The sequence below is a fragment of the Ovis canadensis genome, chromosome 5 (genome assembly GCF_042477335.2).
Source record: "Ovis canadensis isolate MfBH-ARS-UI-01 breed Bighorn chromosome 5, ARS-UI_OviCan_v2, whole genome shotgun sequence".
Lineage (NCBI taxonomy): Eukaryota > Metazoa > Chordata > Mammalia > Artiodactyla > Bovidae > Ovis > Ovis canadensis.
Window position 1 is genome coordinate 38,803,618 of NC_091249.1, and position 72,089 is coordinate 38,875,706.

General features: G+C 39.1%; 1 pseudogene; it reads left to right on the forward strand.

The window, feature by feature from the left end:
• Window positions 1–44,009: 44,009 nt before the first annotated feature.
• On the forward strand, window positions 44,010–59,736 carry LOC138931542 (tigger transposable element-derived protein 1-like; annotated as a pseudogene).
• The last annotated feature ends 12,353 nt before the right edge of the window (window positions 59,737–72,089 follow it).

A 72,089-nucleotide genomic window follows, 5' to 3' on the forward strand; every position in this document is an offset into this window, starting at 1 on the left:
TGGTATGGTAGGGAAGAAATGAACCAAAATTGTTAGACAAGCTGAAAGATGATAAATACCATTAAAAGAGCATAAATAAGTGCTTAAGGGGAATCTGAAGAGCTGGGCCTTTCACCTTGGATTTGAAGATCAGGAAACATTTTGAAAGGGACATCAGGAATTAGAGGAGAGTGTTCCAGGGAAAAGAAACAAAACCAAGATCTTCATGACTTTTGTCATTTGGTCCATTCTTTTTAAATTTACTTCTGCATCCACCCCCTCTCATGCATAACTCTCACCATGGTTAACTCACATTTATCATTTAAGACTGATGGGGCCTCATCCGTCACGATTCCTCCTTTACCCAGTAGGTTAAGGATTCTAATTCAGTTCGATTGAGATAAAGTCCTCTCAAGTCCTTCTCAAGTCTTCCTCATTTTATTAAATTAATCTCCTGCCACTTATTTTCACAAGTTAGAATCCTATGTTACCTTCATCTCCTTCCTTCACCCCCAAATCCAGTTCGTCTCCATGTCTAATTCTACTTCCAAAATAACGGTTAAATCTATTTTAGAATCAGAAAAGATATATGAATATACATATGACATCATAGCAACAAATCTAATATCCCTGAAGTGGAGTAAGTAAATGAAGAGGAAAGTGGGAGGGGGTGAGTGTGTAAAGATACACAGGAGCTAGATGAAAAGTAATATTTCAATAGTCCAGGTGAGAGGAGTCGGTAGTGTGGCCCACGAAAATAGAGCTGACAATGGAATACTGTTCAACTGTAAAAAGGAATGGAATTTTAATGTGTGTGGCAACATGTGTGGAGCTTAAAAATTTATATTTTGTGAAATAAGCCAGAAACAGAAGGATAAAACGTATAAGAAGGACCTATAATGGACAGATTCACAAAAACAAAGTAGTATATAGATTACTAGGGCCTGAAAGAAAAGGGGAGTTATTATTTAATGGGAACAAAATTTTTGTTGAAGATGGTGAAAAAGTTTTAGATATCTATAGTGCTGATAGTTACTCAACATTGTAAATGTGTTAAATGCCACTGAACTGTATACCTACAAATGGTCAGCATGATAAATAGCCCATTATGTGTATTAGACTGCAACAGTTTTAATTTTTTTCCAGCCACCCTGTGCAATGTGCAGGATCTTAGTTCCCCAACCAGGGCTCGAATCCCTGCCCCCTGCACTGAGGGTGCAGAGTCTTAGCCACTGGACTACCAAGGAAGTCCCTACAAGAGCTATTGTAAATTAAATCCATTTTCTCCAGTTCTGTTTTCGTGGGCCACACTACCGATTCCTCTCACCTGGACTATTGAAATATTACTTTTCATCTAGTCCCTCTGTGTCTTTACACACTCACCCCCTGCCACTTTCCTCTTCATTTACTTACTTCACTTCAAGGATATTAGATTTGTTACTATTATGAAAATACATCAAACTGTTTCCCTAAAACATCCCTATACATGATATTTTTTTTTTAACGTGCTCATCCTCTTCCTTTCTATATGCTTGACTGCTACTCATAGTTCACATTTCAGTTGAAATATCATCTCCTTCTTAGAAGGATTTTGCTGATCTACCTCGTCAGAATTCTCTCTACTCCAAAATTTATTTTATGTCATACAATTCCATTTAAATTCTTCACTGCACTTATCCTAATTTGTAACTTTTTATTTAGCTTGAGTAACAGGGAAGATGGTGGTGCACTGCCTAAGATGGGAGAATGTAGGGCAAGGTCACGTTTGCAGCACGGTTAGGTTGAAAGAGAAAATATAAAATTAACCTGCAAACAAATGAATCTGGAGTTAAAGGGAGAGACTTGGAGATGCACATTTAGAAATTACTATACTAGAGGTAATATTTAAGGCCATGAGAGAAAATGAGATAATCTAGGGGAAAACTAAAGATTCATAGGAAGAAGGGCCTCTGGAGCAGGTTTAGAAGGTCTTCAAAGGGTCTATAGAGTAGAATTCAACAAATTAGAGAAGTAACCAATATGGAAGAAGAAAAACCAGGACTCTGTGATTTGACATAAGCCAAGAGTGGGAGGGAGGTGAGGAAGTGAAGACACTGTGGTTGTTTACTTTGGAATAAGAGTGGGAAAGTGGCACCAAGTGATGAGGAATCAAAGGAAGCAGAGATGTGACATGCCAACATGTTCCTATGCAGATAGGAATGAGTTGGTAAAGAGGAGTGTATGATGCAAGTGTGAGATAAGGTAAATAAGTGATGTACCTAGAAAGGTGAGAACCACGGGGTCTGGAGCACTAGGAGGAGGATAGCATCCTGAATGAGGGGAGCAACACTTTCTCCACTGCTGACAGAAGGCAACCAGAAGAACACGGGTGACAATATGCAGCAAGAATTTAGATTTGGTTGGTAGTGGAAAGGTGAGCATCGTCATTTGATGACCTGTGTATAATCAGGGAGTTACAGGTGAGGTCATCAGCTGGCTGTAAGTGTGGAGGAGGGAAGAAAGTCTGAGAAGAGACAGGAAGGGACGGAGCACTTGTCTTGGAGAGGGAGAAAGCTACCTACTGAGCAAAGATCATAGCTGTTCTGCTGGGAAAAGTTAAATGCTCATCTGAGGTCTGTAATCATACAAAGTGAAATCACAATCAGGCGAGCTTTGTTATTTTGTCAGCAGATGTGAAGAACAGAGACAGAGAATGTCTACCAGATATTTTGTCAGGTGCTGAAGAGAGCGAAGATGAATAGATAAACAGAGGTTTAAGAAATAAATCTAGGAAGATATCCTGAGGCCAGTTCACGGAGGACTGAATGTTGGGTTAAGAAATATGACCTTTATTTTACAGACGATGAGAAGCCATTGAACTATTTCTCACTATGAAAGTGACATTACCTAAATTATACTCCTGTATAACTAACCTTCCTTTAATATAAAGCACTGAGATGGTTAACAACAGCAACAAAAAACAACCCAATATGACCACTTGTGAAGGATCAGGATTAGATAATCAAGATCTAAATGAAAGTAAGCAACAGTTGACTTGAACCAGACCACTGAAGGTTAAATTCTTAAGAGATCTTGGTGTCTTTGGGAACCAAACCAACTGGATGGGAATATCAGGCTACAGGGGAGGGAATCCTACAAGCTGAACTGGGGTGAGGCAGGATATTACTTAAAGTACTTGGCAACAGCTGTACATCAAGGGACATATTGATCAAGCACAGAATGAGTGAGAACCCAAGAGTCACCTTGCATATTGGGACCAAATAAATAATCATAAAGTTTTTGGTCATTGATAGGGCCAGAGGAGGTTAGGAAGTGTTCACGAAGTAATATGCATGATGGGCGGTGTTAGAGTACCTCAAGGCATAGACGGGCCAACACAAGGATGCTGGGCGGTAGCCTAAAGTGCTAAGTAGGACCAGGAGGCCAGCCAGTTTATAGTGTAGATCAGAAAGGACTTTGGAACTAATGTTCAGTTCAGTTTTATAGGATGGGCCATTTTAATGATAATGTTTGAATGTGAACCCTGAGTGCTAGATTTTACGCCATCTAAACATGTGTGTTTACTGTCAGTGTGTGTTAAAAAGGTGAAAAGTCATAAAATAACATAGTTGGAGATAAATCAATATCATCTTGTTAAAATATGGTATAGAGGAATCAGAATATTTTTTAAAAAAATTCTTCTTATTAAAAAATATTTTTTTATTTATGGCACATGGGATCTTAGTTCCATAAACATGGATTGAATCCATGCTCCCTGCAGTGGAAGTGTGGAGTCTGAACCACTGGATCACCAGGGAAGTCACCTGGTAATACTTGAAATCAGTCTTAGGATGTGATACTCTCCTCCTACCAGGGAGCCGGGAGCTGTGCTAGTGGTCCTACAGATATTACTGGCAATCTGAAAGTACAATCTGTTTCCTGGTAAATCTGCCACTCGGGTTGGTTTTAAATTTTTAATTTTATAAGCAAACTTTTTCCAGTGCCTAGCAGTTCATAACCATATTAAGCAACAGAGCACTAGGAATTCCATTAAGTTTTATTCAGTGTCCATCCATCCAACAGTTTATGGCCATCAAGTATCAGACACTGTGTAGGCTGTAGATACAAAGAAAAAACAAAATGCATTTCTGTTTCTCTTCAGGGAGCCCCTGGGTCTATTTGTAAAGAAAGATAAGAGAAATTTATATAATAGATGTTATGATATGGTGTGCACAGAGTTTATGGGTGCATAATTCATGGAAAGGCTAGTGAGTGGGTAGGGAGATGGTAGTGGTGACGGAAGTGGTCCCAAAACACTTTCTGAAGAAGGATCAAAAGACAAGAAGGGGACACTTTGGGGGAAATTTCTAGTAGTTGCACATGGCTATAACATTTCAGTTAGGTTTGGACCTCATTTGTTTCATGCGGACTATTTTTCTTAATTTGAAATTCAATCAGTATTTTGTTTTTACTCTTGCTTAATGTTCATAAGCAATGTGTTTAATATAATGGATGTATGTAAATAAATTCAGAAATAATACATAAGATTTCACTAAAATAGAAATATATGTGTGAAATCAGTCATTTAAAAAGGATAAGAATATTAATTTATTGCCTTAAATTAAGCAAGAAGAACATTGATGTAAGTGATGCAATAAGAGACTAGTAAGTCTTTCATTTTTCTTTGGGAGTGTTTTTAAAGTAGGACCTAAGACTTTTTACGTAATATTAATTAGAATGATCATATGCTGATAATGAAGGAAAAAAGAAAACTTCAAGCAGTTTCCATTTCCTTAGAAATACCTTAGAAAGTTCCCTAAGAATTTATTCTGAAGTGAATTTTTAGCTTCTTGATGCTGCTTTATTGACAAAGAAATTAAGGTACTTAATTTTGTTTGCCAATATTCCCATATATACATTTTTGTTTAGAACCCACAGTATCTGCTAAATAAATTACTTCCCTTTGGCTTTAGATCAGAAGCAACCTCAAAAGGACAGCTTTTCTCAAATTCAATTACTGACTCTTGGGACTTACCCGGAAAAGTTATGGTTGTAAAAAAGCAAAGATTAGCCACTTGCATCTGAGACTGTTTATAGCATTCAGATGGATTATGCCAAGGTCTGCTTCTAATATTTTCTCTTCTGTGATACAATTTTTAAAGATAAGCCCTGATTCTTACTTTCAGAGTAGTCAGCTCTGTATTTCCCTCATGGTCTCCCAACATTTCTCTTGGATTTGTGGTATTAATTATATTCCACTAACCTTCATTTCTAAGATTCTAAGACTCTTATCTGCTAAGATCCACAAATAACATTAGGTAAATATGCCATTTTCACTATCTCGTGCAATCCTATTTAAACTATAAATATTCTGAAAATACATTTAGGATTCTGTAGTACGGTCCTGGTTTCAAACATTTTGGGATATGAATGTAAATTTTTATTTTAATAAATGTTTTGATTTTTAGTTCTGATAATACAATCGCTATAAATATAAGACATTAAAACTTTGAAATAAGAAGCATTCTGCTTTTAAAACTCCAGGTAATCTTTTTAAAAGGTTATATATGAATTAATTAGCACTATGTATAACTACAAATAAAAATGAATAGTGTCTGGTTGTGGCATACATTACAAAAAGTAAAAGCATATGGAAATTAACTATCTTTGTCAGAAATTTAGTTAGCTATGTAGCGTAAGATGAGAGGCCTTAACACTCATCTTGGGTTAGAAAACCTACTCCCCCTAAAGAGCTATCAAAAGTGTTACTCTGGCTTGAAAGGGACTATGTTAAAAAGCTGAAGTCAGAATCCTGTCATAGATAGTTCAGTGTGATAAAAATGTTGCTATCCAATAACCTAATAAATATTAAAAATAAATAAGATCGTGGCATCTGGCTCCATCACTTCCTGGCAAGTAGAGGGGGGAAAGGAGGAAGCAGTGACAGATTTCCTCTTCCTGGGCTCTGAAATCACTGCAGATGGTGACTGCAGCCATGAAATCAGAAGACGACTGCTTCTTGGCAGGGGAGCTATGACAAACCTAGACAATGTGTTGAAAAGCAGACACACCTCTCTGCCGACAAACGTCCATATAGTCAAGGCTATGGTCTTCCCAGTGGTCACATACTGTGGTGAGAGCTGGACCATAAAGAAGGCAGAGCAAAAAAGAACTGATACCTTCAAACGGTGTTGCTGGAGAAGATTCCCGAAAGTCCCTTGGATTGGAAGGAGATCAAACCAGTCAATCTTAAGGGAGATCAACCCTGAAGACTGATGCTGAAGCTGACTCTAGTATTTTGGTCATCTGATGTGAATAGCCAAGTCATTGGAAAAGTCCCTGATGCTGGGAAAGATTGAGGGCAGAAGGAAAAGAGGGCATCAGAGGTTGAGATGGCTGGATAGCCTCACTGATGCAATGGACATGAACTTTGGCAAACTTTGGGAGATGGTAAGGGACAGGAAGGCCTGGATGCTGCAGTCCAGGGGGTCTCAAAGAGTTGGACATGACTGGGTGACTGATCAACAACCTTATAAATTTAGGATCTTTTAAGATTTAAGATCATACTAGGTTTCTATAGAATGAAATAAATTTTATCCTATTGACCCAAGTCTTGTAATGCTTGTTCTGCCTTTGAGGACTCCTAAGAATTCTTGTTTTCATCCATGCATGAAACATACATGTGTCTCTCCTGCGTTCTTTCATTTCCTTGACCTCAGAGATTCGCCTCAGAGTTATAATTGATCACTACCTGAAGATACAAATTCTATTTGTGGCTGAGAGCATTTCTCTTTTCTGTTTGACAAGTTCTATTCAGAATTCCCTGAAACAGGAAGAGGGCTCCTCTTTTATTCACTAGAAATTGCTCAGAAAAAAAAGGGATCTTGTATAATTTTGAGGCTGTCATCTTTGTGGGGCAGATGTTCTAACAGTGTGTCCAGGTTGAAATGACAGCTTGTCACGGCAGGACTTCAGGTCTTACTGGAAAATCACAGTGACATTCTCTGATCATTTCTGGGATTAAGGAAAGCATCTGCAAAAGAGCAGTGATGTTTTCAGATCTTGTGGGCACTGATTAGTATGCCAGCATGATGAACACTCTTCTCCTGGATCCAATCCATATTAAACAAATCAGGAATAATGTTGTTCCTTTTTCTTTACCTCTTTGTTTTCTCTTAGTTCTGTGTTCTTTGTCCAGTATCGAATTGTGGCTTAATTTGATTGAAAAAAATTAAAGGTGTAATAGGGTAATAATCTGTTCCAAGGCAGTATATCTTTAAAAACAAATATTCTTCCAGACTACCACATTGCATGTAGGTATCTAATGTATGCATACGAGCATAAACCTAACACAGTCCCACTGACCAGAAAGAAATCCCATGTCTTCAAACAGAAGTTTCCCACCTGTCTGGTATAGTCTGGTCCTATGCATCCTTTCTAAATTTGATTTGATGAGGTCAAGCTCCCCTACACCCCTCATTCCTCCAAATTTAAACATGTGACTGATGTAGCCGGCCTAAAACTTCACCCTCCTATCAGGAAACATTGAGTCATTAAATAAAATAGCATTGTGGTTTCTGGGGAATACAGGAGAGAACATTTTTCACTTTTTCTACTTTGGCAGCAAGAATTTTTTGTAACAGGAACAGCTGCACCAGTGTCTATAGCTGACTGACAATTGTTTGCAACCTCAAGCTCTCCAATTCATCTTGTGTTGACAAATCTCCATCTGCTTTGTTTGACAAAGGAGTGCTCAAAATTTCTCTGTACATTTCTCATTTCTTGGAAGGACGTATCTTCCTTCTCCGCTCTGGTCTGGGTTTTCTTTCTTTTTTTTTTTTTAACCAGTATTTCCAAAACAGCACATTCTCTTCTGGTGATCATAACAGTTTCCAAGGTTAACTAGGAAACCTTTGAAATTGATCAAGCTCTAATTCCCATGTGCCTTGTCTGACATTTAGCTGGTGCTTGCCCTTTCATCCAAACTCTCTGGATACAGGAGCCAGGAGACTTAAAAAAATAATAATAATAAAGCTATTCCTAAGGGATGGACAGAAGGAAGGGAGCACCATTTCCTGATAATAGTATAATTCCAAAATTAGTCTCAGAAACAAAGGAGGGAGGGGGCCTTGACATCATTGAATTCCCACAGCTGGTATAGCTAGCAAATACTGGCTGTCACCCAAAAATTTCAGAATGGATCTTCTTACCCTTTGTTAATTATAAAACAAATAGATTTCCAGACTTTTTGTAAGGAAGGGCTTAAATATGCAGTTTGAAAATGATAGGGAGAGAAAGAAGAGAAATTTTGTACTTTCCTCACAAGATAAAACTGATCTTCAGTTCACTTGGCTATCTTCGCCAAGTTTATGAACTTTACCTAAAATAGATTAAAGGGGACAGTGAGAGGTTTGTTGTTTTGTTTTGGTCTTCTGTCCAGAAACTTTTTGCATCTTCTCTCTGGTAATATCCTCTAGCCCTTGACCTTTGGCACATGACCCAGCTGTGGCCTCTGATAAAATCCTGTTGTCTTAGGCACAACAGGTGATGCATGGATAAGAATGTGGGACAACTATAGTCAATCACATGTCTTCCTTGAGGTCTCTGTATCAAATCTGTGAGAAATAAGTTATATTCCCTTTGTCATCAGTTAGTTGCTTAGTCGTGTTCGACTCTGCAACCCCATGGACTGTCGCCCACCAGGCTCCTCTGTCCTTGGGGTTTCCCAGGCAAGATTACTGGAGTGGGTTGCCATTCCCTCCTCCAGGGGATCTTCCTGACCCAGGGATTGAACTCAGGTCTCCTGTGTTGGCAGGCGAGTTCTTTACCACTGAGTGAGGAAGACCTCTGTTGCCTTTAGTTCGGTACAAATTAAGGTTCTTTGGTTGCAAGTATTATAAGCCTAAGCAGACTGCTTTAAGCAAAAGAGAAGCTTATAGGAAGGATATGAGAACGCTCTCAAATGTTGAAGGAATGCTTAACAACCCAACCTTGTGAAGTTTGTCAGATATCAGAAGTTCAGAGACAATTTCTTCAGGGGGCAGGGCCAGACCTACAGGATGAATTAGCTCTAGATTTTTTCTGCCCTTCTTCATTCAACTCAGCTCAAGATTCACCTTCCTGAAAAAGCGACTGTGATCGGCTCAGTTTGTCACAGGCCGTTTGCTGAGTCAAGTAGGAAAGGGACAGTGTGACTGACAGTCCCAACAGACCAAAGAACAGGAGAGGCATAGTTCCCCAAAGGAAAACCATGCTTCTGTTACTAAAAGAAAGGGATGTTGTTCCGAGCAGGCAGAAACTGATGTTCACTAAAGATTGACAAGTCAAGGCAGCCCGAGGATCTTTCCTGATCCGTGCCTGCAAGAGGTCAGATGGGGTCAAAGAAGAGTCCAGAAACTGTGCTCAGCCTCACTGCCAGCCTTAGCAGCTCATACATTTCTTTTGTGCTTAAACTAGTTGCATTTTGGTTTCTGTCACTTGCAACCAACAAAGTCCTGAGTGACGCCTAGTTTTCACATGAGTTATTTTTAGTCCTACGGGTCTCTACAATGTCCTTTTGAAAATTAGAACCACTCCAGATTTGTACATAAGGAATAAGAAGGATTTTTAGGGATCTTTGTGCAATAAGATCTCTAAGCTTTTCAGGGACGCCTAGGAAGTTGTTTATCCTTGAGGGAACTTCTGAAATCAATGAGAAGGCATTGGCTTTGGGGTTCTATTCCAGGAAGTGGCTTCATTTCAGGAAGAACTCAGTGGACAAAGGAAGAGGCAACCTGAGAGGTAATCTCTACATGAGACAAGGGATTATAAAGATAAATATAAGCTATTTCCATGAGGTAAATACAAAAAAGCCTGAGGAACTTGTTACACTTAGAAAGCACACCTTGAAGTTATTATTCCTATTCTCTCATGGTCCCCACTGTTAATTTTTGGTGGTTATTGTTCTAGATGTAAAATACCCCACCATGGAATAGCTGCTTTAAGGATTCGGTAGGAGTGCTTAAAAGAAAGTTTCTTTCTGCAAATGTAGGGATAATTATGTGGGTGGGGAAATCTCCTCCTTTTGTTTCCCTGAGTTCTTGTCCCTTTCCAGCAAGGCAGTAACACCCTTGGCAACAATAGGGAAGTGCAGGCTGCCTCTTTGTGTTTGAACAAATATCAAACCAAGCTTCATGCAGTCTGATGCCATGGGTGGTGAGCAGAGCTTATAACAAAGTCCCAATGGTTCAAACTGTGAGAGCCCAGAGTCCTCCTTGTTACCGTTTTAAGAAATTCTAGGTAGACTGGTAATTAAAAAATCTGTGTTCAGTGGTGAAAGCAGTGTGTGCAGAACTGTTGGTCAAGTAATTGACTCCTAGTCTGAGGAACACCAGCCTTTCAGAGAGCTGAGAGACAGTAGAAGAGGAGAAGGATGGCATTGTTTAAAAAACTAGACACAAATGGACAGCTATTCAAGACTAGTCTCCCTCCAATAAACAGTAACATGACTGGCTCTCTGAAAGCTTGGAATTCTACCAAGGCAAGATTTTATTTAGGCCCAAAGCATTCTCATTAAAACATACTTACACTTGACAGGGTGTTACATCCTTGCAAGGATTGTTTTAATCACTGTGTTTTCCTAACTGAGATAAAAGTCTCATAACATGAAGCTCACCATGCTAAACATTTTCAAGTGTACCATTCGGTGGTCTTCCTATACTGACAGTGTTGTACAAGTGTTGTCACTACCTTGTTCCAGAACATTTTTACCACCCCCAAATCCCATTTTTCTTAACATCTAGTTGCAATAGCAGTTTTTGTCCCAAGAAGGTTTGGAAAAGGAGTAATAAAAAGGAGAGGGGGTTTGGGTTGTGTGCCTGGGGATGGACATCGTGATAAAAGATACTCTTTAGAATGCTGGTTAGAGTTGGCTCTGGGGTTTTGTCAAAGAGATGTATCTCCTGGCTTTCATGATGGTATAGGACAGCAAGTCCTATTCTTAAAATTAATGAGATAGTGTTTAAAAGTAATTTTATGTCACTGAAAAGTCAATCCTGGGACTAGCCTCCCTCAAAACTGTCTGGCTCTGCTCAGACCCTGAGTCCTCGATAAGCTTGCCCTGGGATGTACCTGTACTACCTGGGAGTGTCATTGTCTCCTTGTTTGACTTGTTCTTTTTTTATTAATTAATTTTCATTGCAGTATAGTTGTCTTACAATGTTGTGTTGGTTTCTACAGTACAGCAAAGTGAATCAGCTGTACGTATACGTGTATCCCCTCTCTTTTTGCCTTTATTTCCCATTAGGACACCACAGAGCACTGAGTAGAGTTCCCTGAGCTATACAGCAGGTTCTCAGTTTTATACATAGTTTTATACATAGAGTATATATGTCAATCCAAATATCCCAATTCATCCTACCACCCTCACACTTCCCGCTTGGTGTCCATACATTTGTTCTCCACGTCTGTGTCTCTATTTCTGTTTTGCAAATAAGATCATTAGATTCCACATATATGCATTAATATGTGATGTTTGGTTTGGGGGAGTGTCTTCTTAATGAGAGTAAAACCAAGAAATGACTTAACGTTGACACGGCTTTCAGTGGGACATTGGGAACTGGCCTGTAGGATAGAGACATACCTTATTTGATATACCAGCTGTGCATATTAAGAGAAAAGAGTTAAAAGGGGAAAAAAATCCAGAGGAGTGCATTCCCTTTAGTGTGCTAGCTTGAAATCTACAAACCAGGTCCTGAATGTTCTGGTCAAGGATTCAAGCTTTCATCGTAGCAGGTGACTTGATGCTGATGTGCTAGGACTCAACTCACTCAGGTCCTTTACAAAGTAATTTTCTGCTCCAAAACCAAAGGAGGCAGATTGTTTTGAAATCTAGCCTTAGATTCCTGCATACTAATGTTTACCAAAAGATGAACTCAAGCTTTGAATGGGTACAATAGGCATTTCACTGAATTCTGTGAGTAAATTAAACTCTAAGCACTTCAGGTGCCAGCTGTGGGAAAGAGGCAAGGAATCAGCCCTGGACTGTGATTATCTGCACAAAGTGAAAATCAACAAACAACACTCAAACTGTAAGTAAGTTTCCTGCTGTGCCAGTTTTATAATAAAGGTGTTTTTCTTTTCAGTTGAACTTTCCATTGACTTAAATCATTTATTTCCTTGGAGGTTATTTAAGTATGAAACCAGTGAAATCATTTTTATGTGTTTACATGTTTAAAAAAAAAGTTTGGTAGCTCACTGCTCCATCAAATTTGAACCTGCTTAAAAGTATCCTTAGTATTCTACGGCGTTCCTCTGATCAGAAGAGTTGAATGGCAACCTTTTATATAGTCTTACTTAGAAAATGAACCAAACTGAAAAATTGTGCACATTTGCATAGAAAGAGATTCTAATTTATTTGAATCCATCTCATTAATCTGCTCATTATAACTGTAGGCATTGGCTTGTAACTAGAGAAGAGAAGTAGCTTTGTGTTAATCCAGATAACATGTAATTTAGTCAGCCCTTTTCCCCTCTTGCAATTTCACTTGTTACCATAAAACTGAACTTCAGAGTTGGCAACTACGATCTCACATGATGAAGGCTGCAAGGAGTCTCCTTTCCCAAAGTGGTTTACTCTATTATGGAGACTGAAGTTTTACCATTGGACATTAATTTCTTGAATCATGAAGGTCTTTTGTTCATCAAGAATAATCCACTTAAAAAGTGCAAATACTCGTGGATGGGTGATTTTTTAAGCATATTATGATATTTTAGCTTGATCACTAGCTGAGAGTAGGTTGGACATGTTTCTTTCCTGCAGCAGGCTACCCCTTCCTGGAAGACAGTGACCCAGTGTCTTCTCCCAGTCCAACCTTGTACTTCTGGGATCCAGCAGTCACAACATCCTCCTATCCCACCCTTAGTTCCTTCTGCCCCTTCATCCAATGGTTGGTGCATAACCAAGCTTGTCCAACCATACTTCCCCACCTCCAGCTACAAAGATAGACTCACGGGCTCAAATAAGCACCCAAGCCAAGCCAAGACTAAGTACCTTCTCATACTTTTCCTAACTAAAGCTGGTGGGAAAACACTTTTTTTTTTCTTCTCTGGAGAAGAAATAAGTAGGGCAACCCTTGGTTGCTTGTGGCTATGTTTTCAGTGTCTCCTGACATCCCTCTTGAGGAAATAAAAGTCTCACTGCAGAGAGAAGCAGAGAGACACAGAGTTCCCTGATGGGATTTGAGTCCCTGAATCTATGAGACTCTAAGGCTGAGCGTGCCCTTTCTTAGTTTGTTTGTGTTTGTGCCAATAAATCACCCTTTCTTATAATCACCCAGTCATAAGCTATTATGATTGAGGGTATCTGTCATTTGCAAACAGAGGTCTGAAAACCAAAAACAAACATTTTATTAAAGGACACAAGATTAAACAGGGAAGGAGTGGTGTTCTGGTTAAGGAATGTGTGTGGGAGGTGGGTCAACCTTAATTGTTCGTGGTTAAATGGGAGCCATTGTGTGTTAAAGTTACCTACATCTTTTCAGACTTTACTTTCAAATCAATTGAGAGGTAGGGCATGGTGACCAAAGTCTCTGAGAATAAGAGCTCATGTTACTCTGGGGCCACAAGAGCCTTGATAATAATTTTCTGGGCTGTTGAACACAGGGTTAGGCTGTTTGGAACCCATAGGAGAGTAAAACTGTGCAAATAGACGGTTTAAGAGCTTCAGGCTGTATGTCTATCTACTGACCCAGTTTCTCCAACAAATAAGAAAAGCAATACATAGTTTCTATAGGGAGTCAGGGCTTTCATCCGTAATTAACCTTGGAATACTTGACTTTATTTAAATTTATATCTGTTCATAATACTTCAGGTTTTTTTGTTCTTTTTTCCTGCACAGGTAATTTTTCCCTGCTTTAGACAGAAATACAGAGACAAAAGTGGACAAAGAAGCAAAGGTGGAATTTAATGTTTTCTAACATACCCCACAATTGTTTTAGTCCTGGTAACCCAGTAGTATCCTAATTTTTGACCTATCAAAATATCAAAGGGATGAAATCATCCTTAGATAGCAAAGGACATTATTTTTGTCCAAATGAGAGTAACAAGAATCAGATAGCTTGCAATAAAATCCTTTTTCCCCTAGATTCAAAGTACAGTTGAGAAATTGAGAACTTTTCTCAGATGAGCAGGAAAATTTTCTCCAGTATCCTGTGCAATCATTGTCAGCTTCCTATCATGCAACTGATTTGAAATCTGGCTATGATGCCTTAGAATAAAGACTTTTAAATGGATAATATTCTCTAATGGGTTTTACTCATTTAGGTTTCATGGTGGTAAAAGCAAATTAAGCTATATTGTTCTGTGGAAAGAGAAAACCATGTGTTTCAAGGTGATGGTGTCACATACCATTTCCATCTAGAGAAAGTGCTATTCAAAACTGAAAATTAAAGCCAAACTCATTAAACGCTTTCCCGTACTGTCGGGATGCTGGGAGTGTCTCACTTTCTACAGCCACGACATCATCTCCTTCCTCCTCCTCCTCTACTTCCACGTTCCTCCTCTTTTTCCATAATTATTTATGAGTAATAGAGGAAGTGAGAGTAAGAACAATTGCCTGTTCCCGGCTTTGCAAGAGTGCCACACATCAAAGGAAGACATTCGTCCCAGGGAACCATAGTTTTGCAGGGATCCACCAGGCAGAGTGAGATCTGCTCTTGCTGCAGAGAAATTGCCTCACTGCACCAAAGCTGTATAAGCACCCTGGGGTGACTGCACAGGCGTGGCCACACACGTCTAGCCTGGGGCCAGGTAGCTTGCGCTTATTCTTGTGGAATCCGTAAATGTACTAATACCTGCTTCAGAGGTTATTCTGAGAATTAAATACACGTGAGATGCTTAACAAAATGCCTGGTGTGTCCTATCAAATGTTAATTTATATTATTGATGATGATGACAATTTGAGGGTCCCTGCCCTCCCCCCCCCAAGTGTATTTATCATCTCTGGGAGAAGACTTGTTAAAACATCCATACCAGAGTGGCTATTAACTTTTTCGGAACCACCCTCAGCCCGTCTTCCCTGCTTATTTCTGGCTGGTTAGCCTGTTGTTAAAAGAGATTTCTTTTCCTTCCCATGCCCGTCTTGGTCTATCAGCCTGTCTACACTTTCAGACAAGCCCTTCTCCTTGCCCCACTTCAGAGACCCACCCCTGGGAGCCTTGGGTCTTCCTCCCTGGGCTCTCTATTTTCCTAACTGCCACCCAGCAAGACACTGATCAGATGTTTCACTCTATTCTTCAGCCCCCAGAGACTTTCCTTGAAGGAACTGCTTATTCATTCCCTGCTTTTCTCACGGCGGAAGCACACCCCGCCTGGAGCTCACAGTTTGTGTATGTCTCTAATCAAGCAGAATGGAGATCAGGCCCAGCCAGCATGCCTCTGGCCTGGTACGCTGCCTGGCACTGTGGCCTTGCTCTCTGCTTTGTTGCCAGTGAAGCTATATGCATCACCCAGGGCCCAGGGCCTGTGTGTAGCTGTCACGTGGTAATACTGACCTCTAGGGGCTAGCTTTCCTTCACAGAGAGTCTTGATCTTCTCATTGAGTTCCAGGACTGTGATAGCAGCCTCTTGCTTAGTTGTTGCCAAATCAGTTAGTAGCTTTTTCAGTTTCCTTTTGTGCTTTAGTTTCTTGGAAAAAAAAAAAAAGAGTTTCCATCACTAGAGACAGATGCATCAAAGGAAGAAAAAGAACTAATGATGTCTGAACAAACGTAGGCTTTAAAGGCCAGCTAAAAGAAAGAGCTCCGTGTTCACCTAGACCAAGTCCTGTTTGAGGTCCGTGCTCTCCTGTCAGAGCACTGAAACCACCAACAGTAAAAGTCTGCTCTCTGCATCATAATATCTTTCACCCTACTGAAGGGTTTTTATCTGGATCTGAACCTTGTGTATTGGCTGCTTATGTATAGAGGCAGTTAGAAAAGAACTCTAGCTAGCAGTCTGTATTTTGCCATTGAAGTACCAATACCAAAAGCACCTGATTTTTTTTTCTTCCTGGTCTGTAAGTAGCCTCACAGGAAATAGTTATAGCCTTGTTTCTCTTGTCATTTTCGCCTTAGAGTTTGCATCCAAATAAACTCTAAAGCATTTCCATGAAATGCTGATGTTTATAGATATTTATTATGGTATCTATATAGAGAAAGTGGTCAGGGGTAAGAATATTTTTCAAGAAATTGAAATAGCAAGGACAGGAATTCCTTACTATAAAATAATCTGATTTGTGACATTGAAACCTTTGAAGGAGCTATAACCAAAGGATTCCCGTTGAGACTGTATGACTAGGAAACTCCACTTAGGGTTCTCAAAATGGATTTGTCAAAATTGCATTTCTCTGCAACTACAGAGAATCTGTTGTGAAAAGTGCTGTGTTGGCATTTTTGTGGTGCTGCCTCCAGTGAAAAGCTCACCTTGCCAAGTCTTTGTGGGCTGGTAATTAGGAAGCCCAGAAAATAAATGGCTAACATTTCTTATCGGCCATAAATCTTGAGATAGTGAGAGGAATGGTTTTTGCTCATCAGGGAAGACAGTGTTCCCGGATCTTTAAAAAGAGTAGACTCAAGCAGCAGGAGATCACTCTTTGTTTTGAGAGTAAAGCCAATAAAATCAGTTTATCAAAGACAGGATTAGATAGTCATAGACCTCAAGATTAGGACTTCCTGAGAGCTTAATGAATGGCATATGAACTGATAAAAGAAAATGCATCATTCAAAGGAGAATGGTGGTCTTGAAACTTCACTGAAGAGTGGACGTGGGCAAAGTTCACTCAGCCTGTCCAGTGGAGAGGTGCCCTGAGCCACAGCCATTCTACTAGAGGGGTAGTTAGCATTCATGTGCTCATTTCATAATGCACTAGTTATGAAGCATCCTTTTGGTGTAGGACACGGTGCTGGCCAGCTGTTAAAAAGTGCTGATAAGATCTCTGCTCCATGTCACTAAGACCTTACTGTCTTTCTGTGACTCTGTTCACCCAAACCCTTCATAATTTGCGTATTATGCAGCTTAGTTCAGGGAGAAATCAAGCTGATGAAGCAATGCAGGTGCCTAAGTATTTGATAGCTGTGTTTTTCACAGTAAATTCAGTTGCTTTGAGACTCTATACCTCCCTCTCTTGTAAGTTGGTTTCCATCAGCTTATTCAGAGAACCTTTTCTCTCCCAAGTCTATGGTGCTCACACCTATGGAGGGACCTTTCCTGATGCTGCTTCAAGACCAGTTCCATGCTCAGATTTTTCACATTTCCTTTTACCATTTAGAACTTTGGGGGATGGCAAGTGGGAGGAAGTGTGTAGAAAGGAAGTTTTCTTTTCTGTAAGAAAAGAAAGTGGAAAGAAAGGGAAAGAATGGTAAGAGGAATTCAGAAAAGAGTGCTAATGAAAAGTAGCAAAAAAGAACTGAATAATATACATGCTCAAGTGTTAGGAATTCAGTGTACTGATGAACACTGTTTACACTTAAATGTGTAAGAAAGTAAGATGGGTTGATGGATGGATCAAGAAACTGATGATAAGTGATAAATAGAAGACAAAGTGTCAATTGTAGTGTCTAGCTATGAAGAATATGGGTGTTTACTATAAAATTACATCAACTGTTCTGTATGCTTGGAATTTTACATAATAAAACTTGAGGAGGAGAAATAACTAAGGATTCAGTTTCCTTACATTGTCCCTCACTTAATTCTTAATAGATGGCATTCAAATTCTGAAATTATGCCACAACTATTCATAGGCAGATAAGTATCCTTCCAGAACCTTTTCTCAAAGTGGGCATTGACACTAAATAAACAAAGCAAAAATAAATGCAAGTTAGTGAGAACTGATGGCTGATCACTAGGATCTGGTATGGTGTCACCAAGAAAAAGCCTTGGCAAGCTACATTTCCATTCTGACGAGATGGCTTGATGGAGAGCATGCAGGAACTCAGTGAAAAGCGACAGTTCTCAAAATCACTTAAAATTTTCAGTTTTCCAGTTAGACAACTCTTTAAAAACAATTCATTTCCAGACCACCTTTTTGTCATTCTCTTATGATAATTATATATTTTCTGTCTCTTATTATTGTTATAATGTCTGTATATTTTCCTTATGATCTGAGAAACTGAGGATATTTACTTTGGAGAAGACCGTATATCAGGGGATTATGATGGTTGACTTCAATTATCTAAGGGGCTATTCAAGATGAGAGGAAGTTGAGTCAAACACTATTGTTCCAGAGACAGTGTGCAGAACAACGAATAGAAAACATGAGCAGGCAGATTTTGGCACAGTATGAGAAAGCACCCTCCAACAGTTAGAGCTTATATCCATAGCAAGATAGGATATGTTCTAGCAAAGGCCTCCTGCTCAGGGCACGATCAAGCAGAATCAGGATGAACATCTTCAGGCAGGCCCATAGTAACCTCTGGGGCCTGGGTCAAGAGGTAATCGGAGGTCTGACTCAGCCCCAGCTCCATCCACCCCTAGCTGCCACCAGTCCTCCTGGGGCACAGCACTTGAATGAATGGACACCTCGGCCTTTGTAAGTCTCTAAGGTGAATATAGCTGTCAGGGACACTTTAGAGATAATTCTGGTATTTGTGAGATGTTGGTTAAGAAGGCTGGTAGGTCCCCCAGAATTCAAGAATCATGTGACTCAAAGCATGTAACATGATTATTTAGCTGAAAAAGAAAGGGAAGAGGGAATTTCAATTAAAAGTTGAATAAAGGACCCAGATTGGTTGCTCAAGATTTCTCCTGGAATCTTTTGGTTATTCAGATAAATTTTTAAATGGTTTAGGGTTGTTGTCTTTTTTTTCTTTTATCCAGACAGAACTACTGTATGCTATTAATTCATAGCTTCAACTAAGCCCTTTGGGCATTTCTGAAAATTCAGTTTGCCAACATGTTTTTATTAGTCATAGACATCAAATGATTTCAGTAACAATAATATTTTCCTTTGCTTTTTTGGCATTCTCTAGCCAGGCAACCCGAGTGTTGTACTTGAATCTCCTGCACTCTTGTTATGGTCTCCCTAGTAACTAGGTGCTCCCCTCAGTGATTACTGAAAGGATAGGAAGGCTTTATAGCTTAGAGGTAAATTCCTATTACCTTGCTCTTTTCCTACTTCTCCTACAGGGTGGACAGAGGGAGGAAATCATGTATTTGTGCAGTGTTTTGAAAAGGAAATATTTATCCATATCACATTGCTGAATAGCTTACATTATACCAAGTCAATGGGATTTAGGAATAATCAGGGAACTATTTATAGAAGAGTTACAACACAGAGTTGCCAGCACGGTTTAAAATTTCTTAGTCTTTCCACACACTTCGAATCATGGCCTCGAATTCTAAAGCTGGACCTTGTCAATTCTTGGCCATGAGAAATTAGGCCAGACATGACATCGCCAGACCTTAGATGCCATTTCACAGAGTTGGTGGGGATTAAATGACATAACACATAGATGACAGTACCCAATGCTATGCTTGTAATGAAGTGGAATGTCTGTCTGGTTTTTGTCATTATTCCTTGAAACATACCAAGGATAGTCTAAACTGGCCACTAAAACGCTAAGGATCTTCTCTAAAGAAGATCCTTCTCTGTCACACTTTACAAAAACTGTACTTCAGTGAAAGCAAGACTTGTGTCTTTTCTTTCTTCTCTTCCTTTTTCTCCCTCCAAATTAAGTTTTCTGCATGATTGCATTGATCTCTTCCTCACCTGTATGGGTAGACAAAACTTAATGCCCTGAAATAGATATGCAGATAGCTTTGATCCAATCTCCTGCCAGAGCTGGCCTGATGCCTAGGCATAGTAGGTGGCTGCCTTCCTGGAACGATATGAGGGTACTCTGAAGCCTGACCTCTTGCTTCCCATGGAATCTCTGTCTTGGGCCTGCCAGAGCATAGCTTCTTCCCACTTTGAAATCTACCCCATCCAACCCACCTTCATTCACTTAGAGAGCAGATGTAACAGATGGGTTTTATCTTCAGGTGGCCACTAATAAAATGCTTGCTACCAAGAACATATAAGAGAATGATCTGACAGCAGAAGTATAGATAGGTTTCTCTTTTCATTTCTCTTCTAACAACCCATCATTAATAATGCAACTATTACAAGTGATAATAGCATGTGGATATAACTCAGTTTAAAAATCATTTTCGCATGTCTTGTTTTGTTTTGTATTTATACTTCCTCAGGTGAGTATTTTAAAAGTTCAGGAGTGATAAATCTGTGCCATGTATGTTTCTTCCTACTCTGTGGCAAGCCTTTGACTTGGGGATTCTTTCACACTGGCTTGCGTATATGGCTTCTTAATCCTTAACCTGCACTTCCAACAGCACTGCTCATTGATGAAACCTAATTGTCAGCTGTATTAGTGTCTCTGCTTTGTAGGTGAGAAAGCTGAGGTCCCAGAGAGCTTGAGTAGAGCTAATCATGCCCTCTTAGTAAGGAAGTAGCTAAATTGACTAGAACCGAGGTCTTTTGATTCCAGAGGCTGATTTTCCTTTTCAATGCTAATATGAAGCTTCACTAATCAAGAGCACCATGGATTTGTTAGGTTTGTAAAGGTGACCTTAGATAGTCCCAGTGAGCAGAAGAAGAAAGGTGGTATAACAGACTTGGTAATGAAAGAGTAGCACTGAAGTGCGATGACAAGGCCTTTATGGCATGGGTTGTCATGGTGTCTTTTGAGAACCTTGTGAAATAAAGGAAAGATTTGATGAACCCTACTAAGGACTGTCTGTGCCAGATGTTGTTCTTAGCCCTCCTAGTGATTCTCATCAGTGTATCCTAAACTGACCCTGAAGATTGTGATCATTATGTTCTGTTGATTTATCTGAAGTGACAAAGAGGGAATCAGATGAATCTTTCTTACAAAATACTTTTAATGAAAGATAAATCACAACTGCAAAATGTAAGTTAGTCTCATTTCATTTGCAGGGGAACTAGCTTATGCACAAACCCTTAGGCCTCATTACAAACTTGACCAAGACCCGGGCCCCATGTGACCACCTTTATAAAAAGTCAAGAGAGTCAGACTTCAGAAATCACAGCTGATACTTTTCAGTTCTTTGTAGTGTCTCTCCTTTCTAAGTAGCTTATTTTATGTTATGCTTAGGAATACATTTTTTGTTTCCCATACCCAGAGGGTTTGGAATGTCTAATAAAAAGAAAACAAAACCCCAGTAATTAGACAAAAATCTTGACTCACTACTGGGGAAGAGTTTACCTACAGTTTTAGCCAAGTCTCATTTCTTTCCCTCTAAAAAATTATTAGAGACAAAGATGGAATTTGCCAGTAGATGTCCTAGTTTCCAGAAATGCTGGAATAAGTGTTTATGTAAGAGAAGGTAAACATAAATACCAAATAGAGAAAAACTTTGTCTTGGCATAAATTCCAATGATAAGGTAGAAATTTTTAACAATAAAATTATCCAAAAGTTGGGATTTGTTTCCCTAAAAGATAGTAAGCTATCCTTCATGTAGTTTAAGGGTCATTGTCGAGAATGTGCCAGAGAAAAGCTAACACTTACTGATCACCTATAATATGATACCATGATCAAGTGGGATTTATTCCAGAGATGCAAGGGTGGTTCCAAATTTGCAAGTCAATCAATGTAATACATCACATTAACCAAAGGAAGGATAAAAATCACAAGATCATCTCAATAGACACAGAAAAAGTATTTGGCAAAACAATGGCACCCCACTCCAGTACTCTTGCCTGGAAAAATCCCATGGATGGAGGAGCCTGGTAGGCTGCAGTCCATGAGAACGCAGAGTCAGACACGACTGAGCGACTTCACTTTCACTTTTCACTTTCATCCACTGGAGAAGGAAATGGCAACCCAGTCCAGTATTCTTGCCTGGAGAATCCCAGGGACAGAGGAGCCTGGTGGGCTGCTGTCTATGGGGTTGCACAGAGTCGGACACTACTGAAGCGACTTAGCAGCAGCAACATTCATTCATGATAAAAGCTTTCATCCAAGTGGGTACAGATGAAATATATCTCAAAATAGTAAAGGCCATTTATGACAAACTCACAGATGACATCATACTCAACGGTGAAAAGCTGAAAGCCTTTCCTCTAAAATCAGGAACAAGACAAGGATGCCCATTCTAACCATTAAGAATTTCTTAAAGTGAGAAGTGTCTAACTTCTGATCTTGAAGATTTGAGCCATTGGCTCACCCTCAGTACAATTAAGGAAATCAGGTAGAATCACTGAAACTTAGATGACACAGATTTGAGTGCAATAGTTGAAAACAAATGACCCACTTCTAGCATTTTATAATTACATAAGTGGAAGCAGAGTAAAAGGACATAATTTGCCCAAAGTCACAGCTAATAAAATAGAAAAAATCAAGACTCCAGGCCAGGTTTTCACACTTTCCATCTCACTGTTTTTTCCTACTCTATCATGTTTTTTTTTTTTTTTTTTTTTTTTGGCTGTAAGAGCTGAAGGGCCAGGGAATGGGTGTATGATTGGAACCTGGAACAATAACCAAGATCCCCAAGTCCTCAGGTCCCATTGTCAAAAATAGCAGTCATGATATAGGTAAACTTCCCTTAAAAGCCTCTTTATACAGAAACACAAAGTACTGGAATCATGCCATTTTACATGATATATGAGGGTCATTGTAGATGATATGAGAGTTACATTTGATAGGAAGAATTTTTAGGTACTTGAGATCCTGCTAACTTCAAAGAAAGAAGCTAGACTAATCAACTTGCTTTCATATAGCATCAGGCTATGTGTACTCAAACAAATCCATTTCTGAGATTAACGAGTACTGCTTGTACGTTCTTTCTTTATGTGAGTCTAACCCTGGCTTGACATTCTTACCCAGTAAACATTAATCAGGCTGACAACTGAGATTTTTGAGGAAGAACCTACGGTGCAATAAATAAGTTTTCATTAGCTGAGCACAGCACAGAACAAAATCGAGTGTTCAGTAGATATCGTGAAAAGAAAAAGTAGCCAGTGCTTGCTCAAGACAAATCTACTTTTGGGGCTTACCATCCCAAATCACACCCTGAGAACAGAGGGAAAAGCATGTCGTCACACCTAACAGAGCCTGCTAGGAAGCTAGCAGTCCAACCCTCTCTGGAGACAGAGAAAGCCCAAGGGGCCAAAGCTGTATTTGAAACAATTTCAGCTTGTCAGCCCCACCTCTACAAGTGTTGGTAACATTGGCAAAGAGGCATAATGGAAGAGCACAGAAGCCAGAGGACAGAAAATACAGGTGGTGAAAAAATTCCTATAACTGCTTTATGACAGTGCTGCTAATCTCCTCCAACATGCTTATAAAAATAATGAACAGCTTTTCCTCTGCAGTGACTTTGTAACTGGGCAGATACTTGTTTTGTTTTCTTGTGCTCAGCACTCCTTTTGAATTGACTAAGGCTGCCTTCTGGGAAAAATTGGTAGCTATTGGCCATCTGTGACTTATCTTGAATCATAATGCAAAGGCCTGTGTTTATGGACTAGAAAATTAAGTTCCTGAAGCACCCAATTGCTTATATCATCTTGAAGGGTTTTTCTGTGTGGTAAAGAACCTAATTAAGTTAAACTTCCCAAGAAACATCTGTTTCTTTCAGAAACCCCACTCTTCTCTAAGAGCGGTGAAATTACAGGGAATATAGGCTCTGTGAGGATAACTTAACACATCATGAGGAAATCTAAGTAGAGAAGATGAAATTATCATCAGAGGAGAAATGGTTCTCATATAACATGAAATAACTTTGTACAATGTTTAGGAGAAATTAGAGAACACACCACAGTGGGAAGTTCTTTGTGATGTGTATTTTCTCCCCATGAAATACAATGTTTTAAAAAACCGTTGCTTTCTTAATGCAAAATTGAAACAGCTTTACGGCAGAAATTTAAGGTGAAGTGGATTTGACCTCATATAAAAATGTATTAATATTTATAATGTGAAAAGTAAGTGTATGGGTGAATGTTTGTAAATTGCCTAGTGGCATTGTATTGACAGTGCTCTGATTATTTTAGGATCTTCATTCTTTATAAGTAGAACCTCTGAGATGGTGATCCTTGTCAATGAATTATCAAGCAAAGGGCTTTACAGTGATATCTATTGGTTGCATATTCTATGGGTGCAATTAAATAAGCAATTTGTCTAGTCTTTAATTTTTAAATTACTTTAATCTGGTATATGTCTGGAAACAAAAATAATTTCATAAACAGTAAGAATCTGAAGTCAAATTTCTCCCAAAGAAAATCTAAAATTCCCAGTGAGGCTTATCGCAAGCCACGTTTGACAGTTAATTTGACTATGGGCATGTAAATGCATATGGGGAAATCACCAGGAATTAAAGCATCAGTCGAGCTTGACTCCTAACACAAGGTGTGGTTTGTCTTTTTAACTCTGTCACTTGAAATGGAAGAGTCTCTTGAATGTTAAATTGGTCAGACAATACAAATTCAAGTGGAGAGAATAAAGTAATAAAGCAGTTGTTAGGACGTGACAACAGAATCAGGGATCTTCGTTCACATTTGCTGAGACCTAAAAGGTCTAAAACCTAAGGCAGTGTCTAATAGTTCAGTAATTATTGCTCCCTGAGCATTCTCTTTTCTTGATTTTCCTCTTCTCAGTTCCTTCTTAGCTATCCACGTTAAGAAAGAGGAAGTCATATGTAAGACAGACTCAAAGAGGATACCAGGAGCCACTAAAATTGTGTCCTAGCCTTCAGTTAGAAAAGTCGAGTTCCTCACGAGGCTGTAGGTATGTACAGTTGATGTACATATTCAGTTGCTCCGTCGTGTCTGACTCTTTGTGACCCTTTGGACTGTAGCCCGCCAGGCTCCTCTGTCTGTGGGTCTTCCCAGGCAAGAATACTGAAGTGGGTTGCCATTTCCTTCTCCAAAAGATCTTCTTGACTCAGGGATTGAACCCACATCTCCTGTGGCTCCTGCACTGCAGGCAGATTCTTTACCTACTGAGCCATGAGGAAGAGCAATAATATGGTAAAGACTGGTTTGGAGACCATTTGAGGAGTTGGATATTTTGAGCCAGCTTAATATAGCAGTGTTGGGATAAGATTTTTTTTTTTTTTTTTGGCCACACTGTGTGGCATGTGGAATCTTAGTTACCTGACTAGGGATTGAACCTGTGTCCCCCACATTGGAAGTATGGAGTCTTATCCACTGGACCACCAGGGAAGTCCCTAAACAGTTGATATTCAAATAAATTTCAACCATACTATCTTGATAACTGTAGATATAACCCAAAATGATCAAAACTGAAGTGATTTAGAGTTCATTTGTCCAAGAGATGCAATGCAAGTTCACTTTGAGGGTATCTTTGCAAAGACATTTTATAGTCCCCTCCTCAATTCTGTTCATATTCTTGATATCTTGTGAATGTGTACTGATGATGCATGTGTGATAGGTGACCTTTCATCTAATATTGGTGACATTGTAGTCTGTGTATTTGATGACAAGAAAACCCATGCTTCCAATACTGCAATAGAAGTTTTCTTTGCTTTCTTTAGCTAAAACTTTTCAATCTGAGATCATCAGCTTAGTTTCTCCCTTAGAGTTTTTGTGCAGTTTCTGTTCTTGACCACCAGGGCACCCTATCTCATAAACCTTTAAAGAGGACCCCGAAGGAATAGCAGCGGTTTGCCACACCAGAAAACTTCCATACTGAAAGGTGTCAGTCTTGCTCTGTGAAGGTGACTCAAAATTTGGAAAAACATTAGGCAATATTTGTAACCTAAATTTAGTTCCACTCCTTATATTCTAGCTGTAATTTTAGTTAAACTTTTTCGGTCTTGTCCTCTATTATTTAGACAAGCTATCTCATTCATGTCATGAAACCACATGTGACAGATGGTGAGATAGGCTATTTGATTCATGTAGAGTTACTTTCAATAGTCCTTAAAACAAAAGTTTAATTTCAAAATCTGATGTATATGAATCAACTTTTATGCATGCAACATGATGTTGCAAAGGCATAACCCACTGAAAGAGGCATTGTGGATAATTATGCAAAGACTCAAGGCGGGGGTTCAGGGGGAAGGTGTGGCAGTGATGGGAACTTTTGCTATGTAGATATTTGCAAGTTTCAGACTGCATACTGTAACAAGTTTAGACAAATGTCTCTGCTATAAGACAAGTCATCAGGTACGGACTGTTCCTTGGTTTTGTTGGACTCAAGAGTTTGTCTCTCTCATTTCACTCTCTAGCAAGGTACTTTCTCTAGTTCCATTAAGAAAGCTAGCAGTGAAAAGATTTCACATGAATCTAAACTTCCAAGCAGGAGTCTTTAATTAGTCTTGGAGTCCTGTCTGGTAGACCTCTAAGCCTGCTCCCATCAACACACCCTTGTCTGTGAGATAGGTAAGGATAATGAATAGGGAAGGAAATGGGTACACTGGGCTTAAAGCTACTTGCCTCACCTTTTTGTAGAAATCTGTGGTGTCATACTTTCCAGAGTCTGAGATTGATTGTAAGATTTAGGAATAATCAGATGAGATGTTCATCAGCAACAGGTTAAGATTTCTCAAGTTAGACAAATGGTGAGTTGTCTATTCTGGTCCTGACCCAGAAAAACCCACAGGAGCCATATTAGACTTGAACTTCCGGGTCATCCTTAGTAATAATGGGGACAACATTGGCTTCACGGAAGATCACCGGATCTGGAAATGTCATGGCCTCAGAAATGCACTCTTGGGACACCTTGGACTGAATCTGATCCCCCGCCCCCAGCTCCCAGTTAAGAATGAATACCAGTCAAGGTTCTGTGAAGCTGAAGTTCAGGAGATACGCAACAAGTAAATACTTCTTGACAATCTAAAAGAATGAATAAGGCCTTCCCTGGTGGTCCAGTGGTTAGCACTTGGTGCTTTCAAGGCTAAGGATCAGGGTTCAATCCCCGGTCTGGGAACTAAGATCCCACAAGCTGAGTGGTGTGGCCTAAACAGAAAAATAATGGGTAGATTGAGTAATATGCTCTAATTTTGCCCAAATATCATGTGTAGAAGTGAAAACTGACATCTGCTTTCTCCAATTTCAACTCTATATGCCTTTTCTAAACTAACAGTATCAATTATTGAGTCACAGATGCACCTGGCTTTTTAACTGAAGGTATTTTTTTCCTTTTAATTGTGGAAAACACACGTGGCATAAAATTTATTATAACCATTCTAGACGTGCAGCTCAGTAGTGCTAAATATATGTATATTGCTGTGCAACCAATCTCCAGAACCTTTTTATTTAGCAAAACTGAGACTCTTACAACCATTTTCCCCTCCTACTTTCTGTTCCTATGAATCTGACTACTCTCATACCCTCATATAAGTGGAATTATACAATATTTGTCTTTTTCTTACTGACTTATTTCACTTAGCATACGTCCTCACGGTTCATCCATGTTGTAGCATGTGTCAGAATTCCCATCCTCTTAAAGACTGAATAATATTCCCTAGGACATCTGTATTCGATTTTGTCCATTCATCCACTGAAAAACACGTGTTGCTGGCATCTCTTGACTCTTATGTGGAAGACATTTCTTGAAATAGCAATCATAGTAGTACAGTAATTACACTGCTTGTCTTTCCTAGATAAGCTGAAACTTTTAATTATGAATTGCATTTTCATTTATCAAAAATGTTTACTGTTTGTTGTCAACCAAGAACATTGGTGCCAAAGTAACAATTCATTTAGAAGCTATCTCATCTATTCTTTTTTAAAAATTTTATTTGCTAATTACTTCATAATATTGTATATATTCTTAAATGGTAAGACAATTTGTCTTTGGTAAGACAATTTCTATCACAGAAGTCTAAATTAGGCATTTCTTTTATGTCAGACATAGGGCCTTCATCCTTTTTTTTATGCAAGGGAAAGATCGCTAGTACTGCCAGTATGACTTAAAACTGTTAGAAAATGCAAAACCCCAGTGACAATAGAGGCCTGGGATCACCAAGCAGATATAACTCAAGAATGCAGTAACCTAAGAAACAGGTACATTTTGATAGGAATTGTTGGAAAAGAAGTTCAGAGGAACAGATGCTTATCAGACAAGCTAATTTAGTGATGAGCCTCTGTTTCATCTGCCCTTTTGGAAAGGGGCTGTTAGGACTTCTCCTTCTGCCCTATAGGTTGACATCTACATATCATAATTAGCTGAGGCGCTTTCAAAAAAGTACATCAGCTCAAACCTCTCTCCACTTCCACTCAATCAGAATGGGAGAGAGTGTGGGTGTGAGGTTGGTAATCTGGTTTTTAAGCTTTCTGGTTGCTTCTGATGGTAACATCTTTAAGATGGTTTTGGATTGACCAAAGGAGAATCTAAGACAGGAGCCAGATGCTGGCCACAAAGACAGTATGAGTGTCCTGTGGACATTTTTGTGCTCATATTCCTGAGGCCAGGCAGTAATGTGAGTTGGGGAATTGGGACAGCCCCAACTACTGTAAGCTGAAGATGGGAAGGTTTCCATGGGGTTCAGTCCACATAACATCTGCTATTTTTTTTTTTTCAGTTGACTAGTTTCAGCTGTAGAAAGAAAGGGACTAGTCCCAACCAATTGGAACAAAGGAGTGTCTGGTTTTGGAGATCATGCTACCCTATGGCACTTCACTTAGGGAATTTATGAAGTGCATTGGCTTCCTTTCTTGGGGTAAATGTGAAGAGACAGGAAAGTGCCAAAGACGCCAAGGCATTCAGCACTCCGGCACTCCCTCCTGCCAGACTTGGAAAAAAAAAGACCCAGTTCTTTGGGTTTCTGAGCTCCCTTGAAACTCTTCGCAAGTTATAAAAGCTAAGGAAAATTCCTGTACCTGCTTTCACACTCATTGCATTGTTCAAAGTTATTTCATCAACTTTCATAAGCCTCAAAGAAATCTTACAGGAAAATTCTAAGTTCTGTTCCTAAGTCTGTTAACAACACACTAATCTGAGGCGAGTGCCTTGATACTCATACTCTAATGACAAACGGAATTTTAAAAATCACCTCAGGGTTTACATGTGGATGAATTAACTCATCCTGATTAAATGCTTTGAGCCTCAAATGTTCGCCATGAGCTAGGGAACAGATGCTATGAAAAGGACACTTTATGAAAATCTCCTTTTTTTCAGTTTAAAAGTTACAATTTATTTTTCTTTTTTAAAAAGTCATTCAAGATTTTTTTTAAAGGAAATCGTGCTTCTTAAATCCCTTGATAATCCCAGTGTGCACTTAACACACACACACATACACACACACACACACGCACGCACGCACGCACACGGCAGGAAAAAAAAAGAAACGTCATTTTTGTGGCACAAAATGCATCAAAAGTCTTGCTGGCTAGCCTAATTTTTGTGCATTAAGGCGGGTGATACCATATGTGACCTCAAAGTAATTCAGTGAATTCCAGTATATGAAAAGGAGGAAACTTAAACCATCTAAAAAAGGCTTAATGTGCGGTGTAGTTAACAGTCTTTCATCCTTTGTATTGCTTCTGTTTATTTTTTTCTGTCTGAAACTGGAGTCACACTGTGCATAATTTTAAGGAGAGGAAAAAAGATAACCAGTCGCTTCTCTATTCTTTTCTCAATCTCTTTATTTTCCAATGTGATTGTAATTACTATCTTCTGTGATAGAGTAAATAAGGGGAAAAACTGTAAATTAGATAAGAAATTATACAAGACGTGGCATTTCTATCAACCTGGGAGAGCCAAAGAGCCTATCAACAAGGGTTGAATGTTTCTCCTGGACTAATCCCAATTTTCCAAGTGCATAAGCTACTGGAAAACTTTTTGGTCTAAGACTTTGGAGAACATATTTTTCTGACCAGGTTAAATGTTCCAAAGTAGATACAAGTTTAAGAAAGAATGAAGCTCATTAGAAAAGGCTGGATTTCTGAGATCATCAATAATAATTTAGTTCAACAAACATTATCTACTAAGTACTAGTCTAAACCAGACGCTATAGGTGCAAAGATGAAACATCATCTCCTCTCTTCAGAAGCTCATGTCTTATGAGAGAAGCATATACAACAAATTTCAATGTTTGTGACAGAGTATGTATAGGATCCTTTGGGAGCACAGAGGAGGGACCCTTAAGCCTGCCTGGAGGGTCAAAGAAAGTTGCCTAGAAGATATATTGCCTTAACTGAATCTTTAAAACATGAATAGGAATGAGATAAGTTAGGAAGAAAGGGGTACATAGACAAGGTCATTCCATTATTTACAAGACTGAGGTTCATAAACATTGTCTATGTAGAAATCCTCATGAAGTCAAGCTCAAGATATCAAGTTAAAAGCATGAACGATAGACTGGATTATGGATAATCTGTTATGTAGTTCTGGGAAATTTTGGTTTTATCTTCCAAAGAATGGAAGAATTTTAGGCTTGGACAAATGTAAGCTATAGATCACCCTCATGGCCTGAGGTGAGTAGAATTTTAAGGGAGAATGTGTAGATACAGGGATTTCAGTAGGAAAGCATTTCAGTGGCCCAAATGAACTAAGGAGTAATAGGAAGACAAAAATATTTAGGAAGCAATACTTCAAGTGATTGGCTTTGTGTTTGTGGGGTGGTTTAGGGTGGGGGCATTGGTAGAAATGGAAGTATCAAATTCCATAATGCAGTGACTCAGATGTGATGTTTGATTCTCAAACTTTAGTGTTGGTAAGAATTGCCTACTGAGCTTGTTAAAATAGCAATCCAGACTGGATCAAGATGACAGATTGAATTGGGGACACGTTCTTGCTGCTCAAGTCATAGGGTAACCCAGAAAAATACATTACAGATATAAAAACATATATAGAAAGTTCCAAATCAGAAAAGTGAAATATCTGGGTCTGAAAAATGCAATGGGAAGTCAAAGCCACTAATCTTGAACAGGAGTGGAGATGAAAGTTGTCACTGTCAGTTAGAAATAGTCAAACCTTGTAACTCTTATGCACAATAAGGAGCTGGAATGGGGCTCTTCTTCCCTTAAGCTAGAAGGGGCTTTTCAGTTGGGAACAAATGGCTAAAGCTACACACCTACCAGCTCAGGGATAATGCAAAAATGTAGGGAACGGGTGGCAAAGAGACAGTCTGGAGAAATATGAGCCTCAAATCCAGCATCCACGTAGGGTGTGTGATTGTGATTCACACTTATCTTCTCAAACAGAAGCTGTTAGCCAAAAATATTTTGTAAATGGTTCAGAAATAATGAGTTCCAAGAGGCCAACTTGAAACTGAGTGTTTGCAGCTCCCATGGAAGTCATTCCCACTGAAGCTGGGATGTTCACAGGTGAAATCACAAAGCACAGAAGTTGACTTACTGCAATGAGAGAGAGGACGTCAGTGTACACAACAAATAGAACTCATGCCCAGGAATTTTTGATAATAGAGGAATCAAACAGGGAGGCCTGGTGTGCTGTAATGCATGGAGTCGCAAAGAGTTGGACATGACTGAGCGACTGAACTGACTGACTGTTCAAAAATAAGTTTGAAAATCTTATGACAAGAATAAGCCCTTATAGAGAAAAAGAAAAAAGTATACCAGAGAACCAAGCAAACATTTGAAAATAAAAACTATGATCATTGAAAGATGTGTAGGTTATAACTATAGAACAGATACAGCAGATAAGAGACTTAGTACATTGATAGACAGTCTTGGGATTCTTGAAGACTTACAGAAAGGAAGGGATGGGAAATATAGAAGAAAGCTTAAGAAGCATAGTTATTTGTGCCTTGTGATTTTGGTCTATGAGCTTGTCTTCAATGAGAGTAGCTTCCACAAGAGCTCCAGACATTCGGTTCCAAGTCTGCCTCTTCTGGAACCCCTTGTCTCTCATCATTTCTTCTCGAATGTAAGTCTAACATGTTCTCCAGAAAGAGAGAGAATGAAGGAGAAGCAGTACCTGAGGTAAAAATGGTGGAAAAATTTCCAGAAATTAAGATGCAAGTTTTTAGACGTAATTACTTTGAGTTCTGGTATGAAAAGTTTAAAATGGGCATCTTGGGTCCTATTCCTAGAGATTCTAATTCACCAAATGCTTATTGTTGATACTATAAATATTTACAACCTTCAGAATCTCCTGACAAACCTAGAACCTGTCCCTGGGACGGAAATTTCTCTGGCCTCCTGATTGGTGAGATGTAGCAATAGCTACCCAGGCATGTGGGCTCAGGGCAAACCATTTTCTATAACCGGGAGCTATGTGATCATATTGAAATGTTGACAGGAAGGATTTAGTGAGAGGGCAAGTTTAAATATACAAGGGAAGTGAGTAGTTGAGATTCTGAGATGCTGAGAGAGAATTGGATCCAAAACCAGATGAGTGTTTAACCCAGAAGTAGGTACACCTATATGTGTGGTGGTAGGAAGGCGAGGAGTCTGATAACCTTTCTAGAATAATTTTTAACTCTAAAAGATGGGAAATACAAGAATCAAAGCACTCCCAAGTGCTAATCCCTATGTATAGGTCTTATTTGCAAACCACTAAGACCAATTTAAATACAAAAAGAGTTTCCTGCCAAGAAACTTGGAGAATTAAATTGGGAAACAGACTGGACACAAGGGAGACTTTGCAGCAGCCAGAACCGCAACCAAATACTTGACAGAAGTAGTTCAGAGGATGCTCCACACAGCTTCTGCTCCTCTGCCTATGCTGCTTTGGAAATCAGAATTTGCTCCTGCCTCTAGGAACCATCCCTGGTCTTCTCTGCGCATCTCCAGCTCCCAGTTGACAGTGCAGAGAACGCATCTGGTTGGTCATTCCTGCACTCCAGCTGCACGTGAGCCTGGAAAGTCATCTGGCCTGCTTGGCCCAATGGCTCTGCTTTTCTTTTCTTTCATTTCTTTTTTTTTTAAATTTTACTTACTCATTCATTCATTTGGCTATGTCGGGTCTTAGTTGCCGCCCTGGGGATCTTCACTGGGTCAAGCGGAGTCATTCATTGCTGTGAACAGGCTCCAGAGCGTATGGGCTGTTGGTTGCAATGCGTTGGCTTAGTTGCTCGGTGGCAACTGGGATCTTAATTCCCTGACAGGAGTCAACCCTGCATTGTAAGGCAGATTCTTAATCACTGCATCACCAGGGAAGTCCCCTGCTTTTCTTGAAGACCTTCCTACATAATGGAGAATTCCCTCAGCTTCAGTAAAGGCATTGGAGCTCTGGGCAGCTCAAAAATGCCCACCAAGATTGCTGTTGCACCCCAAGGAGCACCTTTGTAGGAATTAGTAAAAGGCGCCCCACGGAGACAGTGGCATCTTTACGTTAGCCATGAGAGTATTCTTTTGAGATAATTTTTAAAGTATCCTTTCCTGAGTCGAGATGCTCAGCTAGGTGAGCAGGATGTATCTGGATACTAGTCCATACTTCCCCTCGGCTGGAAGTCCTTGTTCACAGAATAACCTGCCCAACTACACAAAAGGTTCCTGATGGCTCTACACCTGCTGGAGATAAGGGGATTTAATGAGATCATGAAACTACATCACAGAGAGGCAGACTTGGGCAGTAATATTGATACTACACTGTATAATCCAAAGGCTTTTATTTTACAACCAGCCTTAAAGCCATAAACTTTCGCTTCACAGTCAGTTGGCAAATGTTATCAGAAAAGGTGGATAAAAATTCCTTTTTTTCTCTCCAGTTGTTGCTGTTTTCTGAGTAAGTGCAGATGTCTGGCCAACTGTAAAAAGTTCAGGTGATCTTATTTTGACTCAAGATTTGAAGGGTCTTATTTGGGTTTTTGGAATCCTGTCTTGAGATATTCGTCACAAGAAAATTTTCTTAGCTGAGAAAATCCTTAGCTGTCAGCCTTGATTCAGGGTAGGGAATAGAACTGACTTTAGGAAAATGAATTACTGAGGAGATGAAGATACGTTTCCTTTCCCTCCACCTTGTCTCTCTTCCACCTCTCCTGGGTCTTGTGTATCTCTAACCCAAGTCATAAATTAATCATTTGGTAATTTGATTTTTACAAGCTGAAGAAACTTAAGGCCAAGAGGATGAATTTTTAATGATGGAAATTAGGTACTGCTCAGCAGAAGAGAAAGGTTCTCTCGGGGCTAGTGAAATCACAACTTCCCAGGAAAACCAGTTCTTTCTGTATTGTCGTATCCCTGAGGCTAACTGTCTTTCATAAAGTCTCCAGAACAGAGGTGAGCCGGGGCTGTGACTGCCTAGGTCAGAGTGGACCCCTAGTAATAAGCCAAATGCAGTCAGCGTCCAGCCCCTGTGGTTGGACTGTGGGCTGTGGCCAGGCCGGGAGTGACATGAAGGTGAAATAGTAGGTAGAAATTCTGGCTCAAATGCTAGGCACAATAAGGCAATCTGTACTTACTACTTCCAAATAAATTCAAGGTAAGAGATAAATAAGTATTTTCAATGTTTACATAGAAGCTCTTATCTCAGAGTAGGCTGTGAGTTGCTCTAATGTACGTTCCAGCTTCCATGTGAAATTTATGTAACTAAAGTTTTCCTAGTTTCCACAATGGACACTGCCTTTCTTCCCAAAATGAACTGTCTCTGAAGTCATGCTGACAGTTGACTCTTCTTTGGTGTTTTCTCCATGGGAGGCACTATTCTAAGCACTTTACACATATTAACTTCTGAGAATCTTGTAAGAATTCTACATGGTAGGCACTCTTATTAACATCCTTATTTTGCAGTTGAGGAAGCAAAAAATTGGCCAAGGTGAATGACAGAGTTTAGGGAAGAGGACATACCTACTAAGTGGTAAAGATAGATTTTGAATCCCAGAGGCTGGCTCCGGGTTTGGGCTCTTAGTGTCTATGCCACCATGGCTCCAGAAAGGAAAGTGACCCAGACCATCCAGAGAAAAAGGATGAAGGCCAGAGAGGCAGGGTCAGATATGAACAGCCAAAGGAGGAGTTGAATGTAGATTGAGACAGGAAAAATATGGATATGGAAACAGACTCAGAAAACCAGGGAATTCAGATTTCACTCCCAAGTTGGACAAAGGCTGAACTCCTCTGTATTCCATCTATTATGAAGTTCTTTCATGACCCTAGGAAAAAAGAACTGAGAGTATATGACTATGTTGAGGGTTTACTGCAGACCAATTCAAGGAGGATGCAGGAATGCTTGTTAGACTGTAACCATGAGAAAGAGCCAATGTCTTGCTTAGGAGCAAGAAAACAGCTGTCACTCTACAGGCTTTTTTTTTAAATTAATTAATAATTAATTTTACTTTACAATATTGTATTGGTTTTGACATACATTGACATGAATCCGCCACGGGTGTACACATGTTCCCCATCCTGAACCCCTCTCCCTCCTCCCTCCCCGTACCATCCCTCTGGGTCATCCCAGTGCACCATCCACGAGCATCCTGTATCCTGCATCAAACCTGGACTGGCGATTCATTTCATATATGATATTATAAATGTTTCAAATGCCATTCTCCCAAATCATCCCACCCTCTCCCTCTCCCACAGAGTCCAAAAGACTGTACTATACATCTGTGTCTCTTTTGCTGTCTCTCATACAGGGTTATCGTTGCCTTCTTTCTAAATTCCATATATATGCATTAGTATACTGTATTGGTGTTTTTCTTCCTGGCTTACTTCACTCTGTGCAATAGGCTCCAGTTTCATCCACCGCATTAGAACTGATTCAAATGTATTCTTTTTAATGGCTGAGTAATATTCCATTGTGTATATGTACCACAGCTTTCTTATCCATTCATCTGCTGATGGACATCTAGGTTGCGTTCATGTCCTGGTTATTATAAACAGTGCTGCGATGAACATTGGGGTACATGTGTCTCTTTCAATTCTGGTTTCCTCGGTGTGTATGCCCAGCAGTGGGATTGCTGGGTCCTAAGGCAGTTCTATTTGCAGTTTTTTAAGGAATCTCCACACTGTTCTCCATAGTGGCTGTACTAGTTTGCATTCCCACCAACACTGTAAGAGGGTTCCCTTTTCTCCACACCCTCTCCAGCATTTATTGCTTGTAGACTTTTGGATCGCAGCCATTCTGGCTGGCGTGAAATGATACCTCATTGTGGTTTTGTGTGCATTTCTCTAGTAATGAGTGATGTTGAGCATCTTTTCATGTGTTTGTTAGCCATCTGTATGTCTTCTTTGGAAAAATGTCTGTTCAGTTCTTTGGCCTACTTTTTGATTGGGTCTTTTATTTTTCTGGAATTGAGCTGCAGGAGTTGCTTGTATATTTTTGAGATTAATTCTTTGTCTGTTGGTTCATTTGCTATTATTTTCTCCCATTCAGAAGGCTGTCTTTTCGCCTTGCATATAGTTTCCTTTGTTGTGCAGAAGCTTTTAATTTTAATTAGGTCCCGTTTGTTTATTTTTGCTTTTATTTCCAATCTTCACTCAACAGTTTGACCATCCAATATATGGAAAAGGAAAATCAATTTAAAATGAAAAAGAATAAATTTGTTGGTTTAATGTGATTATTAAAAACCAATTACAGGTGTATGTTGTCCTCTTCAAGTTAAAAATAAAACACAACTCAAAAGGCCAGATCTCCCTCACTCACTTCTTATTCAGTTCAGTTCAGTTCATTCCCTCAGTCATGCCTGCCTCTTTGCGACCCCATGAATCGCAGCAAACCAGGCCTCCCTGTCCATCACCAACTCCCGGAGTCTACTCAAACTCAAGTCCATAGAGTCAGTGATGCCATCCAGCCATCTCATCCCCTGTCGTCCCCTTCTCCTCCTGTCCCCAATCCCTCCCAATATCGGGGTCTTTTCCAATGAGTCAACTCTTCGCATGAGGTGGCCAAAGTATTGGAGTTTCAGCTTCAACATCAGTCCTTCCAGTGAGCACCCAGGACTAATCTCCTTTAGAATGGACTGGTTGGATCTCCTTGCAGTCCAAGAGACTCTACTTCCTATGATTTGATCCTCCCATGATATTAGAGATGTAACACTCAGGTCTTAATTAGCCTCAGTAGTGGCTCCAGAATTTCTAGATAAGAGGCTTTGGGGCAAGTAAGCCAGCTGGCAGGGTGGGGCCAGGGCACTGGTTTAGACCTGTGTTTGCATGGAAAGCACACTGTGTTAAGTTAGCTCATATTTTCATCTGGGTGGCTTGGCGGGGTGAGGGAACTTTGCTCTCCAAGCTTCCCTTTGCTGCTGTCACTGATAAGCAGACTGCAGAAGAAATGTTCCTAGCCTCCCAACCACTTTCTTCAAATCTTCTCTAGTAAGTTCAGAACATACGTATAAACGCATGTTGCCCGAAGACAAACACTGTTTCACATTTCCTGAGCAGCCTTTCCAAATCCTCTGGCTGTAGACAGCTTGTTCACTTGAACCCTTAATAAGATTTTTTTTCTTTGATTTTTTCCAGAAACACAAAACACATTGTCCAGAAGAAACACATTCATGGCACAAAACCAAAATGAACAAGATTTATGTATTTAAGTATATATCCATTCCTATTAGGACCCTACTGCTGTTTGAATTTCAATGGGAAAATGAAAATGGAGACAGTTGAAGAGTTAGAGAGACCCACAAAAGAAACAGTCTTGTCAATGCCAACTGGCACCTGTCTTTACAAATGTGGAAGAGCCCCTGTTTGAGTTCCCTGAGTCATACAGCAGATTCCCATTAGCTATCTATTTGACACATGATAGTGTATATGTTTCCCAGTTACTCTCTCCGTTTGTCCCCCCTTCTCCTTCCTCCCACACCCCGTGTCCATAAATCTCTCTATGTGTGCATCTTCATTGCTGCCCTGCAGACAGATTCATCAGTACCATCCTTCACATATGTGCATTACTATTCGATATTTGTTTTTCTCTTTTTGACTTATTGACTCTACATAATAGGTTCCAAGTTCATTCACCTCATTAGAACTGACTCACATGCATTCCTTTTTATGGCTGAGTAATATTCCATTGTACATATGTAGTACAGCCTCTTTATCCGTTCACCTGTTGATGGACATCTAGGTTGCTTCTATGTCCTAGCTACTGTAAATAATGCTGCAGTGAACATTAGGATACATGCATTGTTTTCGATTTTGGTTTCCTCAGGGTATATGCCTAGTAGTGGAATTGCTGGGTCATATGATACCTTTATTCCTAGTTTTTAAAGGAATCTCCATACAATCTTCCATAGGGGGGCTATCAATTTATATTCTCACCAACAGTGCAAGAGGGTTCCTTTTCTCCACACCCTCTCCAGCATGTATTGTTTGTAGATTTTTTGATGATGGCCATTCTGACCAGTGTGAGGTGATATCTCATTGTAGTTTTGATTTGTATTTCTCTAATAATGAGCGATGTTGAAAGATGTTATCACAAAAGGTGTACCAACTCAGTCTCAGAAGGTATTTGAGTGCTTATTGCCCAGCCTATCCTGTTTTTTAAAATCAAGCTTTTATATTTTGCCAACCAGAAAGGTACATAAAAATCTCATAGTTATATAGACTTGTTTTAATCTAATTACAAGGGTACATAAAAATCTCAGTTTTTTAGACTTACTTTAATTACAAGGGAAGTAAAAGATTTTATTTTTTATATTTTATGTCTATTATTTATTAAAATGGTGTATAAAAATCTCATAGTTATTTAGACTTACTTTAATTACAAGGAAAGTAAAAGATTTTACTTTTTTATATTTTATGTCTATTATTATATAATGTTTAAATATTAATTTAATTTTGCTACTGCTGCTACTGCTAAGTCGCTTCAGTCGTGTCCGACTCTGTGCGACCCCATAGATGGCAGCCCACCAGGCTCCCCGTTCCTGAGATTCTCCAGGCAAGAACACTAGTTTCTATGAAACTCATATCACTAATGTTGTTCTGTATCTTTTTAGGATTAGAGGGTTTTTTTGAGAAATACTATTAGCAAAGATGTTGCTTAGTCACCATTTTAATTTCAAGTGAAGAAACTCATTGGAAGATGTGTTAATAATAGAAGAAAATGAGAAGGATAATTATGATTTTATGAGATGGGCTAGGAAGCAAGAGTTTCTAAGCAGAAGCATGAGAAAAAGCATAAAATTAAAAGTATGGGTTGGAGAGTTGAACCTAAATTTTAGTCCAGGAAGAGTCAGGAGGGTCTACTCTACCTGGATTTAAAAGAGGAAAGTTAGAGTAGCCCATAAGCTCTGCGGTAGGAGAATTTTGGGACATCTATATGAGGAAAGACTGGGTTAAAAAAAAAAAAAGTATTGGACCCATCCTGAGTGGCAAATGTGCAAAGTGGAAAGAGACAGAACCCCAAGCCTAGCAAGGGATAAGATTGTGAAACTCTTAAAGGCCATGCAAAGGAAATTTATTCAGAAGAAAATAATGGGTCATATTTTTAGCCAGTGGATGGACATTTAGAAATAACCCTGGACCGCTGGGAGGGAAATTTGGGTCAGGGAACCTAAATAGAGAACCAACACAATAACTTAGTTGAGAAATGAGAAGACGTGCATAGTGCAAGACTGCAGGAATGATGAGAGGGGAAAACACGGATCCAACTTTTTCCAAGACAGAAGTGACAGGATATGGGCGCCAACTCGTCTTAGAAATGGAGATGAGGGAGGGATCATAGCTGATTCCCTGGTTTTTCACTCTGATGTCTAGGTAGATGGAAACATCTTTAACTGAAGCAGGCAATGCAAAGGGAGATCCCATTCTTTTGTGGAGATGGGAGCATGTGGGGTGAGAATGGGCACAAAATTAATCCAATTTTGACTTAAAGGTGTTGTAAAGAGGTCAAGGGGAAGAGTCAGCCCCATTTAATGTATTCAATTTTTTCAACAAATATTATTGAATACCTACTCATCCAGGTACTGTTCTGGTTGTGGGGATACCATTGTAAGAAAGACAAAATTCTGATTCTTACAGAGGTTATATTCTAGGGAAAGTAGCTAGAACATTAATCAGAACAAATTTATGATGCATAAGAATTAAATTTTATTCCTTGGGTACACTGAGTTATATGAAAGCCTTTCGTAAAGTTAATATGCATAACACATATATGGTCCCATTGACTCAGCATAATTTTGGTCTATTAAAATATAAAGATTTATAGTTTTATTTTCTCTTATTACATACTGTTGTGTCTGTTTATCCATTTGAAGCCAAGGTTTTGCCCCACCATCAAATCCTCATTTATTACAAAGTTCATATGGGTAACTAGGAAATACATTGCGACGATTTGTTTGTTGACATAGTCATCAGAAAAATCAGTGTTAAGCATAGCCTCCCTGAGCCTGTTTCCTTGCTTGTTAACTGCGAGGTTGTGTGAATGATGCCAGCTCCATGAGGCCAGTCAGTTCTGTCCACTGTGACTGTGTGGTCCTGTCGCTTCACCTGTCTTCTCAGTATCCCGCACAGTGTTCCTTCATCACCCTTGCCACCTCCTGCACCAGGCTTCCCTTGGTCCTTGTCCCTCTGGACCCAACAATGATGGGACTGAATTCTGTGCGAGAAAATTCTCAAAATTGCGCTTCTCATGGCACTGTATTGTCTTGTATCGAGGTCTAAACTGAGTTTTCGAAGGGCCTCGCAATTCTTCTGTGCTCCTTTTGCTGTTTCCTCTCCTTCCTGGCAGTGGCCTGTCAGTCCCAGATAATAGAACTCACTCAGGTACACAGCTGAGACCAGAGCTCCTCAGACTCCGAGCCTGAAGGGCACAGAGTCACTAGCTTTGGCCTCTGCCCTGCTCTCCATCCCTTGCTGTCACAATGGAAGAAGTGCCCCCTTCTGCACACGGCTTGCCCCTCCCTTTTGCCCTTCTATGATCTGGGTTTTGTTTTTGCCTACCTTGCCAGGGACTTTTCCCTGCTGATCATATCATCGGATCTTCCGTGTCTTCATACACCTTGGTGCTCATTCTTAACAGCTACAGATGTGCATAAGCCTTGCTTATAAACAAATTGACAAAGAAACTACCTTATTCATCCCCCAGCCCCCTCCAGCTATCACCCTCAACTTACATTCACAATCAGATCTTTTTTTTTCCTGAGTATAGTTGATCCGCAACGTTGTGCCAGTTCCAGGTGTACAGCGAAATGACTTAGATTGATAGATTCTTTTTCAGCTTCTGTCCATTATAGATTGTTATAAGATGATACAGTTCCCTAGTCTGTATATTATACGATAGGTCTCTATTGTCCATCCATTTGACATTAGTAGAGTGTATCTGTCAATTCCAAACTCCCAATCTATCCTTCCCTCTCCCCTCCCCAGGCAACCACAAATCTGCTCTCCAAGTCTGTGAATCTCTCTCTGTTTTGTAAATAAGTTCTTTTAATCATATTTTTTTAGATTCCACATATAAGTGATATCATGTGATATTTGTCTTTCTCTGTTTGATTTATTTCACTTAGTATGATAATCTCTAGGTTCATCCATGTTGCTGCATGATTTCATTCTTTTTTACATCTGTGTAATATTCCATTGTATATATGTGCGTGTGTGTGTATATATACCCCACATCTTCTTTATCCATTCATCTCTCAGTGAGTGTTTAGGTTGCTTCTATGTCTCGGCTATTGTAAATAGTGCTGCTGTGAACACAGGGATGCATGCATCTTTTTGGATTAGAGTTTTCATCTTTTCTGGGTATATGCACAGGAGTGAGATCACTGGATCATGTGATAGCTCCATTTTTAGTTTTTCAAATAACCTCCAGACTGTTGTCTGCCATGGCTGCACCAGCTGGCATTCCTACTAACAGTATGGAAGGGCTTGCTTTTCTCTACACCTTCTGTAGCAATTACTTATAGACTTTTTAATGATGGCCATTCTGACCTGTGTGTGGTGATATACTTCACTGTAGTTTTGGTTTGCATTTCTCTAATAATTACCAATGATAAGCATCTTTTCATGTGCCTGTTGGCCATCTGTATGTCTTCTTTGGAGAAATGTCTATTACAGGACTGATGCTGAAGCTGAAACTCCAATACTTTGGCCACCTGATACGAAGAACTGACTCATTTGAAAAGACCCTGGTGCTGGGAAAGATTAAGGCAGGAAGAGAAGGAGATGACAGAGAATGAGATGGCTGGATGGCATCACTGACTCAATGGACATGAGTTTGAGTAAACTCCTGGAGTTAGCAATGGACAGGGAAGCCTTGCATGCTGCAGTCCATGGGGTCACAAAGAGTCGGACATGACTGAGCAATTGAACTGAACTGCTTATTTTTTTGATTGTGCTATTTTTGGAATATTGAGATGCATGGGCTGTTTGTATCACAACCAGACTTCTTGAAGGGGTTGCCCACTATCACTGTTCTCCAGTGTCATCTCCCACTCACTCCTCAGCTCTCTCCAGAATGGCTCTAGTCGGTATGTCTGATCCAAAGGTGTTTAGTAAATAAAAATACGTTAGACTGATGGATGGAGTGAAATTAAATATCCCAGGGCACACTCAGATTGGTAAGAATGTACATTAAGAAGGTTTTCAATGTGAAGTATATAAAACATCAAGCTTTGGGGGGAATGATTTACATTGGGTAAGTCATTCTGAACACTTGATATTCTTTTGATCTAAAGCATTTCTTCTCTCAGAACTGATCATTTCAGTGAAGTCAAGAGGGAAAAAGGAAATGCCATTCTTTGATAGACCAAGTTCTGACTGAAAAAATGACTCTTCCACAGACCCAATATTTTAAAGTTAATTTGGAGATGGAGTTGGACTGTGGTTGATTGAAACTGCTCTATCTTCGAGCTATCACCTCCTGAGACGCCCCTGCCTGTCATTGATGTGCCCGCAGGGTACTCTTATTTGGAGCCTACAGTATTTTCCTCTAACAGAAGAAGGCTGAAACATGTAGGAAAATAGGAAGAGTTGGCTGGTCATGTACACAATGACTTAGCTCTGCTTATTGGAGCCAGATCCTGAATGTAGTCTTTCTCGCTGAATGCCTGTGAACACCATGCATCATTGAAGAATAACACACTGGATACACCAACATATCCTACACGCATCACATAGTTTCTTTGGATGATAGCCACTCTTTCTTCAAATGAAAACCCCATCTTCCCTGCTTCACTTGGACTGTGGCATTCCCTGGTTTTGGTACAACTGTGGCTGTTTCAAGTCAGTCCAGCTCCCTCCTATTATCTTGGGGTTATTTATCTTTCACATATGATCCTTCTTAAGAGCAGAGGAAAGCAATGGCATCTGGCTGTCTTCAAAGAACCACAGAGAAAGGGCGGCACCCTTTGGTTTAAAAATAATAAACAAGTAACAGAAGCCAATACCCTGTGGACTGGTGGCACGAGGCCCTCTGTGGCTGCAAACGTTGCTTCCTCCTGTCTTCCCAGGGCCACTGGATATTTTAGGGGCACCTGTTGGTGGTATCAGCTGCCAGAGCACTGCTGGCACCAAAGGGTATGAAACAACAAAGGAGCAAACCCAGGGCACTGTGGGCCCAGCAGCCCGGCAGGCTGCCATCGTGAAGGCATGGCAAGCAAGTACGCCATCCACATCCTACTGCGTCCCCAAAACATCACACTTGTCTGCCACGCATCCTTCCCTCTCCAGCCTTTGTCTCTGCAAGAGTGAAATCCAGTCCGGTCTCACCCTGGGTGTGAAAGATCAACTAACCACTTGGAGCGACCTAGAGAAGGACAAACACCCTCGCAAGGGAGGGTGAGCATTCCAAAAAACAAAACAAAACAAAAAAACCCTGCTTAAATTAAAACAAACCCTTAACTAGATGGGACTAAGGCTCCATTATTTCCAAGGCACAGGTTATTTGCTTTTGACATTTTCTTCTGTTGTCTGTCAAATCCACTCCTATTAACACCTGTCTTATCGTCACAGTATCTTTCAATTAAGTTGTCTCCAAATCCTACTACTCCATTAAAAAGTTTAATTGACTCTGAAAATGAGACTTTGAGGAACGGAGGAATGAAATGATTATATAAGAGCTTCGGGTATAAAATTTCACTATTAGAAATGTAATATCGTGGCTGGCTCCAGGATCTGTGAAAGCACATTTTCAGTTATTGATGACCACCAGAGTTCTCTGAGGCCACAGGTTGCCAAAGAACAGGGCAGAGAACAGAAATGTGAGCAGAAAGGCAAACAGATATGAACTGGGGCTCTTGAAGAGACTATTTTTTATGTCACATTCTTTAAAAAATGGAGGTAAGTACAACATAATATTGTGCGCTTAGTCGCTCAGTCGTGTCCAACTCTTTGCAACCCCATGGACTGCAGCACACCAGGCTCCTCTGTCCCTGGGATTTTTCAGGCAAGAATACTGAAGTAGGTTGCCGTTTCCTTCTCCAGGGGATCTTCCCAACCCAGGGATCAAATCCAGGTCTCTTTACCATCTGAGCCACCGGAGAACCACAACACAAAAGTAAATATCTTAAAAATAGCCAGTCCTTACAATGCCTTATAACCCCAAAATGCATACTTTTCTAATATGCTAAAGATTAAAGAGATTTAAACACTCATGTTAGAATATGATTACACATTTGTACACACTATTTTTTCCCTTCTTATATCATATAACATGTTACTAAAGGGGGCATCTTGGGAAAAAGGAGGAAAGAAAGAAATGGTTCACATAAAAGACTTGGGTGGGATCTGATAATGTAGTTCCTGCAGTTGGCCAGGCCATAGCAATGTACAGATCCCCGACTAGGTCAACGGATGGTTGTTTTTTGTTGTTCAGTTGCTAAGCCGTGAGTAACACGTGAGTCATGTCCCACCCTTTACAACCCCGTGGACTTCAGTCACCAGCCTTCCCTGTCCTTCACTGTCTCCCCGAGTCTGTTCAAACCCAAGTCCTTTGAGTCAGTGATGCCATCCAACCATCTCATTCAAGAGATAGTACTCGGATAATTACTGTGTAAATCGTAATAAATCAACAGTGGTTTACAATCACTGGGGAAAATAAATATAAGTCACCAAAAGATGAAAGAAACTTTCTTGGCAGATCCATCATCCACAAAATTAAAATGATGAGGCAGAAAGCACACACTGTCACAGATGCCATAAAACTCAGATTCCTCGTTTGGGGAGTACGTGCAGCAACAGCTGCTCCTCACAGGCCCAGTGTAGCAGGTGCTATATGTGAAAGCCAGTGTTCCTGTTTTTATTTCTTGTGACTCTTCCCTCATTCGGAGAATAAGGGGATTGGCCAAGTTGCAGCAAAGAGCTCACAGCTCCAAGTTTTAAGCTTCCAGGATATTCACTGAGATGATCCGCAGGGTTGAAATGTGTTGCCTGTTCTTAGGCCAGTTAGCTTGCAATTGTGTACCGTTCACTACATTTTAAAATTTGAACTCATTGACAGTATTTAAAAATGGGAATGTATCACAGAAAAGTGTAGATGCACAGTATCTTTTGAAAACAAGACTGGCTATATCATTTGGGGAGTCTAATACAAAAGGAAAATGCAGCCACCCTTGTTCAAAAACGATTACGAATTTTATGACAGTGACAACAGAGCCTGAGAGCAAGTGCGGGCCCGTCTAAGCACAGACCTGATGTGCCTCCACACCCAACCTGCCCAAGAAGGTAAGTAGCCCATGAAAATCCAGAGGCGCCGGCCCCCCAGGCCTGTGTTCCTCAGATAGCAATCGGGGCAGCCAAATGCCAGCTACCCCTCTAAAATGGAGCCTGCTGCTCAGTCATCACAGCCTCCTTTGTTTCTTTTAGCTCCTACAATGAAGTCAAGCGTCAGTCAATATTCACCACTGCACTTGCTCAGTTGGTGTTTTTTCTTTCACCTTGACTTCACTGAACCATATATACCACTTGATTGGTAAAGTACAAGTTTGTGCCCTCTGGTCCAAAGGATATAACTGCCCATAGAAAGACATGCTTACTGTTCCCCTCTGGGGACACTGACCCACTGCAAGGCTCTTCTTAATGCTCATTGAAAGCAGAAGTCACCCACACACAGGTTGGACAACCTTTTTTGTTCTAAGACAATACAGATAAAGAAGTAGCTTGGCATGACCTCAACCTGTCTCGCCTCTTCCAGAAGGATTACAAGGGCCAGAGCAAGACAGGAAGATGAATGAAGCCCCTTCCACTCTAGAAGTCAAGAACTCTTTAATTTTTTGAAAACCAAAAAGATTTTGTTCTAAAAGCTAAAACAAAAAATGACAACCGCAAATGCTACTTTAAAAAAGTCACTCTTTTAAAATTAATGCTTATGCATAGTGTTAGCTATCAGTCACTCTGTTTGACCCCGCCTGATGTACTTTGATGAGTCTTTCTTCTGAAAAGAATAAATCATGCTCTTTGGAGGATGAATCTAACAGGTTTTGCTCTTCCTGAATAATAATGTATTCCATAGGGATGTGCTTTGTTCTCTTGAGTTTCAGAATTTATAAGCTTGACGTTTACTACAGACTCTACAACAGCACTGTTCTGTACTCTGAAACTGATTTGCCTGCTGAGACTGCATAAAATCTAAAGGAAAATCTGTCAACAGTTCCTTTTCCCTTTGCTTGACCTCCATGCATTTCTGGGCACCATAGAGTATTTCATTTTTCAGGACCGTTTCCAAGCCAAGTCTGCTTCTACTCAAGATTTGTTCTACGCTAAACCTGAAGAGGCTCATTGGCCAGGGTCTGGCTGACTCGTTCCACTGGATTTCCCCACTTGGTCTACATTCTTTACTTCACTCCCTAGCCATAGCCTTTGCCAGTACTTTCGCATTCATCTAACTTAAGCACCCATGTAGTAAATATTTGGTGAGTACTCTATACATGAATAAATAAAAACATAATAGATTTATTCTTTAAGTGACCAATATGATAAAATGCATTGCTTTGTAATGCTTTTAATAACTCTCTTTTATTACTGTTGCTCTTAAGCAAAGATAAATATGCATGCTTTATGTTCAGTCACAATAGGTCTTTCATAAAAAGCACTTGAAGAAAAACATTAATTTCCTCCAGCCTTGTTGCAGTTCAGGAAATGTGAAATAATTTAATGATACTTTGTATTAGCATGCCCACCTTTTGCGTTTATCTTTATTCAGTTCTACTATAATTTATGCACACTGTTGTAGGCATGCACATTGCAAATACCGCTGCATGTGTGTCTTTATTTCGTTCTCTTGTTCGAAAAGCCTTTAAAAGAGACTGCAAATGTGGCTTTTCCTTGTGACTCCATCTCCACTGTTGTGTCTGACTCTGTGCAACCCCATAGACGGCAGCCCACGAGGCTCCCCCATCCCTGGGATTCTCTAGGCAAGAACACTGGAGTAACTCTAGGGTTCTTTGCGTCCTGTGGTTACTCAGTAGACATTAGAGATAAATGAGACCGTTTGATGACTGTAATACTGAAGCGACTCAACCTCAAACTTTCTTCCTCTTCCTCTTTTTCTCTCCTCAGCCCTCAACATTTAACTTCTTGCTCAGTTACTTGAGGATTTCACATTTTACGACCCTATGTAATATTGATTTCTAAAACAATGGCTCTATTTTCTTTTTTATTGATTTGTTTACTTGCTGAAGTATAGTTGATTTATAATATTGTGTTAGTTTCTGGTACATAGCATAGTGATTGAATTTTTTTTTTTCGTCAGATTCTGCTCTATTATAGGTTATTACAAGATAATGGGTATAGTTCCCTGTGCTATGCAGTATATATCCTTGTTGCTTAGCTATTATATATATAGCAATTGTTAATCCCAAACCCCTAGTTTGTCCCTCCCCTTCTTCCATCTTACCTTTGGTAAATATAAGCTTGTTTTCTATATCTATAAGTCTGTTTCACATATACATTTATTTGTATTTTTTTAGATTCCTTATGTTATATAGTATTTGTCTTTGTCTGACTTATTACACTAAACATAATATTCTCTATGTTTATCTACTTTCTTGCAAATGGCAATATTTCATTCTTTTTTATGGCTGAGTAATATTCCAGTGTGTGTGTGTGTGTGTGTCACATTTCCTTAATTCAATTGTTCATTGATAGAAATAGAACTTCTATGAAGATTGGAGTGCATATATCTTTCCAAATTAGTGTTTTCATTTTTTCTGGATTTTCTTCCCTAGAAGTGAAATTGCTGGATCATATGGTCTTAAGTTAACAGATGAATTTTTTTAGGAAACTCCATACTGTTTCCCTTAGTGGCTGTAGCAATTTACATCCTACCAGCAGCGTATGAAGGTTCCATTTGTCTATATTTTCACAAATGTTTGCTTTTTGTAGGCTTTTTCTACCCAAGGCTCTCATACTTCGTTGAGAAACAACAGGATGGCCTCAGGTCTCCATGACTAGAGTTGCTCTTCCCCACCTTCACTCTTGTTCTAAATGTCCATTGACATACCCTCCTCAGGCCTCTCAGACTGAAATCTCCACCTTCACCCTCAGTGTTTGTCTTAGCCATCTCAAGTGACTCTGCCATAATGGCTTACATTTGTTAAGCATTTATTAAGGGTTATGGACTTTTCCAAGAACTTGACATAGACTATTTTCTTCAGTCTTTACAAAAGCTAATGAAGGTAGGTACAATTATTACCATAATTCATCAATTCTCTGACTTGTTTATTTCACTTTCTGAAATAGAATGTGTTTTAAAATCAAGTATTGGCAGCACTTGAAGATCTTATTGGCACACAAAATGAGGGTGTGGTGAGGTGAAGTCACTCAGTCGTGTCCGACTCTTTACGACCCTGTGGACTGTAACCTACTAGGCTTCTCCATCCATGGGATTCTCCAGGCAAGAATACTGGAGTGGATTGCCATTTCCTTCTCCAGGGGATCTTCCCGACCCAGGGATCGAACCCAGGTCTCCCGCATTGGAGGCAGACGCTTTAACCTCTGAGCCACCAGGGAAGCCCACACAAAATGAAAGTGTATATATTTTACAATCTGTGGAATCTTAGATTTGAAGAAATATAGTATCCGCATCCAACTACATGAAAACACAAGCTTAGAGAAGTTAATTTAAGACCATGAATCCATGCAGTGTTATTCCAAAGCCCAACCTTTTAATTACTACACTGCAACTCAGGGCAACGATCCTTGATATTTCTTTTCTTCGTCATTTCCTTTTAATAGTCAGATTTAAATGTATATTAAAAAAACAAACAATGGTTATTTTCATTTTGTGATTTAAAAGTGAACACATATTCATTGTAAAACTTTAAAGAGCATAAAATTTAAGGACAAAAAAGACATCGCCATGAATATTAAAAGATAGTCATATTGCCAACATGTTGGTATATTTCTTCCTGGTTTTTGGCACCTAATGCACATTCACATATTGATCCTTAATCAACCTGGAGGTTAGTGGCGCTGACCTTCTGTGCAGTCAAAAATCCGCGTGTGATTTATAGTTGGTCCTCAGTATCTCCAGTTCCTTTGTATCTCTGGTTCTTCATCAGGGTTCAACCAATCACTACTGTTACTATTGTACTAATTATTGAAAAATACTGGTGTAGAAGTAGCCCAGCACAGTTCAAACCCATGCTGTTCAAGGATCAACTACATGTGTATAGCACTGGCCACATACCATTGATGTAGTTTTGCATCCCTCTGTTTTAGCACTATGCAGTGAGCATCTCCCCATGGTACATCCCCATGGTACATCCATTCATGCTAAGTTGTGTCCAGCTCTTTGTGATCCTATGGACTGTAGCCTGCCAGGTTCCTCTGTACATGGGGTTCTCTAGGCAAGAATGCTGGAATGGGTTGCCATGCCCTCCTCCAGGGGATCTTTCCAAACCAGGGATCAAACCCAAGTGTCTCCTGCATTAGTAGATGGGTTCTTAACCACTAGCACCACCTGGGAAGCCCCCTTCCCCATGGTTTTATATGTTTTATAAGCACAAGACTTTCAACAATCATCTAACTTTTGTTGTAGTGTTGAACTATAATTGAACACTTGTATTTTTGCCGAGTTTGACTCAGACCGTAAAGAATCTGCCTGCAATGCAGGAGACCTAGGATCAATTCCTGGGTCAGGAAGGTTCCCTGGAGAAGGGAATGGCTAACCTCTCCAGTATTCTTGCCTGGAGAATTCCATAGACAGAGGAGCCTGATGGGCTACAGTCCATGGGGTGACAAAGAATCAGACATGACTGAACAACTAACACTTTAAGTACATGTGATGGGCAACCTTATTACTATCTAAAAATTCCAAAACCTGTTTATACTTCTTTTTGAGTTATAATGGTTTCCTTAGCTTATCAATAGAGTTAAAAACGTATGTGCCTCCCACACAGAAGAAGAGCTGTGAGCATGAAGTAGCTGAAAAATCCAGAGCTCAAATGGGAGACATTTCCCTAAAAAGAACACCAGTGACTTCCTCTGGAGCTACTTGGCATATTCAGCCTCTCTGGGAGAGGATTTTATCCTTGCTAAAAAAGCCCCAGGGGGCTTCCCTGGAGGCTTAGCAGTAAAGAATCTGCCTGCAATTCAGGAGCCTCAGGACACATGGGTTTGATCCCTGGGTCGGGAAGATCCCTTGGAGGAGAGGGCAAGGCAACGCACTCCAGTATTCTTGCCTGGAAAATCCCATGGACAGAGGAGCCTGGCAAGCTATAGTCCATAGGATTGCGAAGAGTCAGACGTGACTGAACCAACTTAGCAGCAGCAGTAGAAAAGGCCCAGAGGGTCAGTGTTTGAAGCTGAGTTACCGTAGCAATAGGATATTTGTGCTATACAGATTCTCGTCACATCGAGGTGGAGGCTGCAACATGAACATTGCTTTCACAGTGTTGGGTGGTAGGGTTTGGGACACAAAGAAACAGTGTTTATGGGAATTGGAAACTAAGAAATCTAGTCTTAACACTTTTGGGGCTCCTTTTCTTAGTCTCATTCTCTTTTTACCTCTTCTCACTACTGACAAGAGAAAGGGAAAATCGGCAAGTAATCAATAGAGCGGAGTTTAGTCTTTAGAGAAGGTCACAGGGAACCATAGAAAGGAAGTTTTAAGAGAGCCCTTGGGAAGACTTCAGATTTCTGACAGCTCATCCACTAATCCCCAGAAGGCAACTTTGTACGTATTCCCAGTTTCAAAAAAGAACTACTGTCAACTGGATTTTATTTCCTGGATATGTTTGTGTTTACTATTGTGATTAGAATGTTTCTTGAAAATTAATGTCTTTTGATGACTGAGGGATATTTTCTCAGTATCCTCAAAGTCTTCAGTAAGATCTTTTGATTTTCAATTAAACAATCTAGAACCCTTTAAGTAATCATTTCAATGGCTCAGCAGGTAAAGAATCTGCCTGCAGTTCTGGAGACAATAGGAGATGCAGGTTTGATCCCAGGGTTGGGATGATCCCCTGGAGAAGGAAATGGCAACCCATTCTAGGATTCTTGCCTGAAAAATTCCATGGGCAGAGGAGCCTGGTGGGCTACAGTCCACTGGGTCACAAAGAGTTGGACACAACTGAGGGACCAAGCACACAGAATTCTCTAATCATAATTTTTTCCAGGTGAAAGTAAAGCACCCTACTGTCTGGCTGTTCTGTGCTCGTCAGTACCTGCTACCTGTCAACTATGTGTGTGACAATCTGTAAGGTGTTCTAGGGACAACCAAGTGCAAACACTGCTTTCTCTGTGCTATCAACTGAGGAAAAGTGTGACAGTCTGTTAGGTGTCAGGGAGATGAAACAGAAGAGTGAAAGTTGGGGTGACTCAAGTAGATAACATATTTGTATAACGCTTTTCTAGAGTTCAATTTCAGAAATTCAGTATGAATTCTGGTCTAATTCTTATTATTCAGTATTAAATAATGAGTATTTGTTTTGATAGTAATGGGTGCCATTTTTCAGGGTGACTCTTAAAACAGAGCTAAAGCATAATCCCTGTGCACAGAGCATTTGCCTTCAAATAAGGGAGAAAAATATTTCTCTAGAATCCCCATAACCTGGGGCATTAACTGAGGAGAGTCATAAGAAGATCCAGCATTCAAAGGAAGGGAAAGCTGTTCGGTGAACAGCATTCAACTGGGGACTTGACTAAAGTTGATTAGGAATTTAGCCATAGAAATTGGGCAAAAGGAATTTTATGAGAAGACGCTTCAAAGGGAAACTATTAGAGTGAATTTGGGAAACTTTGTGGATTCTAGGTTGACAGCTGAAAAATGTGAGCTACTTCTTGGTATATGGGATTAATTTTCTCATCATTTTTCAGTTTAAGTAATTATGCTACCTAGTTGAGAATCCCCCTGAATTTCTTATTAAATGAGATGGGATGTATGTGTACCCAGTAGACATGTATGTGTGCTGGGTACACATACATCCCAGGGCATGGCAATCCACTCCAGTATTCTTGCCTGGAGAATCCCATGGACAGAGGAGCCTGGCATTGTACAGTCCATGACTTCACAAAGAGTCAGACATGACTAAAGTGACTTAGCCCACAGGCATGGATGTATGTGTATCCAGTACATACCACAGAACAAATAGAAACAACTAAGCTTGTCTTTAAAATCATACCTCTTAGCTTAATTTAAAGACATGACCATTATTTTTAATCTTTCCTCTCAGGTTGCATGTACTTTCTGAGACAGTTGGCAGAATTTGGCTGGCAAGAGAGCAAATTTTTTGGAACAATGTAGTTTTTAATTTTTATATCAATTTTCCAATAATTTTAACTCTGTTTTTCTCTGTTTTGTGAAAGGAAAATATATATTGGCCCTTGTAGGCTCCTGGAGCACTGAACAACACATTAACCCTCATTTTGTTATTGTGCAATCACATTTTCTTCACTCATTAGATGATAATGTTTTTATTGGTCCAAGGCACTCGCAGCTGTATTACCTTCACTGCAGGCTTAAGCAATTAGTAGGCAGCCCTGAGGGACAGGATTGCTTGACTCTACCCAGGAGAGCTAGCTGTTTGAACAAAACAGTTGCTCCCTTTAAAAAAATTCTCCTCGTGATGATTTTAGATTGCTTTTCAATTTGAAATATTTGCCTGAAAAGATGCTATGATTACATGTTACAATATAAAACAAATTCACATGATTTAGAAAGTTCATTTAAGCACTATAGTAAAACCATATTAACATTTCACTTTTTGTTCCTGTGATTTTCCTTCTCTTCACTTGATCTCAAATTACTTCTTTTGGATGGATAGTAAAATATGTGTAAGTTTTTTGGTGTGTGATCAAAGAGAAAGTTTCAAGGTCTCTGTCTTGGTTGGAAAGATGAAGAAAGTTCCCGAGAGACAAAGAACTCAATATAATTGTTTTTATACAGCTTATTCGAACACTACTATGCCCAGCTACAGTAATACGATCTTGCTTAGCTAGAATATTTGCTTTTTTATTACAAAGGTTTATTCTAGGAACACAAGCAATAGGTTATCTGCAAAAAGAATACTAGTTTCAAGCGCTGGAAGTCTCTGAAGGTTCATAGAGAGTTTTGCTTTGGTAAGGAAAAATACATTTAAAATATTCTTCTTAATCATTTGAGCAATACAAAGTAATTCCTATAGATAAATAAGTAAGGAATAGTAAAATGTATAAGCAGAATACAGAGAAGATAATACTCCTGCTTTCAAGAAGTTTACTATTTTATCTTTATGATGTAGTATAAACAGAGACTGGAAGAAATAAATCAAAATTCAAATCATTATATATTTATTGAGCACTGAATGTGCCCGAATTGGAAACTAGAACAGTGAACTAGAAGCTTAAATAATTTTGAAACTGATGCTCACTTAAAATAATTTTAACACAATACAATTTTAATATAATAATTCAGATACTGAAACTGCTAGAATAGAGATATAAATTGTGTGCTATCAGAGAATTGATTAACTGATTATCGGCTGTCAACCCATCATTGAATGTGAACAAGGCAAGACTATGAAATGAAAGAAAAGGACAGGCCACCTGAATGTTAACACTTGAATTTTACTCCAAGAGTATTTTCTGAGTAAGAACTATACTGGGGACAACCAAAAAATAAGATTTGCTCTTAAAAAGAGGGCCAAGCCTTTCTAATGTGGCCATAATTTAAAAATTCCCTCAATTTCTATCAGCTTGCAGAATCACCCCTTTGGCTAAGGTGAGAATAATTACTTAAAAAGATTGGCTATTTTGGCTACCATTTCAACTATCAGGAGGTTCAAGCCCCACGAGAGTCCACAGTAGCTTGGCACAATTAAGGACCTACTGGCACAATTAAGATGCCACATGTGTGCGCCAAGATAATTCACAGATTCCCAGGCTCTGAGGTACTCTCATTTCCTTTGGTTTTATCTAGAAAACAACAAGATATAAATATGTAGTTTGGTTTTGGTTGACTTCGTTCAGAGGCAGCATAAATTACTATCCTGTTGAATTAGTAATCCAATTTCAAATTGCTAATAAGTTTGAAAGCCACTTTGTTCCAACCCCCAATTCTGTTTCCCAAATTTCTTTTCTCCCTACAAGCAACTGCTATTTTGAATTTTTGAGTGATTCTTTCAGGTTAAAATTTGTTTATTAGTCTATTTTGTTCTGTAGATTCTTTTACATGTATTTTTACTATAGATATGTTTTTATGCCTTCATTGTTTCATACATATTTTTAAAATTTTACATTAATGCTGTCATACCATCTATAGTAGCATTTTGTTGTTTAGTCACTAAGTCACGTCTGACTCTTTGCAACCCCATGAACTGCAGTACACCAGGCTTCTCTGTCCTTCACTATCTCCCAGTGTGCTCAAACTCTTGTCCATTGATTCAGTGATGCCATCCAACCACCTCATCCTCTGATTCCCCCTTCTTCTCCTGCCCTCAATCTTTTCCAGCATCAGGGTCTTTTCCAATGAGTCATTTCTTTGCATTAGGTGGTCAAAGTGTTGGAGCTTCAGCTTCAGCCTCAGTCCTTCCAATGAATATTCAGAGTGGATTTTCTTCAGGCTTGGCTGGCTTGGATCTCCTTGCTGTCCAAAGTACTCTCAAGAGTCTTCTCCAGTACCATGATTCAAAAGCATCAATTCTTTGGGGCTCAGCCTTCTTTAGGGTCCAATTTTTACATCCATACATGAATACTGGAAAAACTATAGCTTTGACTGTATGGACCTTTGTTAGCAAAATGACATCTCTGCTTTTTATATGCTGTCTAGGTTTGTCATGGCTTTCCTTCCATAGAAATATATTATATTTATATAATAGCATATAGATAATATATATAATAGCATATAGATAATGTATACGATAGCATATCTATGTCTATATCTGTAATAGTCTTCAGTGATTATCCTGGTACAGTAGTTTCTTCAGGGAAAATACTGAAACATGGATTATAGGGATATAGGACAGTGCATTTTCAGCTGTAGTAGGTGTTTCCTGATGGCTCTAGAGTTAATATGCTAATAAACAACTCATGCCAGCATTTTGTAAGACCTTCCATTTCTCATATAGTCTCCAATATTTCATGCTTCTTTGATTTTTTCCAATCAAATAACATTGTATCCTTGTATTAATTTCTATTTTTCTGTTTAGTAGTAAGATTAAAGATATTTTCATATATTTATTGGACATTTGTTTCACTTGTGAGTACTACTTTTTCATGCTTTTATTTTTCATATCTTGCTGATTTTGTCTGTTTTAAAAAACGATATATAAAAGTTCATATGTTTCCATTTATTTCACTACTATTTATTTGAATTTAATCTTTGATTCTTTATTTAGCATTTTAAAATTAGCATTTCTTTAATAATGGCTGATAGCATCTTTTCATGTGCCTACTGGCCGTCTGAATTTCTTCTGGAGAAATGTCTATTTAGGTTTTCTGTCCATTTTTCGATTGGGCTGTTTGTTTTTTTTGTTGTTGAGTAGTATAGCTGTTTGTATATTTTGAAAATTAAGCCCTTGTCAGTGTCATTGCTTGCAAATATTTTTGCCCGTTTTCTAGCTCGTCTTCTCATTTTGTTTATTACAGTTTCTTTGCTGTGCGAAAGCTTGTAAGTTTTATTAGGTACCATTTGTTTATTTTGGTTTTTGTTTCTAGTGCCTTGGGAGAATGACCCAAGAAAGCACTGATACGATTGATGTCAGAGAATGTTTTGACTATATCTCTTCTAGGAGTTTTATACTGTCATGTCTTATGTTTGTCTTTAAGCCATTTTGAGTTTGTGTTTGCGTACAGTGAGAGGGGCTGTTCTAACTTCATTGATTTACATGTGACTGTCCAACTTTCTCCACACCACTTGGTGAAGAGACTTTTTCCCATTATTGCCTCTTTTGTTGAAGGCTGAACATGAAAAAAAAAAATTTAACTCAGATCTCCCTCCAGTGTCTACAGCCTTACATGTTCAGGATGTATAAAATGATAATTGCATCTAAGTTTACTCCATCATCAATATTTTTATTTTGACAAGCATCAACCCTAAAAAAAGTTGAAAGATGAGTACAATAAGCACCATATACCCTTCATTTAGATTCAGAAATTGTTATCTTTTTGCTACTTTTGCTTTATCTCTCTCTTAACTATGTTGCTAATATGGCATAGAACTCCTACATACAGGCCTCTTTTATTGTGCTTTGCTTTATTGCACATCACTGATGTGCATATTTTTAGATTAATTTTTATTGGGGTATAGTTGATTCATAATGTTTTATGCATTTTTATTTATAAACTGAGATTTTAACAATCGTGTGTCAAGCAAACCTATCAGTGCCATTTTTCCAACAGCATTTACTTATCTCACCTCTCTGCGTCACATGCTGGTAATTCTCAAACTATTTCAAACTCTTTTATTTCTATATTTGTTATAGTGACCTGCAATCAGTGATCTTGATGTTATTCTTGTCATTGTTTTGAGATGCCACTAACTGTGCCCATATACCCTTATAAGACAGTAAACTTGGTATATGTTGTATGTGTTCTGAATGGCCCTCTGACTGGCCATTCTCCCATCTCTCTCACTCTTCTTGGGCCTCCCTATTCTATGAGACACAACAATATTGAAATTAGGCCAACGAATAACTCTACAATCTCCTCTAAGTGAAAGGCCTTCAAATGAAAGGAAGAGGCACATATCTCTCATTTTAAATCAGAAGCTGTCAGTGATTTAGTGTGGAAACCACATGGAAAATTGAGATAGACAAAAAGGTAGGCCTCTTGTGCCAAACTCTTAGCCAAGTTGTGAATGCAAAGGAAATATTCTTGAAGGAAATTAAAAGTACTACTCCAGTGAACACACTAATGATAAGAAAATGAAACAGCCTTATTAAGGATCGTAGTGAAAGTTTTAGTGATCCGCATAGAAAAACAAACCAGCCATAATATTCCTTTAAGTTAAAGCCTAACCAGAGCAAGATCCTAACTCTCTTCAGTTTTATAAAGGCTCAGAGAGGTGAGGAAGATGCAGAAGAAAACTCTGAGGCTAGTAGAGGCTGGTTCATGAGATTTAAGGAAAAGGAAAGACGTTGTCTCCATAACATCAAAGTGCATGATGAAGCAGCAAGTGCTGATGTTGAAGCTGCAGCAAGTTATCCAGAAGATCTAGCTAAGTTAATGAATGAAGGTGGCTACATTACACAGCTTATTTTGGGGGTAAACAAAACAGCTTTCTGTTGGAAGATGTCATCTAGGACTTTCAGAGCTAGAGAGGAAAAGTCACTGCCTGGCTTCAAAGGACAGGCTGATACTCATATTAAAGGCTAATGCAGATGGCAACTTGAAATTGAAGGCAGTGCTCATTTACCATTCTGAAAATCCTAGGGTCCTTAAGAATTATGCTAACTCTATCCTACTGTACTTTAGAAATGGAACAACAAAGCCCGATGACTAAACATCTATTTACATCATTGTTAACTGAATATTTTGAGCCTACTGTTGGGACCTACTGCTCAAAAAAAAAAAAAAAAGATTCCTTTCAAAATATTACTACTCCTTGACCATGTACCTGGTCACCTAAGAGCTCTGATGGAGATAAACATGAATTTCAGGTTGTTTTCATGCCTGTAAACACAATATACAGTCTGTAGTCCATGGATCAAGGGGTCATTTTGACTTTCAAGTCTTATTATTTAAGAAATTTCATAAATTTATACATGCCATATATATAGTGATTCCTCTTATGAATCCAGACAAAGTCAATTGAAAACCTTCCAGAAAGGATTCACCATTCTAGATGTCACTAAGAACATTTAGATAAGCAGATGATACCACTCTAATGGCAGAAAGTGAAGAGGAACTAAAGAGCCTCTTGATGAGGGTAAGAGAGGAGAGTGAAAAAGCTTCCTTAAAACTCAGCATTGAGGAAAACAAAATTGTGGCATTTGGTCCCATCACTTCATGGCAAATAGATGAGGAAAAAGTGGAAACAGTGACATTTTTGGGGGGCTCCAAAATCACTGTGGATGGTGATTGCAGCCATGAAATTAAAAGATGCATGTTCCTTCAGTTCAGTTCAGTTGCTCAGTCATGTCCGACTCCTTGAGACCCCATGAATCGCAGCACGCCAGGCCTCCCTGTTCATCACCAACTCCCGGAGTTCACTCAGACTCACATCCATCGAGCCCGTGATGCCATCCAGCCATCTCATCCTCGGTCATCCCTTTCTCCTACTGCCCCCAATCCCTCTCAGCATCAGAGTCTTTTCCAATGAGTCAACTCTTCGCATGAGGTGGCCAACGTACTGGAGTTTCAGCTTCAGCATCATTCCCTCCAAAGAAATCCCAGGGTTGATCTCCTTCAGAATGGACTGGTTGGATCTCCTTGCAGTCCAAGGGACTCTCAAGAGTCTTCTCCAACACCACAGTTCAAAAGCACAGCATGCTCCTTAGAAGGAAAGATATGATAAACCTAGATAGCATATTAAAAATCAGAGATATCACTTTGCTGACAAAGGTCTATATAGTCAAAGTTATGGTTTTTCCAGTAGTCATATACAGATATGAGAGTTGGACCATGAAGAAGGCTTAGCACCAAAGAATTGATGTTTTTGAATTGTGGTGCTGGAGAAGACTCTTGAGAGTCCCTTGGACTGCAAGGAGATCAAACTAGTCAAGCCTAAAAGAAGTCAACCCTGAATATTCATTGGAATGACTGAGGTTGAAGCTGAAGCTCCAATACTTTGACCACCTGAGGCAAAGATCCAACTAAACGGAAAAGGTGCTGATGCTGGAAAAGATTGAGGGCAGGAGGAAAAGAGGGCAACAGAGGATGACATGGTTGGATAGCATCACTGACTCAATGGACACGAGTTTGAGCACACTGGTAGAGAGTAAAGTACAGGGACGCCTGGTACGTTGCAGTCCATGGGATTGTAAGGAGTCGGACATAACTTAGTAACTGAACAACAACAAAAAGAACATTCATGATTCATGGAAAGAGGTCCAAATATCACCATCAGCAGGAATTTGGAAGAAGTTAATTCCAACCCTCATCAATGACTTTGAGGGGTTTAAGACTTCAGGGGAGGAAGTAACTGCAAGTGTAGTGAAAATAGCAAGAGAGCTCAAAGTGGAGCCTGAATATGTGACTGAATTGCTGCAATCTCACGATAAACTTGTAACAGATGAAGAGTGGCTTCTTACGGATGAGCAAAGAAACTGGTATCTTGAGATGGAATCTACTGCTGGTGGAGATACTGTGAATGTTGTTGTTGAAATGACAACAAAGGATTTAGAAATATTGCCTGAACTTAGTTGATAAAGCAGCAGCATGGTTTGAGAAGGCTGATTCCAATTTTGAGAAAAGTTCTACAGTGGGTAAAATGCTATCAAACAGCATTGGATACTATGGAGAACTTGTTTGTAAAAGGAAGAGCCAATTGATGTGGCAGGCTTCATTGTTGTCTTATTTTAAGAATTTGCCACATTCACCCCATCCTTCAATAATGACCATTCTGATCAAGCAGCAGCCATCAAAATGGAGGCAAGAACCTCTACCAGTAAAAAAGACTGACTTGCTCATTACGCTCAGATGATGGTTAGTATTTTTTTAGCAATAAAGTATTTTTTTAAATTAAGGTGTGTACATTGTTTTTTAATAGACTACAGTATATAACTTTTGTCTGCACCAAGAAATCAAAAAGTACACGTGACTCACTTTATTTTGATATTTGATTTATTGATATGGTCTGGAACCAGATTCACAGTATCTGTGAGGTATGCCTATACTTTGGCAAGCATCCTCTAAGAAAACATGATTCTTCTCTATGACCACAATGCCTTTTGTACACTTCCAGAATTCATATTCATGCAAGAATATTACCTAATAGCCAGTCTACATTTCAATTTCTTCAATGGCTCTGAAAATAGCCCTTGTATATTTTTCAAGTTCACATCATTCCAAGGATTATATGCCCACTGCCTTTTGTTATCATGTTTCTTTACTTTAATCTGGATAAGTCACTGCCTTTTATTTTCTTTCATAATCGTATTTTTGAAGAGTTCAGCATAAGTCGTCTTGTAAAATGTCTGACAGCCTGGATTCATTCAACAATTTTTTTTTTCACATAACTAGGTTAAACCTTTTAGACCAGAAGACTATATAGATTGTTTTATACCTCTTATCAGAAGGCATATAATAACATGTTGTCCTGTTAATGTCCTAATAATGCTAGGCGGGATCACTTGACCAGGGTGGTGTTTTCAAGATAGCACCATTGTAAATCTCATTTTCCCCCATTCCTAATTAATAAATAATCTGGGGCACCTGTCCTTTAGCTTAGTTTTTTTTTTTTTTTTTGCTGGTTTTTGCAGCATAGTATGTGCAGAAAAGCATACATATATCATTAGTGTGTTGCTCAGTGAAGTTTCGCAAACTGGATACATCCATGTAAATAATCAGCCTCTAGCTTGAGATATATATCATCAGCACTCTAGAAACTCACCTTGTACCTTCTTTCTGGCTATGTCTGACATCATAAATTGATTCTTATTTTATACTGTAACTAAACCTAATCACACAGGATGTACCTTTTCATGACTTGCTTATTTCACTCAAGATTATGTTTGTGAGGCTCATGCGTATCATTGTGTGGTGGCTTAATTTTGCTCATTATTCTTGTTGTTAATATTTTGTTGTATGAATATATAAATGATTTTATCCATTCTCTTATGGATTTGGGGTTTGTTTACATTGGAGATATTATAAATAGAGATTGTGTGAGCACTCTAGTATATTTCTTCTGGTTAAATTTTCGTTTATGTTGGAAATGTTCCAACAGAATAGAATAGCTAGGTGACAAATATGCCCAAGTTAAGTTTTCAGAGTTATTGTGTTAACTTCCCTGCCCACACAAGTGGTTAAGTGTTCTAGTTGCTACTTACCCTTGCCAATACCTAATATCATTAATTGCTTCCATTTTAGGCATCCTGGGGAGGGTATAGTGGAATCTTACCTCACTTTTAAAGCTCTCTAAATGAATCTATTTAAAAACATTTCAAAATAGTCAACACTAAATTATATTTGCTGAAATCTGTTACTTATTTTTTTGCTTGCCACTTATTTTTTGTATCCAGCTACTATTTTATATTGGTTCAATTTCCTGCTTGATGACGAATACTAGAAATTCTTTCCATGAGAAGACAGTATAATCTTTCTGGCTCCATTTATCTAATTATTTTGCTCTACTTTGATCTGAGTGATAGTTTAGCTGTGTATGGAATTTGGGGATGAATATTACTGTCTCAGCCCTAGGAAGATTCTTTCCCATTGTCTCTTGCCAATACTCACTGTTGATGAGAAGTCTGCTATCAGTTTGTTTCTTTACAGGCATACATCTTTTCTCTCTGGTGGATTTTTAAGATTTTCTGTTTTTTTGGCATTGATTGTCATAAGGTCACATTATTACTTTTTTAAAAAGAATTTTTTATTTTTTAATTGAAGGATAGTTGCTTTACAGAATTTTGTTGTTACATTATTACTGTTTGACATTTTACTACAATGTACCTATATGTGAATTTACTTACATTTTTTCTACTGGGAACTTGATGAAATTTTTCTTATCTTTCTATGCTTCTTATATACAAGAATATTCACATTCATTATTTGAATATTTCTTCTCCTCTATTCTCTTGTTGGTATTCTGAGATCTTCTCATTCTTTTTTTCCATATGTCTTAAATTCTCTTCCATATTTTTTATTTATCCCTCTGTGCTGGATTCTGTGTGATCCAAGAGAATCTTGTCTCTTCCAATTCACTTATTCTCTCTGTTAGTCTAATGTTAAATTTGTTCTTTTAAGCTTTTAAAAATTTTAATTACTATATATTTTCTTCCTAGAATTTCTCTTAGGTAATTTTTCAGATCTTATTCTTTTTCATACCACTTTGCCTTTGTTTTATGTTTTCCTTCCTTTCCTTTTTGAACATTGTAAATAATTTGAAGTCCTTTTAAAATTACTTCATTATCTCCATTCCCAGTATGCTATGCAAATCCTCCATTTGCTTGCCAACTCACTCTTATGGTGGTTACTTTATTCAGCGTGGTCATCATGTTATAATCTCTTTCTTGCAGTTTATCTCTGTGGTAGTACCATTTGCGCTAGTCTTTGATGGATTTTTAATGTTAATTTCCCAGCTTGGGGATATAGGGCTTTGTGTATCACACATAGTCAGACCTCTATCCATGAACAGAGCAAGCTTAGGTTTTCAATTTCTGTGGCTGATTATATTTCAACATACAATGGTGGATAGAAATTCTAACATGTATACTATCATGTAAGATTTGAATTGCCAGTCTATGTCTGACACAGGATACAGCATGCTTGGGGCTGGTGCATGGGGATGACCCAGAGAGATGTTATGGGGAGGGAGGTGGGAGGGGGGTTCATGTTTGGGAACGCCTGTAAGAATGAAAGATTTTAAAATTAAAAAAATAAATAACTAAAAAAAAAATCATAAAAAAAATAAAAAGAAGAGGCATTACTTTGAAACAAAAAAAAAAAAGAAACTTCCTCCTAGTTATTCCAGAAATTTCTTGTTTCCGTTTCATTTGTGAAACAGACTTTCCTGGCCCCTAGCTTCACACATGAAGGTTCAGTTCTAGCTCTTTGCTCCCAGAGTCCTATGGTCTAGTTTATCTTCTGCAAGTAATCCAAGTCCTCAACCATGTACTGATTACTTGTTCCTAATTTCTATTGAGCTTATTGGGATCAACTTCAGCTCAGCACTTTCACTTTGAGTTATACTGCACACCTGACATCTGAAAATTTCCTCTTTTTTTTTTTTGTTCCAGTTTGGACTATATATTCAAGGTTTTTAAAAATGGGATGGGGGGATTGTTGTAACCCAACATTTCAACATCTTCACAGCAGCTTGGGAGATTTCCTGCATCTGATATGTCTTCTTTAAAGGTGCAGAGTCCTGAGTCATCGTCATTTGTTTCCACTTCCAGTTAACTTCTTTACCCAAAAGTCTGCTAAGGGAGTTCTAAGGTGGAATAAGTTTCTTCTTATTTGATAATGCCCATTTTTACTACTTCAATCTTTTTATTCTAAATGAAGACAAATCTTCAAAAAAAAAGCAAACTTGAAGTTTGACAGTGTCACTGTCTGAGAAAGAATATCAAGGATATAGTTTCTACCATTATGTCATAATATTTGAAATTCTACCATTAGGAATTACTTTTATATAGTTACTATTTTATTTCTAAGACTCCTGAAAATCAGTATGTTACATTCAGTGATTAAGACCTCAAGAAATCACTTCCTTTTTGGCATTATCTGATTTCCTAATAACAACTATCTGAAAAAAACCCATGCATACAATATGAGTGTTGATTTTGATGGTAGTAAAGTTATGTGAGAAAACTCAGACCCTATAAAAATATGTCACATGCAATGTTTGCTAATTCTATAATTGGAGTTGTATTAATTATGTATACATAAGCATATATGTGTGAATACATACACATACAATATTCTAAAGCATGATTCATTTTTATAATTACAGATTTGATTTTAAATTCATTTCTTTTTTTTTTACTACAGTTAGTGCTAAATGCTTATGAACTTTAAAAAATACAGTATTAATTTTTGACAGCATAAATACAAAAGCTTTGCGATAGAAGAAATAATTGAGGTTTTAGGGGGAAAACATTTATTTTGCCATTAGGATTTATTTTCCAAACTGTCGAATTAGATTTAGAAAACCTCTAGCCCTTTTACAAAAAAGAAAAAAAAAAGCACGCATGTCAGCTTGTACAAATTTAGACGTGGCATCCCTCAGAATTAATTGTAAACAACTCAGCAGCCCTGGAGGTTTTGCCTCTGAGCCAGGCTTGCTAGGTGAGTTAAAAACAGTGGATTAACAGATACTCAATTATGATTTCTGTGGGTTGCCAAACTACATTCTTAAACTATCATTTAGCATTCTATATTTAGATAACTTAAAGTTTTTACTTTTCCATAAAGAATAATTTTTTTAAGTTCATTTGTGGATTATAAAGTCATAGGAGTAGGAAGAAACAGTGTCCGTTTCCTTTGCCTCCCAAACCCTCTGACCCTATGAATGTGAGCATTGGTATTGGCTGAATTGTCTCTCCCCCGCAGTTCATATTTTCATGTCTTAACCCTCAGTGTGTAACCTTCTATATTTGGAGATAAGGTCTTTAAAGAGGTAATGAAGGTAAAATGAGATTTTTGGTGTGGCCACTAACTCTGTCTGACTGATGTCCTTAGAACAACATGCGCTCATAAAAAAGAAGAGCCACAAAGACAGCAAGAAGGTAGCTGTCTTCGAGCCAGGAAGATCTCAAGAGAAAGCAACCCTGCCAACATCTTGATTTTGGACTTTTAGCCTCCAGTAGTATGAGAAAATACATTTCTGTTATCTGGGCCACCCAGTCCGAAGTATTTTGTTATGGCAACCTTAGCAAACTAATACCAGAGTAATAATTCCTTTTCTCAGTCTCCACAGCTTAATTACTGTGAATTAATTAATTACTGGAAATCTCTGCCAGAGTTCAGTTTCATTCCTAGTTTTTGAGGCCTGGGAAGGACAAGAATGTATCCACTGACAAAAAATTAACAAGACAAAGCACACCTGCACACTAGAGGAAACCTTTGTTTTCTAGAGGCTGAAAAGGCAAATGAATATCTCTTGGATGTGAGCATTTTGCTATTTTTATTTCTTTGCTATCTAGATTATAAAAAAAAAATCTGAGAGATAAATTTGGAATGAATAAAAGGTAGGTAAGAAATAGGAGTACATCATGAGAAACGCTGGACTGGAAGAAACACAAGCTGGAATCAAGATTGCCAGGAGAAATATCAATAACCTCAGATATGCAGATGACACTACCCTAATGGCAGAAAGTGAAGAGGAGCTAAAAAGCCTCTTGATGAAAGTGAAAGAGGAGAGCGAAAAAGTTGGCTTAAAGCTCAACATTCAGAAAACGAAGATCGTGGCATCTGGTCCCATCACTTCATGGGAAATAGATGGGGAAACAGTAGAAACAGTGTCAGACTTTATTTTGGGGGGCTCCAAAATCACTGCAGATGGTGACTGCAGCCATGAAATTAAAAGATGCTTACTCCTTGGAAGAAAAGTTATGACCAACCTAGATAGTATACTCAAACGCAGAGACATTACTTTGCCGACTAAGGTCCGTCTAGTCAAGGCTATGGTTTTCCCAGTGGTCATGTGTCGATATGAGAGTTGGACTGTGAAGAAGGCTGAGTGCCGAAGAATTGATGCTTTTGCACTGTGGTGTTGGAGAAAACTCTCGAGAGCCCCTTGGACTGCAAGGAGATCCAACCAGTCCATTCTGAAGGAGATCAGCCCTGGGATTTCTTTGGAAGGAATGATGCTAAAGCTGAAACTCCAGTACTTTGGCCACCTCGTGCGAAGAGTTGACTTATTGGAAAAGACTCTGATGCTGGGAGGGATTGAGGGCAGGAGGAGAAGGGGACGACCGAGGATGAGATGGCTGGATGGCATCACTGACTCGATGGACGTGAGTCTGAGTGAACTCCAGGAGTTGGTGATGGACAGGGAGGCCTGGTGTGCTGCGATTCATGGGGTCGCAAAGAGTCGGACACGACTGAGCGACTGAACTGAACTGAAGTGAAGAAATAGGAATTCCCGGTTTTTTTTTGTTGTTCCACTTCAGATTTTTTTTCCAGGGAAATGGATAATCTGTTGCAAAAATGTACGCTTTTTTCTCTTCCTGCCTGGTAAAACCACCAGTATGTTTTCTCACTTGTCAGAGATCCTTGTCTATGTCTATTTTGCTATCAGTATACAGTTGTGGGGGTTACAGCTGGGGAAACCATACTGCAACTATATTCAAGAATATTTAATGTGTCTATAGAAATCAGTGGAGCCTGGCAGGCCCCAGTCCACGGGGTCGCAAACACTCAGACATGACTTAGCAATTGAACAATGACAACAGCAACAACAACATAGAAATCAACAAAGATACAAAGCCCTGATTCTGGAAATTATTTATCTGAGAAGTAACATAACCTTAAAAAAAAACCTAAAAATAAAAACCCAATAAAACATTGTATTTATAAAGAAATAACCTAATTTTTATTGCAGATATTTTAAGAAATTAGACAATTTTTACTTTGATAATTTAAAAAATACATTTCATGGTGTTCGCTATTCTTCACCTAGCTCCTCCTCCAGCAATTTCTTTTGTTCCTTCCTGTCTCTTCTTTTTGGTTTCCAGCAATGATGTTAAAAATAAACAAATGCTTTAGGAATTGTAGTGCTGTCACACATATTTGAAGGACAACAGTGGGAGGTAGTTTGTTTTCTTCTTTGCAGACTCCAGAAAATGTTTATGAAGTTAGCTACCATAAAACAATTCTGAAAAAAAAAAAAAAACCCCGCACAGGAGAATCTAAGTTTCCTATTTTATTCGCTTGATTTGCACATGAGACTTTTCCAACCTACCCTTCTCTCACTTTTGACTTCAGATCTGCAGTTTCGACTTACTTCTAACCAAGTGTATTTATCATGCCCCATAGGCAAATCAAAGGCAGTGTGTTCAAAATGAAATTGATTCTCTTTCCCCCACCTGTTCTTCAATAGCTTCCTCCCTCTGGGAATGTCACTCACCTTCCACTCCATCCTCAAGCTTTTGCATCTGATGGGGTTCTCCCCGTTCCCTCTGCATGTCACAGTTCTCACAGTCGACCTTCTTTTTTCCTTCCCTGTTGTCTCCATCCACAGAAAGCCATCACCTCTGACCCAGGTTCCTGCAGTACGTATCCTGGGTCTATCCTCTCCAGTTCATTTTCTACATTGCCCTCAGTTTGACATTTCTAAAAAATATCAACCTGATTATATCTACAACCATTCAGTGGCTACCATCTGCTCTTAGCCATACTTACCTCGTTAGACTTATTTCTGGATATCTTTCTATTCCAAAATATGCCTATGTTCATTTTTGAAGAAATGAACATTACTTCCCTTTGCTTGATAGTCTCGCTCACCTGTACTCTTATGCGTATTTTGGGTCTCAATTTATATGTCATTTCTTCTAGGAAAACCCCTCACCTTCTCCCAGCCTCAGTTAAGGACTCTTGTCAGGTGTTGTCACGAAGAGGTGTATTTACCCCTACCTTCGCACTCTTCATACTGCTTTGCAAATGCCTTTTAACTTGATTCAGTCGTCCACCAGTCCAACAGTGCCAGAGGACAGAGGCAATCTTTATGCTGTTCACTCTTCTGTGAACGCAGAGCCTGGCGCATAACTAATGATGAATAGGTATTTATTAGATGCACAGATAAGAAGTAATTAGAAAACAAAATTCACACTATTTCTGACGGACCCCTTGTTTTGTCTTTTCGTTTGTTAGACGTGTAACAGATTACTCAAATGTGCTTGAAAAATCCAGAGGTTACCTTATGTGAAGTGGAAGTGTTAATCACTCAGTTCTGTCCAACTGTTTGTGACCCCACGGACTGGGGCCTGCCAAGCTCTTCTGTCCAGAGAATTCTCCAGGCAAGAATACTGGAGTGGATTGCCATTCCCTTTTTCAGGGGATCTTCTCAGCCTAGGGATTGAACCTTGGTCTCCCACATTGCAGGCAGATTCTTTATCATCTGAGCCACCAGGGAAGCAAAGGAACATTTATCATATTACCTTATGAGGATTAAGGTATTCCCATAAGGAGTCTTATTCCTTATTATTCCTTCTTCCTCATACAAGTCTCAAGGACAGTGTGATGACAGGGAAGAAAGTTAAAGGGTTCTGATTCCAAACGGATCACAACATTGCCTCTTTTATCCATTCCTGTTACTTAATAATAGAACAATAAGTAAGCGCCATGATGCACTGCTCTTCTCAAGTGTAATGCATTCTTCCCAATGGTTTCTAATTATTCAAGAGAAGTCTAGCTTTTTCCCCCAGAGTACATGCATCAAAAGTGAAGAGTAAATTTCTTTAAAACACTGGATGAAGATTTTTAAAATAATGAATCTGACCTGCAAATTGTTAGCAAATAATGGGAAATCCTTGAGCTTGGTCAAAGATTTTATACAGGGAGAATCCAGGTATAGGTATGCCTCTTGTTTTTCTTTTCCAGGAACTATTAGGACTACTCCAAAGGAGTGGGAAGTTACTATCCGGCAGATTAGATCAAGTTGGGGGAAAGAGTTCCTTTATTGTTTTGACATTTATACATTGGTCCAGTATTTCAATAAAGCCCTTGTACATTGCACAGCTGTGGCCGGTGCAGGCGAGGCTTGCCAGTGTTGATGACAGCAGCACAAAGAATTCTTCTGCTGACCGTGCCTAATACTTTTATACTGATTAAATATTTAAGAACCTAAAGGTTCCGTATTTAAAGACAATAAACCATGCCAGTGTAAATCAACGTTTTAAAATGTCAGACAGCTCTAAGACTTCGGGCTAATCATTCACCATGAGAATGATCAAAATTTTCTGAACTGAAACTGAGTTTTTCTATGCTGCCATCAAGCATATCTAAAGTGGGGGAGACTGCAGGGCAACATTCTTCTTCTTCTAGGATTTATTCCCAAAGGACACAGTGAATGTTATATCTCACCCCACCCTCCCAAAAGAGTAGGTGTTAGAAGAGAGTGCTCAAAACTGCCTTTGAAGTTTACTACCAAGATTCAGAGTCTTGACAGACCAAATGGGTATTTGGTGCTTGCGGAAAAACCTGTACTCCTTTTACTCTTCCTAGAAGGAATGAAGACACAGTTCAAGTGTTCTAGAAAGGGCTCTGCATTCTGGGAATTTTCATGGCTTAATTTGGAAAGCCTGCCCAGTCCTTCTCATATGTTGCTTCTTCCACTGCCAACACCTTGGAACACAGGCCTTGGACAGCCAATCTAAGTGGCGTAATTCATCCACTTCACTGATGTGCTATTCAGCATTTCTGTTTTCTCTTGTTCTATCATATTTTAAAAATAAGTATAAATGTTTTAACAGTTGACTTCAAATTATCTGTAGAAAGGTATACTGGTAAAAAAAAACATGATTCTTTTAAAAAATTATTAAAATTATCAGCACAATGTCATGAGGACACTTGGAGGTAGAAAAACCTGAGAGGTGGTCTTTATTCTTGTTTTCTAGTAAAACATACTTAGTTCTAAGTGCATTACAAAATTTATTTCAAGATCATGATGGGTCAAAACTCAGCAAGGAGAAGAATGACTAGGTTTAAACCACAGAAGAATCAGAGACAGTTGTCTTTTGAAGACACAAATGCCAGATTTTCTTGAAGCCAAATTTTGGCTAAAGTCTTAAAGCACTCCTAAAAGATAAACAGACAGTCTATTTTATCTGTGGTTCAGAAACACACACATTGGACATGGGACAGCCAGAAGGAGATAAGAATTTGTCCCTTGTTTAGTTTCATCTATGCTAAAACTGTTTCTTTGGTGAATCAGCTGTGTCCCTAGTAAAAAATAAAAGGCTCATGTTTATACTGTTCTGACTTTAGTGCATTTCAGAGTATGTTGTGATTTAAAGCACTGGTTCTTACATTTTTTAAAAAATCATAAACCGTTTCAGTGAAGGGGGATGGAGAGAGCCAAAATCTCTAGTCCATCTACTTATTTATTTCTCCTTTTCAATTAAAAAGAACTCAGTGATAACAAAGAGGGAAAAAAGAAACAATCTGTAGTCTGAGCTTATACACATGTGCTCTGAACAGTGCCCTCCACACCAAAAAATAATACATGTATTTTTATCACACTTATCTTGATAGTGTGTTATACCTCACTTAGTCTGCACAAATTCAATTAGCACACCTACCAACAGGGTGCATGTAATTAGCCATTTCATGGAGGTGGATTGAGATGGTGACATGCGGGTCATATATATTTTCTCTAGCGTTAGTGACTTGGGTGATTCCTATTTAAACTTCAATATGTGCATATTCTAATAAGTAGTTCTTTGAAAGATATAAGGTAATAATGCAAATATTCACTAACAATAACCAAGTAAGCTTTAACCAAAGGATCCTCAGGAACCAGAAAATCCTCAATAAATTAAATGGAAAACTATGAAGATAAACCGACATTAATTTGTAATTACAAAGCAAAGATAAGTCGCGAGGTTAATGAAGCCCTGAAAGCACAGCGCACTGGTTGTTGACATGCGTTCCACTAGCTCTCCAGCACTGCAGACTTTGTCGCAGACTGACTGCTTATAAAATACCTTCTTCCTGAAATCCTAACATGTGCTGAGTTTAGTTCATGAACCTCAAATATCGGTCATGCGTACTAACCTATCTTCTATTTAACTATTAGAAAAATCTTTAGTTTTTCATAAAAACGAAAGTGTGTGTGGAATTGTGTATCTTTGGCAATAAATAGAAGAAAGGACTTGTATTTTTGGATTGGTTGAAGGCCTTCAGGAGGCCTTCAAAAGAACCAGGGACTGTGGGCTATTCCTTTGGAAACCTAGGTATAACAAACCTAGAAGAGCTGTGGCCTCCTGAGCTGTAACTTGAAAGGCTGGTGAACCACTGAGAGCCAGAAACGTGCCTGATGGGGTATAGCTGGCCATCCTTCAAGGACTGGGATGCTGCTGAGACATTTCAGCTGCGTATGGGCTTTGAACCAGATGGCCTCCAAGGGTCCTGCTGACATTGGGAGTCACTATTTATGGCAGATGAGATGACCACATGTTTCTGCTCAGAGCTTTATTTGCTATGCAATTTATTTCACAGACAGTACTCTTCATGTTCTGGAGAGATACCACACATAAGACCTGCTGGCTTCTGGGCTATGTCTCAGAACTGTTCCTCTGATGCTATTGTGGATAACTTGTTTTTAAACTCATGGTAAATTGGGAATGAGTCTTAACAGATAAAACAGAAGCAGTACTATTAGCAATCCCTTTCTAAGTGACCATGCATTCTTAGTCCTTCGCATGGCTCTTCAGGCAAACACTTAATGAATCTTTAGTTTTATAAGAGTATTAAAATTTGGTCAAAGAGCAGGACCATTCTATTGTGGTATTCCTGTCTGGATATCCAGATTCTCTTAAAGGCCATGGACTTGAAAACTACCCAGTTTGTCCTCTCCCATTTAAAGCCTTTTAATGAAAACTTGCATTGTTTGTCTTGAAACAAGTATGTTTGAGTTCAAAGATTTGGCACCAAAGCAGCCTTGTTTATTATAACTTAGGTGGTGAAAAAATAGCTACTTTGTAAGAAGCTGTGTGACTTCCTGAACGTTCTCTTTTCCAGGAGAGGGTGGCCCTGACTGGAGGACAACATCTCCCGTGGGGCAGGAGGAGAGAAGGTGGGTGAGTTACGCGGTGACCCTGCTTTCTATAGAGCGCTCAGAGCTCCCGTCTCCATGAATCACAATTGATTTTTTAACACAGACAGATTTCATCTTGATCGATCTTAGACAATGTTGAAATTAACGCTCTCTAAAATCTAGGCAACTGCATCTTTGTCCTTGCGTCTGTGAAATTCCATGAGAAAAGTGTTCAGAAAGAACTTCATTCAGTGAAAGATGTGGAGAGTTTTGGAAATGCTCAAACAAAACCTGTTGAATTTCTATGAACCCCCAGTGAGGAAAACATGAAGAACAGGGGTTTCGAAAGAAAAATTTTCCACATTATTTCACAGGTCCTCCTTCCTTTCTGAAAGTTGCTTGTTTGCTTTCCTAAATAGTACTTTCTCCAGCTGGCACACTTAAACAGGATCCATTGAAATAAATTTCATGGGACATTGAGCAATTCCAGTCCTTTTCTCAATCAAAACTAAAGGTTATATTATTTGTTCTGTCCTTCCCTTTGGAGTGGCTAGGAAAGAAGTTGTTGATATTATTGTTAATGTTTCAAAGAAACCTACAGCAGCTAAGTTTTTTTTTCTTAAGTGAAGCACAGC